At 39.1% G+C, this 72089-nt stretch overlaps 1 protein-coding gene and 1 pseudogene across 4 annotated transcripts; both read right to left on the bottom strand.

Annotated features, from left to right (window-relative positions):
- Positions 1–25488: 25488 nt before the first annotated feature.
- On the bottom strand, positions 25489–40280 carry LOC145120785 (myosin-6-like). 4 transcript variants are annotated; one of them, XR_013714360.1, is made up of 12 exons: positions 39096–40280; positions 38844–39014; positions 37710–37865; positions 37334–37588; positions 37106–37231; positions 36685–36755; positions 36496–36595; positions 26345–26401; positions 26134–26187; positions 25935–26015; positions 25755–25844; positions 25489–25633 (listed from the first exon to the last, which is right to left on the bottom strand). XR_013714360.1 is itself a non-coding variant. In XM_079056579.1 (10 exons), exons 1-10 carry the CDS (start codon positions 39348–39350, stop codon positions 26001–26003), a joined length of 1260 nt encoding a protein of 419 aa, XP_078912705.1. In that variant the 5' UTR covers positions 39351–40280; the 3' UTR covers positions 25876–26000. The 4 variants fall into 4 exon arrangements, 2 of the variants coding, with proteins under 2 accessions (XP_078912705.1, XP_078912704.1); XR_013714359.1 differs by having other exon boundaries at positions 25935–26187; XM_079056579.1 differs by lacking the exons at positions 25489–25633; positions 25755–25844 and having other exon boundaries at positions 25876–26015.
- Positions 40281–40876: 596 nt separating this feature from the next.
- LOC145120355 (pentatricopeptide repeat-containing protein At3g26782, mitochondrial pseudogene) lies at positions 40877–43014 on the bottom strand (annotated as a pseudogene).
- Between the last annotated feature and the right edge of the window lie 29075 nt (positions 43015–72089).

Here is a 72089-nt window from a genome sequence, read left to right as displayed (position 1 = left end):
TCTTAAATGGCATATCATCATCTTCTCAGTTCCGAGAGACCTTGAAAGAGCTACGATTGCCGATCGGTTCCTGAAGTATTGCAGTTATAGTTATTAGACTTATCCAAGTGGGAGACTGTTGGATAAGGTGTCTAAGTCCATAACTATTTCTGGTATGTACTTGACCCGACCCGGCATGGTCCATTTGGGTTGCATGGCACCATGCAATTGGATAAATTAAAATGAGAGAAATAACACTTATGGTTTATTAATATATTATAAGTTCTAATATATTAATAATATTATTTAATTAGTTTGATCAAGAATTAATTTAGAATTAATTAAGTGATCAAAAGATAACTAATTAAATATATGGGTAGATTATGTAAATCTTCCATATCTTATATAGTGGGCTAAGAGGCTCCATGGATTATCAAGTTGGGTTCCACCCATAGGATGCTCCATGGATGCTCCATGGGAGTTACAAACCCATGGGTCATGGAAATGAAGAGTCATGACACATTAGGGTTTACATGGTGTAACCCTAGATGTGTCAACACTATATAAGAAACCCATTCTCCACCAAAATCGGCTACACATAAGAAACAAGAGGGCTAGGCCGATTTTAGAAGTGTGTATTCTCTCTAAAGTCATTCCAAAAGCATTTGGTGTTGTGTGAAGCATTTGAGGCATCACACTTGGGGTGCTAGGCTCACAAGGTTTCAAGGATCATAAGCAACAACAAGGTAAGTTATTCTATCTTTCATGCAAGTTAAAATTTGTTCCCCATGTATGCTAGATAGGAATATAACCTTGGAATTCAACTTTGCATGATAATTAGACAAACATAGATCCAAGGTTATTAGGGTTGCATGTACACTTGGGAAGTGTTAGAATGCTCAAAACCCATCATAACTCCCATCACTCCGAGTCCTACAAAGCACGAAGAAAGCAGCATTCGGACACATGAAACTACTCAAGCAAATCCATCCTCATAACGAGAAACTGTACTAGCATACAATGCTAAGCTCATACTATCAGGCATAATCTAAACATGCTATCCTACTGCTGTCTACTCAATGCTAGCATGCAATTCTCAATAAGCTGAAACACATACAACAGGCACATAAGGCATCCTCCTAGATCCTTAGTCCTATTCTAGCACGCTGTTCTACTGAAACTGGAAATGATAATTATAATATAAACTTGTATGGGTAATTTGGGAGTACTTACTTGAGCTCGACTGATCGCATGCACCACACCCTTTTCCTTTTCTCAAAACTCTTTTCTTTTAAGTTTCTTTTTCAAAAAAAAATTTCGAAAACATTTTTCTTTTGAAAATCTTTTACCATTTCCTTAGTTTGAGTTCAGACACACTCGAAAGTGTATCCGAATCCCTCAAACCAAGCATCTGATACCAACTTGAAACATCCCAAAATATGACCCAAATTTTTTGTTTTAATATTACTAAAATCACATCATCGAATGACATACGTACTAAGAACCATAGAATGAGTAACTCAAAAGTCAAGTAACTGTGTCAAAAAAAATACTGTATCGATCACATCAAAATATCTGAACAAAACTCCCAGGATAAAACTGAAGCTGTGGTGTGTGCGATGCCATCAACCCGAGCTCTTCCCCTTACTAGCGGAAGTACCTGAAACCAAAAACTGAAACTGTAAGCACAAAGCTTAGTGAGCTCGCTCAAACTACACATACCATACAATAACATATAAAGCAACTACTGGGCCTTGCCCACTGCATCAGACCGAAGTCCGGAAACTACATCGGACCGAAGTCCGGGACTAACCAGGGCCTTGCCCTCTGCATCAGACCGAAGTCCGGAAACTGCATCGGACCGAAGTCCGGAACTAACCAGGGCCTTGCCCTCTGCAGCGGACCGAAGTCCGGAAACTGCATCGGACCGGAGTCCGGAACTGACCAGGGCCTTGCCCTCTGCATCGGACCGAAGTCCGGAACTGACTGAACATAGCATAGCATAATCATAACTACTAGCATAAACACAGATACTGCATACTGCATCGGACCGAAGTCCGGAACACATAACACAAAGACATGCTTGAATCACAAAGACATCAAGCACACTGAACTACTGCATCAGACCGAAGTCCGAAACTACTGCTAATTAAATGGGCTGGCATTGTGGCCGTAGACCCGTTCCTACTGGAAGGAAACTCACCTCGTAACGCTGACTGCAGAGGTGCTAAATCTGGAACTGTCTGACTGCTGCTCCGGAACTCCCCGGCTACAAATCCCATTAACACTAAATCAGATACTGATAACTAATCTCAGGGTAAAATGACTATTTTACCCCTGGTCAAAGTCACCCTTCTGGCCAAAGTCAACTCTCAGTTGACCTGACTCGCCGAGTTGGGCCGCCAACTCGTCGAGTCCCTGTTCTCATATCTAATTCTCTGCCGGCTACTACTCGTCGAGTTTAGCATAGGCTCGACGAGTTTCACTTCGATACTAATAACCAGTCCATCTTCAACTGACTCGCCGAGTTGTATGAACAACTCGTCGAGTCTGTTCTTAAGGCAAGAAGATTGCCTTGGACTCGCCGACTCAGGGCGCAGACTCGCCGAGTCCCTCCATTACTAGATCTACGTCTCAACTCACTAAGTCCAATTCCCACTCACTGATTCCACTTGCAAACTCTCAAAGGGGAAATATCGGGGACTCGCGACTCGACTCGCCGAGTCAGAAGAGCGACTCGCCGAGTCCTTAGCATGCCATTACTATTCAATCGATTCTGCTCGAATCCAGAGCATTCCATTCATAGATCTGGACTCCTAGGGTTGGTTTTTCACGTAATGTTTCTAACTTTACGTGCATGCATGCTAAAATGAAGCTAAAAATCCCAAAACAAGCTAAAGGAAGGGATCTAAGCTTAGAATGGAAACTTGGCTCAATAAAGGTGGCAACCTTGAGCTTAATAGGCTCTGGAAAGCTTAGATCTGAAGTTCATTCATCATATTAACACTTAGTTCGACCTTAAAGTCTAGAAAGGGCTCAAAATCCACAAAAGTAAACTTCTCAAGAGATCTAATTGATAATAAGTAAAGATTCGAGCTTGATACCTCAAAGAGGACTGAAATGCAACCAGAAATCCGGATCTACTTGCTTCCCTTGAATACTTCTTTTCTCTCTTCTTCCCCTAAATCTCCAAATGCACCAAAAACCTTCACAGGAGAGAAAATGCTCCAAAAATGCTTAAGGACGGCTAGGGTTTCGTATGGGACTCTTTGTGGGTGAGGGAGGCTGGTCTTGGGGCGCATAAAGTGTTTAAATAGGGTGCAAACCCTTGAAATTAGGGTTTCATCCAGACTGGCAGACTCGCCGAGTCCGGAGTATAGACTCGTCGAGTTGCCAACTTAAATCGCGTGCAACCCCCGACTCTACTCGACGAGTCGGGCTACTGACTCGTCGAGTACCTCTTAAGGAAATCAAAACTACTTGATTAAATCACATACCATAAAATGGGGCGTTACAATTCCCCCCCACTTATCTTAGACTTCGTCCTCGAAGTCTGCTGCTACTGAATTTGAGAATAACTCTGGATAATGCTCCCTCATCTCCTCCTCGGCCTCCCACGTTCACTCTGAACCCTTTCGGTGCTGCCACTGCACCTTCACTAACTGAACCACCTTGTTCCTCAAGGTCTTCGTCTTCCGATCCAAGATCGCAACTGGTCTCTCAATATAATTCAGGCTGCTATCAACCTGAATATCCTCCAAGGGTACAACTGCTGACTCGTCCACCAAACACTTCCTCAACTGAGAAACATGGAAAGTGTTGTGGATCTGGCTAAGCTCTGCTGGAAGATCCAACCGATAAGCAACCCGACCCACCCGGGCCAAAACCCTAAAAGGACCAATGAACCTGGGGCCCAGCTTGCCCCTCTTCCGGAATCTGATAACACCCTTCCAGGGTGATACCTTCAGGAGGACCATATCGCCCACCTGAAACTCCAAATCCGAATGCCTCCTTTCGGCGTAACTCTTCTGCCGACTCTGCGCAGTCTTCAGTCTGCTACGGACCTGCTGGATCAACTCTGTGGTCTTAAGTACCACTTCGGTACTCCCCATGACTCGCTGACCGACCTCGCCCCAACAAATCGGGGTCCTACACTTCCTTCCGTAGAGCATCTCGAAAGGAGGGCGGTCAATACTAGCGTGGTAACTATTGTTATACGAAAATTCCGCTAATGGAAGATACGTATCCCAACTGCCACCAAAATCTAGGACACATGCCCATAGCATGTCCTCGAGAGTCTGAATCGTCCTCTCGCTCTGCCCGTCCGTCTGGGGGTGGAAAGCGGTGCTAAAATGAAGACGAGTCCCCATCTCGTCATGAAACCTCTTCCAAAACCTGGAAGTAAAACGGACGTCTCGGTATGATACTACTGATACAGGCACCCCATGCCGTGCCACTACCTTGCGCACATAGATATCGGCTAGCTTCTCGGCCGATATGCTCTCCTGAATCGGTTTGAAATGCGCGCTCTTGGTTAGCCGATCCACTATGACCCAAATCGAGTCAACTCCACGTGCGGTCCTGGGTAGCTTAGTGATGAAATCCATAGTGATATCCTCCCATTTCCACACAGGAATGTCTAACGGCTGTATCTTGCCGTGGGGTCTCTGGTGTTCTGCCTTGACCTTCCTGCAGGTCAGGCATCTCTCTACGTACCAGGCTATGTCCCGCTTCATGCAGGGCCACCAATAATCGGGTCGAAGATCTCTATACATCTTCGTCGCCCCTGGATGGATGGAGAACCGGGACTTGTGGGCCTCATCCATCAGTACCTGTCGTACTCCTCCCCAGTATGGTACCCATACTCTCCCATGAAGGGTCAACAATCCTCGACTGTCATAGTCAAAGGAAGCTACTCGTCCCACAATCCTCTCACACTTCTGCCTTTCCTCCTTCAGGCCCTCAACCTGTGCTTCTCTGATCTGTTCCAACAATGGAGTAATCACTGTCATCCTCAGAGATAAATCCCTGATCGGGGCTGCTACCGCCTTGCGGCTCAAGGCGTCGGCCACTACGTTGGCCTTACCTGGATGATAAAGGATCTCACAATCATAGTCCTTTACCACATCTAACCATCGACGCTGCCTCATGTTTAGATTCGGCTGGTCCATGAGGTACCTCGGACTCTTGTGATCCGTGTAAATGGTACAACGGACCCCATAGAGGTAGTGTCTCCAAATCTTGAGGGCGAACACCACCGCCCCCAGCTCTAAATCGTGCGTCGGATAGTTAGCCTCGTGAGGCTTCAACTGTCTAGAGGCATAAGCTATTACATGCCCTCGCTGCATCAACACTGCTCCCATCCCTGTGATCGAAGAATCACAATAGAATACAAAGTCATCCACTCCCTCTGGCAGGGTAAGAATCGGCGCCTCACACAAACGCTGTCTGAGGGTCTCAAATGCTGCCTGCTGCTCAGGCCCCCAACGAAACACCACCGACTTCCTAGTCAGTCGGGTGAGTGGAACTGCTATCTTGGAGAAGTCCTGGATGAATCTCCTGTAGTACCCTGCCAAACCTAGGAAGCTCCGAATCTCAGATGGAGACCTCGGGACCTCCCATTTCATCACAACCTCTATCTTGGCCGGATCTACTAGTATACCCTTCTGGTTGACGAGGTGACCAAGGAACTGCACCTTGCGCAACCAGAACTCGCACTTGGAGAACTCCGCGTGAAGTCTCTCCCTTCTCAGCGTCTCCAGCACCTCTCTCAGGTGCTCCTCATGCTGCTCCTGAGTCTTGGAATAAACCAAGATGTCATCAATGAACACTATCACAGACCGATCCAGCATCGGTCTGCATACGTGGTTCATGAGATCCATGAACGCGGCTGGAGCATTGGTGAGCCCAAACGGCATCACCACAAACTCATAATGACCATAGCGGGTCCTAAAAGCGGTCTTCTGCACATCCTCATCCCTGACCCGCATCTGGTGATATCCTGACCGTAGATCAATCTTGGAGAACGAAGATGCTCCCTGAAGCTGGTCAAACAAATCATCTATCCTCAGAAGTGGGTAACGGTTCTTCACCGTTACCTTGTTCAGCTCCCGGTAATCTATGCACATACGGTGCGACCCATCCTTCTTCCTTACGAACAGGATCGGGGCTCCCCATGGTGAACTACTCGGCCTAATGAAACCCTTGTCTAGCAGCTCCTGCAGCTGCGTAGACAACTCCTGCATCTCTGGAGGAGCCAACCAATACGGTGCTTTGGCTATCGGAGCCGCACCCGGGACCAGATCAATCCGAAACTCAACCTGTCTCTCCAGAGGTATTCCAGGCAAATCCTCTGGGAATACGTCTGGGTACTCTCGTACTACTGGCACATCGTCAACTGTCGCTTTACCCTTCTCCCGGGCATCTATGACATAGGCGATGTACCCTGCGCAACCCTGCTGAACGTAGCGCCTCGCTCTCGCTGCTGAACACAGAATCGGTCCGCGCTGCGGCCTCTCGCCCTGAATCACTAACTCTCCCCCACTGGGAGTGCGAACCCTCACTAACTGCAGCTCACAACCAATCACCGCCCCATTGGGGCTCAGCCAATCCATACCCAATATAACCTTGTTCCCTCGCAGAAGAATAGGAACCAAGTCTACTAAAAACTGCTCATCGAATAACTGAAGCGAACACCCCTTATGCACTCTCGCGACCCTGACGGTCCTGTCGTCCGCTATTTCCACCTCGAGTGGACAATCCAGCTTCCCCGGAGCTCTACTAAACCTCTTGCTAAGCACAAGCAAAACAAATGATCGGGTAGCCCCTGAATAAAACAATACTGTAGCTGAAATGCCGTTCACTAGGAACGACCCTATATATACAAACATACAATCATAAGAAACAATCAATATCAATAAAGAGATGAAAGGAAGATACATACCCGTCACCACATCAGGAGTCGCTCGCGCCTCCTCTGCTGTCATCTAAAAGGCTCTACTCTTCGCCACTGGCGCCTCACTCCGGTTCTGACGGCCGTCTGTAATCCTCAATGTTGCAGGGGCAGGTGCTGACACCTTCCCTGCTGCTGCCAAACTCGGACACTGGGACTTTTTATGTCCCTTCTGATTGCAATGGAAGCAAATCAGATCAGATGCTGTGGTGGTGGTGGTAGCTGTACAATCCTTGCTCATATGCCCAGTCCGACCTCACTTGTAGCAACTGGCACTCCCTGCCTTGCACACCCCATCGTGCAATCTCCCACACTTGCAACACCGACTGTGGCTCTGCTGTCCTCTAGATCTGTGATCTGATACCTGGGGCTTCTTGCCCGAACTCCCTATGCCAGATGCCGCCTCTGGCTTCCTCTTCTTCTCCATCTCTAGATCAATCTCTCTCTCTCTCGAGCCCTCGCAATCATATCATCCAACGTTTTACAGCTGGACCGGCTCACAAACTGGCAGATATCACTCCGCAACATCTCATGATAACGTGCCTTTTTCATTTCCTCATCAGCTGCATACTGAGGAACGAGATGAGCCCTCTCCCTGAACTTGGCGGTAATCTCCGCCACTGTCTCAGTAGTCTGGGTGAGATCCTGAAACTCCCTGGCTAACTGCTGCACCTCAATAACCGGTGCAAAATCGGCTCTGAACCTGGTAGTAAAATCAACCCAAGTCATCGCATCAAGCGCTGCGTCATCCCCGATGACATGCCCGATCTCCTCCCACCAATCTCGTGCCCTGTCCTTGAGAAGACAGGATGCTAGTCTGACCTTGTCCCCTTCGGGACATCTGCTGGTGCGGAACGTATTGGCGACGTCCGCCAACCACCTGGTACTCGCAATGGGATCCCGTGCCCCATGGTAGTCTGGAGCTCCACAAGCCTGGAACTCCCTGAAGGTGAGTGTACGCGACCCCATCATGGTCGCCACCTCAGCACGGAACGTGCTCAACCTCTCGTCCATCAGCTCCAAAATACCCTCCTTGATCGAACCAAAGATCACAGGATTCTGCTCGAGTATGATGCGAGTAATCTCTGAAGAGAGAAACTCCATAGTCTGCTCATCTAGATGCTCGACCCCCGAGCCTGATCCTGATCCTGATCCCTCGCCGGCTCCTGAACTGCCGACTGCTGGCCTAGGGCGTAAAACCACCATTCTGAAAACACATCATGACAAACGTCAGAAACACTGATATATCTCGAGGGATCGCTACTACTACAAGTTTCCTGGTCTCATCTCAGCCTTCCTCGATTCAAGTACGGATCCTCTGCTTTCAGTAGTACGGGCCCATACTACCTTCCACATCTATCCGTACTTTCCTCAAGCACTGCCTCGACTCCACCAAGTCACTTCTACTGCTACTGATCTTTGCTACTCTCATCCTAGGCTTGCCCTAGGGAAATCTCTGACTCCACCCAATCCAATCCTCAGCTGTTGAAGGCCTCCTTGTAATGCCAGTTAGCCATCACCTGAATACCATCACATGTGACGAGGCTCAGATAATCCTTCGAGTATAAGACTCGTCCCTACAATGGTTAGACTCAAACAAGAGCTGCGCAATAGGGCCACATCCAACACTCTGAGATTATTCAACCCTTATTACATGTGACGTGACGTATTCACCTAATGGCTAACTTGTTGGATAAGGTGTCTAAGTCCATAACTATTTCTGGTATGTACTTGACCCGACCCGGCATGGTCCATTTGGGTTGCATGGCACCATGCAATTGGATAAACTAAAATGAGAGAAATAACACTTATGGTTTATTAATATATTATAAGTTCTAATATATTAATAATATTATTTAATTAGTTTGATCAATAATTAATTTAGAATTAATTAAGTGATCAAAAGATAACTAATTAAATATATGGGTAGATTATGTAAATCTTCCATATCTTATATAGTGGGCTAAGAGGCTCTATGGATTATCAAGTTGGGTTCCACCCATAGGATGCTCCATGGATGCTCCATGGGAGTTACAAACCCATGGGTCATGGAAATGAAGAGTCATGACACATTAGGGTTTACATGGTGTAACCCTAGATGTGTCAACACTATATAAGAAACCCATTCTCCACCAAAATCGGCTACACATAAGAAACAAGAGGGCTAGGCCGATTTTAGAAGTGTGTATTCTCTCTAAAGTCATTCCAAAAGCATTTGGTGTTGTGTGAAGCATTTGAGGCATCACACTTGGGGTGCTAGGCTCACAAGGTTTCAAGGATCATAAGCAACAACAAGGTAAGTTATTCTATCTTTCATGCAAGTTAAAATTTGTTCCCCATGTATGCTAGATAGGAATATAACCTTGGAATTCAACTTTGCATGATAATTAGACGAACATAGATCCAAGGTTATTAGGGTTGCATGTACACTTAGGAAGTGTTAGAATGCTCAAAACCCATCAGAGGTATCAGAGCCTAGGTTTGTTTGTTGTTTTTTTTTTTGTGTGCAAATAGCTTGAAAAAAAATTGTTTTTCTGTTTTCTGCTCGTATGAAAGTTTGCACATTTGTTGCTGGAAATGGAGTAGAAACATTACCCTAAACTGTTTTGATGTTTTAAAGCTTGTTTTAGATGGTGTAATGTTTATGCTAATCCATTTACAATGACAATTATTAAAATTACAAGTTTGTTTAAGTGTAATTTTTGATTCTTGAAAGTGTTCATATTCATGTTCTTGAACTTATGAAGATTAGATGATCATAGGAATTGTTTGTAACCTTCATGGTAGTTTAATTCATGATCATAATGTGTTTTAATGGAGTCCATAACTTGTCCTCAAGTTATGGAAAACCAAAAGTCTCACTTTTATTAAAGCCATTAAAAGAACACAAGAGTTATAAAAATGAAGAGTCTTCATTTTTATTACTCAATTAATTCATAAGTTATAAGAAATGAAAAGTTTTGGAAGTTTACAAAACTTGCCCTCAAGTTTTGGAACATGTAAAGTCTTGATTAAAACTTTAGTTCCAACCCTTAGAATTTTAAAAAGTTAAAATTCAACCCTTATACTTTATAATATTATAAGTTACTAATATATATATATATATATATATATATATATATATATATATATATATATATGTATAACGTCAAGTCGTCTTACCGCTAGTACGCCTCATTCACGAAGCCGGTCTATAAGGGGGGTATAAGGTTGTTGCCTATAAAATGGCAACTTAATGGGTGTCCACTCTCACCCACCGCTTCCTTGATCGGTGGAGGGTCGTTAGCCGAACGGGTAGGACAAGGACTTATAAATTCTAATTAAAAGTATGATGAATATTATAAAGTAACTAAATGCTTTTATTAAATTCCCAATCTTAGTTACTTTAGGAAAATGTGAATAAGGTGCTAATCCATGAAATTACACTTTACACTTTGTTTAAGTCGTTAGTGGAGCTCGTGTGGTTAACCTACACACTAACTTGGACTTAAAAAGGTAGGTAAAGGGTGACTTAAAGTTTATTATAGGTCGGTGGAGCTCGTGTGGTTAACCGACACATCGATTGAGTAATAAACATTGAGTGTACCAAGTGATTTGCATGGTTACTTCACACCTCGTTTTGTGATCCTCAGTATCCCAGTCACAAAACTTGGAGGGCACACTCGAGATTGAAACATGCCTTTGAAAAGTTCATTGAATCTCAAAAGAATCTAGGAATTTCTAAGAACCAATTAAAAACCTAATATCTATATTTCATTTTTCATGGTGGAAATTGGTGAATCGTCATTCACCTACCTTTCAAATATGTTATAGCTTGGATTACGGCATACCTCTTCTAAGTTATAATATATTGTGATTGGATTCTAGCCTTAATATTACATTTGGGTGTTTTATTAAGGACTCTCTTAATATCTAAACTAATCTTGTTCTCTTCTTTCAGATGTCTTCAAACAATGCTGCTTCTGGCTCTAATCCTAATGGCTCCTTTACCCTTATGAACTTGTGTGGGAAAGTCACTTTTGATGGATCCAACTTCAATGAATGGATCAGAAACATCAGGATGATTACCCGCTACGGGGACAAAGAATATGTCCTTGACAAGGAGCTTAAGGAGATTGATGAGACCACTGCAACTCCCCAGGAGATTGCTGACTTCCGGGCACATGAAAGGGATGCTACAAAAGTGGCATGCATCATGTTGGCCACCATGACAGCGGAACTCCAAAAGTCCTATGAGGACTTCTACCCTTTTGAAATACACCAAGATCTGATGGAAAGATACCATCAAAGTGCACGACAAGAGAGGTATGAAATCATATGCTCTATCATAACAACCATGATGAAGGACGGGGAATCCGTCACGAGCCACATGCAGAAAATGCAAAGATATGTGGATCGGTTGCTGAAGCTTAATGTGAACTTCCCTGAGGAGCTTGCAATAGATATCATTTTGCACTCCTTACCATCGTGCTATGATCAATTTCGCATGACATATCACATGAATAAGGAAGAGGTCACACTCAGCAAACTTTAGGGACTCCTCAAGACCGCAGAAACAGGTCTTAAGGGTAAGTCGGTTGTTAACACTCCTACTCCAAACTCCGCCCCAGTTTTGGCAATCGGGAAAGGTAGAGGGAAGAAGAGGAAGAGCTCTTCGAAGGGTACCAAGGCTAGGACCCTTGATGGCTCTTCTTCAAGTGGAACCAAGAAAGGTTTTGTCACTCCTTCTTCTGACCCTAAAGAGGCTGAATGCTTCTATTGCCATGAAAAGTCACATTGGAAGCGGAACTGCCCAAAGTACCAGCAAGATGTGAAGGATGGGAAAGTTAAACCCAACCATGCAGGTATTTACACTATCTTATCTAATAACTCACCCCATTCTAACTCTTGGGTCCTTGATACCGGTTGTGGTATTCATATCTGTTCTGATTTGCAGGGAATAAGAAGAAGTGAGAATGTGGAGCATGGAAGAATAAACTTAATCATGGGGAATAGGAAAGCTTTACCTGTCACCAAGATTGGAGTTTATACTTTATCGCTAAGTAGTGGGTTTAGTTTAGATTTGAATGAATGTTGTTATTCACCAGAAATGGCAAGAAATATTATTTCCTTTCATGCATTGTATAAACAAGGTTTCACCTTTTCATTTGATAATGAAGTTGGTTCGATTAATGCTTTCTTTAATAATGTTCTTTATTTTAAAGCATTACCTTGTGATGGTGTGTATGAAACTGTATCTGTGGTTGATAACTTAGGAAATAATGTATTGTGTATTGATTCTGTTAATGATAATAACTTGGATAAAGCATCATTATGGCATTGTCGTCTTGGACATATAAGCAAGAAACGCATAGGCCAACTCCAAAAGGATGGAGTATTGGAGTCATTTGACCTAAAGTCCGATGATAGTTGCGAATCATGCTTACTTGGAAAAATGACAAAGTCACCCTTCACAGGTTCTTGTGAGAGGGGTGAAGGTTTGTTGGATCTTATACACACGGATGTGTGTGGGCCCTTCAAACATGCCATAAGGGATGCTAATCGTTATTATTTGACTTTTACTGATGATTACAGTAGATATGGATATGTCTACTTAATCAAGCATAAGTCAGAGACTTTTGAGAGGTTTAAAGAGTTTAAACAGGAAGTCGAGAATCAATTGGGCAGGAACATTAAGATGCTTCGATCCGATCGAGGTGGTGAGTATCTTAGTTCAGAGTTCCTCGACTATCTTAGGGAATGTGGGATTGTCTCACAATTGACACCTCCCAGGACACCGCAGTTGAATGGTGTAGCTGAGAGGCGTAATCGAACCTTGTTGGATATGGTTCGTTCCATGATGAGTCGAGCTTCGCTACCAATCTCATTTTGGGGGTATACCTTAGAGACTGCCGCCCATATCCTTAATCTAGTTCCCACAAAGAAAGTTGCCAAAACTCCTCATGAGATGTGGACTGGCAAAGTACCCAAACTAGACCACATTAAGATTTGGGGTTGCGAGGCTTTCGTGAGACGCGAGACTCATGATAAGCTCGAACCTCGAAGTGATAGGTGTATTTTCATCGGCTACCCACAGAAATCCTTTGGTTACCTCTTCTACAGACCTAGTGAGAATGTGGTCTTTGTAGCTAGGAGGGCTTTCTTTCGAGAGAGAGAGAGTTCATAAGCCAAGGAGACAGTGGGAGACAAGTTGACCTTGAAGAAATTCAAGAGTCAAGTGGTGAAGGAACTTCAAACCCTAGCACTCAACTTGAGGAGGAAACTCCTGTTGAGCCAATTGACAAGTCTGTACCTCTGAGGCATTCCACAAGGGTTAGGAATGCACCTGAGCATTACTATGGATTCCATATTACTGCGGAAGGTGATACACTTATCAGTGATGAGACACTGATAGGTCTGGATGAACCTAACAGTTACGCAGAAGCCATGGCAGGCCCTGAGTCAGCCAAGTGGAAAGAGGCAATGGACAGCGAGATACAGTCCATGTATGACAATCAAGTTTGGAACTTGGTTGAGAATGTACCAGGTCGTAAGACTATAGGGTGCAAATGGATCTTCAAGAAGAAGACCGACATGGATGGTAATGTACACACTTATAAGGCACGACTGGTTGCAAAGGGTTTCTCACAAACTCCGGGAGTTGATTATGATGAGACCTTTTCTCTAGTGGCCAAGATTAAGTCTATTAGGGTTCTGTTAGCCATAGCTGCATTTCATGACTATGAAATATGGCAAATGGATGTCAAAACCGCTTTCCTTAATGGAAAGTTGGCTGAGGATGTTTACATGAGTCAGCCAGAGGGTTTTGTCAATACAGAGTACCCTATAAAAATGTGTGTAAGCTTGAGAAATCCATTTATGGGTTAAAGCAAGCACCTCGCAGATGGAATCTTTGCTTTGATGAGAAAGTCAAAGAATTTGGCTTTTCTAGGAGTGAAGATGAATCTTGTGTATATGTCAAGGCTAGTGGGAGTATAGTTAGCTTTTTGGTATTGTATGTGGATGACATACTACTCATAGGAAATGACATCCCAACTCTGCAGGAAGTTAAGTCCTGGCTTGGGAAGTGTTTCTCTATGAAGGACCTAGGAGAAGCTGCCTATATTCTAGGGATAAGGATCTTGAGAGACGGAGTAAAAGACTAATTGGACTTAGTCAGAGTACCTACTTGGATAAGGTACTGAAGAGATTCGGCATACAGGACTCCAAGAAAGGAGAGTTACCCATCCAGAGTAACGCCAGATTGAGTAAGACACAAAGCCCTAGTACTGAGGCTGAGATAGCAGAAATGAGTCGAATACCTTATGCTTCGGCTGTAGGATCGATCATGTATGCTATGACGTGTACTCGACCTGATGTAGCCTTTTCTTTGAGCATGGTTAGCAGGTATCAGGGGAACCCTGGCAAGGCACACTGGACTACGGTAAAGAATATCCTCAAGTACCTACAGAGGACTAAGGACTGGGTCCTTACCCTCGGTGGGAGTGAAGACTTGAGAGTTGTAGGGTATAGTGATGCTAGCTTTCAGACTGATAGGGATAATTTCCGCTCTCAGTCAGGCTGGGTCTTTACGTTAAACGGAGGAGCAATTTCTTGGAAGAGTTCCAAGCAAGAGACAGTGGCTGATTCAACTTGCGAATCAGAGTATATAGTAGCTAGCGAGGCAGCAAAGGAGGCGATATGGCTGAAGAACTTCATTGGAGACCTTGGAGTTGTACCAGCTATTAAAGAGCCAATGGAAATTTTCTGTGATAGTGAAAGTGCAGTTGCCTTAGCCAAGGAACCAAGGGATCACGGGAGATCCAGACACATCGACAGAAAATACCATTTCATCAGACATCGAATAGAAGAAGGACTCCTCGTGACAAAGAGGGTATCATCGGATGAGAATCCAGCAGATCCTCTCACGAAGGGACTGACTCGGGTTAAGCATCTCCAGCATGCTCGGAGCATAGGGCTGAAGGATGATATTAGATTTAGTAGTTAGATAACCTTGAAATTTGTAAAGTGTAATTGACATTAGATGATGAATAAAAGGTGTTTTATTTATGAGTAAAGTGTTGCTATCTCTTGTCGATCGTTTACTATATTTCTTTTGCATGTTTTGACTTCCAGAATAATTATGTTTGGTATATCATATTATTCGAACCTCCACAGTCGGTCATATGTCGGAAGTAGGTATGAATCAAGACTGTCATGATTGGTTGCAGAGGTCTAAGTTGTTGGACATGGCTACAACACTCATGAGTGCTCATAAGTTCTGAGCATTGGACTAAACCCACGCTCACTGGAATCACTTAATGGAATTTATTTCGAGTGATCGTGAGACGGTAATATCATATAAGTCTTCAAACCTAGATATATGATTTGTTACTTATGAGTTGGTTATGCATTGATTGTACGAAAACGCATTGGTAACTCGATGTTATAAAACGTGCTCTTGTGTATAATTCAATGAGTAGTAGAACAAACATATGAGTCGAAGTTTATCTGTTCCTTCTTGGATTAGAAGCTGATATCTGGGCCCCTCGATGATTTTGTTTTGACCTATGTACCGGGCCCGGTCAGAACTAAGTTGATGTGTTCAATTAAGTTCTTTGTCAAACAAATCGGAAATCGGGAAACAAACTGCTGGACAATAAGTAAGACATTGTTCCATGTATTTGTCCGGCTGATATCTAGAACAGAGGATTATATGATCACTTATCTTAAATGACATATCATCATCTTCTCAGTTCCGAGAGACCTTGAAAGAGCTACGATTGCCGATCGGTTCCTGAAGTATTGCAGTTATAGTTATTAGACTTATCCAAGTGGGAGACTGTTGGATAAGGTGTCTAAGTCCATAACTATTTCTGGTATGTACTTGACCCGACCCGGCATGGTCCATTTGGGTTGCATGGCACCATGCAATTGGATAAACTAAAATGAGAGAAATAACACTTATGGTTTATTAATATATTATAAGTTCTAATATATTAATAATATTATTTAATTAGTTTGATCAAGAATTAATTTAGAATTAATTAAGTGATCAAAAGATAACTAATTAAATATATGGGTAGATTATGTAAATCTTCCATATCTTATATAGTGGGCTAAGAGGCTCCATGGATTATCAAGTTGGGTTCCACCCATAGGATGCTCCATGGGAGTTACAAACCCATGGGTCATGGAAATGAAGAGTCATGACACATTAGGGTTTATATGGTGTAACCCTAGATGTGTCAACACTATATAAGAAACCCATTCTCCACCAAAATCGGCTACACATAAGAAATAAGAGGGCTAGGCCGATTTTAGAAGTGTGTATTCTCTCTAAAGTCATTCCAAAAGCATTTGGTGTTGTGTGAAGCATTTGAGGCATCCCACTTGGGGTGCTAGGCTCACAAGGTTTCAAGGATCATAAGCAACAACAAGGTAAGTTATTCTATCTTTCATGCAAGTTAAAATTTGTTCCCCATGTATGCTAGATAGGAATATAACCTTGGAATTCAACTTTGCATGATAATTAGACAAACATAGATCCAAGGTTATTAGGGTTGCATGTACACTTAGGAAGTGTTAGAATGCTCAAAACCCATCATAACTCCCATCACTTCGAGTCCTACAAAGCACGAAGCAAGCAGCATTCTGACACATGAAACTACTCAAGCAAATCCATCCTCATAACGAGAAACTGTACTAGCATACAATGCTAAGCTCATACTATCAGGCATAACCTAAACAGGCTATCCTACTGCTGTCTACTCAATGCTAGCATGCAATTCTCAATAAGCTGAAACACATACAACAGGCACATAAGGCATCCTCCTAGATCCTTAGTCCTATTCTAGCACGCTGTTCTACTGAAACTGGAAATGATAATTATAATATAAACTTGTATGGGTAATTTGGGAGTACTTACTTGAGCTCGGCTGATCGCATGCACCACACCCTTTTCCTTTTCTCAAAACTCTTTTCTTTTAAGTTTCTTTTTCAAAAAAAATTTTCGAAAACATTTTTCTTTTGAAAATCTTTTACCATTTCCTTAGTTTGAGTTCAGACACACTCGAAAGTGTATCCGAATCCCTCAAACCAAGCATCTGATACCAACTTGAAACATCCCAAAATATGACCCAAATTTTTTGTTTTAATATTACTAAAATCACATCATCGAATGACATACGTACTAAGAACCATAGAATGAGTAACTCAAAAGTCAAGTAACTGTGTCAAAACAAATACTGTATCGATCACATCAAAATATCTGAATAAAACTCCCAGGATAAAACTGAAGCTGTGGTGTGTGCGATGCCATCAACACGAGCTCTTCCCCTTACTAGCGGAAGTACCTGAAACCAAAAACTGAAACTGTAAGCACAAAGCTTAGTGAGCTCGCTCAAACTACACATACCATACAATAACATATAAAGCAACTACTGGGCCTTGCCCACTGCATCAGACCGAAGTCCGGAAACTGCATCGGACCGAAGTCCGGGACTAACCAGGGCCTTGCCCTCTGCATCAGACCGAAGTCCGGAACTAACCAGGGCCTTGCCCTCTGCATCAGACCGAAGTCCGGAAACTGCATCGGACCGGAGTCCGGAACTGACCAGGGCCTTGCCCTCTGCATCGGACCGAAGTCCGGAACTGACTGAACATAGCATAGCATAATCATAACTACTAGCATAAACACAGATACTGCATACTGCATCGGACCGAAGTCCGGAACACATAACACAAAGACATGCTTGAATCACAAAGACATCAAGCACACTGAACTACTGCATCAGACCGAAGTCCGAAACTACTGCTAATTAAATGGGCTGGCATTGTGGCCGTAGACCCGTTCCTACTGGAAGGAAACTCACCTCGTAACGCTGACTGCAGAGGTGCTAAATCTGGAACTGTCTGACTGCTGCTCCGGAACTCCCCGGCTACAAATCCCATTAACACTAAATCAGATACTGATAACTAATCTCAGGGTAAAATGACTATTTTACCCCTGGTCAAAGTCACCCTTCTGGCCAAAGTCAACTCTCAGTTGACCTGACTCGCCGAGTTGGGCCGCCAACTCGTCGAGTCCCTGTTCTCATATCTAATTCTCTGCCGGCTACTACTCGTCGAGTTTAGCATAGGCTCGACGAGTTTCACTTCGATACTAATAACCAGTCCATCTTCAACTGACTCGCCGAGTTGTATGAACAACTCGTCGAGTCTGTTCTTAAGGCAAGAAGATTGCCTTGGACTCGCCGACTCAGGGCGCAGACTCGCCGAGTCCCTCCATTACTAGATCTACGTCTCAACTCACTAAGTCCAATTCCCACTCACTGATTCCACTTGCAAACTCTCAAAGGGGAAATATCGGGGACTCGCGACTCGACTCGCCGAGTCAGAAGAGCGACTCGCCGAGTCCTTAGCATGCCATTACTATTCAATCGATTCTGCTCGAATCCAGAGCATTCCATTCATAGATCTGGACTCCTAGGGTTGGTTTTTCACGTAAAGTTTCTAACTTTACGTGCATGCATGCTAAAATGAAGCTAAAAATCCCAAAACAAGCTAAAGGAAGGGATCTAAGCTTAGAATGGAAACTTGGCTCAATAAAGGTGGCAACCTTGAGCTTAATAGGCTCTGGAAAGCTTAGATCTGAAGTCCATTCATCATATTAACACTTAATTCGACCTTAAAGTCTAGAAAGGGCTCAAAATCCACAAAAGTAAACTTCTCAAGAGATCTAATTGATAATAAGTAAAGATTCGAGCTTGATACCCCAAAGAGGACTGAAATGCAACCAGAAATCCGGATCTACTTGCTTCCCTTGAATACTTCTCTTCTTTCTTCTTCCCCTAAATCTCCAAATGCACCAAAAACCTTCACAAGAGAGAAAATGCTCCAAAAATGCTTAAGGACGGCTAGGGTTTCGTATGGGACTCTTTGTGGGTGAGGGAGGCTGGTCTTGGGGCGCATAAAGTGTTTAAATAGGGTGCAAACCCTTGAAATTAGAGTTTCATCCAGACTGGCAGACTCGCCGAGTCCGGAGTATGGACTCGTCGAGTTGCCAACTTAAATCGCGTGCAACCCCCGACTCTACTCGACGAGTCGGGCTACTGACTCGTCGAGTACCTCTTAAGGAAATCAAAACTACTTGATTAAATCACATACCATAAAATGGGGCGTTACACTTATAGGACCAAGAATCATTCGCCAAACGACAGAGAAGATAATCCAAATTAGAAACCGACTTCAAGCATCACGACAGACATAAGAGTTATGCTGACAAATGACAAAAACTACTAAAATTCCAAGTCGGTGATCGGGTGCTACTAAAAGTCTCCCCCTGGAAAGGGACGATCCGTTTTGGGAAAAAGGGAAAAACTAAACCCGCGATACATCAGACCGTTTAAGATTCTTGCCCGAATTGGTCCAGTAGCTTATAAGCTGCAGCTACCTTCGGAGCTCAGCAACGTACACCCCGTGTTCCATGTCTAAAATTTGGAAAAGTGCCTACCAGGCAAAACTCTTATCATTCCTTTAAGAAGAGATCGAAATAAATAAGAATCTCTTGTTCGTCGAAGAACCAGTCAAGGTAGTGGATATGGAAGTGAAGCGTACGAAGTAGAGCCGCATTCTGATTATGAAGGCTCGATGGAACGCTAAGCACGGACCAGAATTCACATGGGAATGCGAAAACCAAATGAAGCAGAAATACCCTCACCTATTCTCTCATTCATGATCCTATCTTTCGAAAGAATTTCGGGACGAAATTCCCTCTAACGGGGGGATGATGTCACAACTAGCAATTTTAGCTAGGAAATTCTATTCTCATGAAAACATCATCTATTGTAAGGCTTGTACTCTAAGTGAATATCATACCCTATGTTCAATCAACGTCATCCATTTGAATCCAAACTCTTGAATGAAGGTCAAAACCTAATACAATACATCTCATATGTTCATCTATGAGTTGAAAACCCTAGACATCACGGTTCAAGTTCACTATGGACTAGGATTCTCTTATTGGGCCTAATGGACCAATAAACCTTCAACTTGAACTATTTTGGGCCTAAAAACACTAATTAGGTTCTAAATGGACCCACATTCATAAAACTTAACATATTGGGCTTTGTGGACCTAAAAATAATTTATGTTATCCCTATTGGGCCAAGTTGGGCCATAAACTCCATTTCCTTGACTCTAATGGGCCGTGAACCATCTTAACGGCCCAATGGGCCAAAAAATATTTATTGTGGGCCTCATAAACTCGAACTAAGACAAGAAAGGGGCCCAAACCCTCTCATTTCCTTTCTTCTTACCCATTCTTGGTCCAAACAATAACAATAAAAAAAAGAGAGAGATAATAAGGGGATGGAAGCCTTGACACCTCAATGTTGCATTGTGGTAATCCATGCACAAAACACCACCATACAACAATGTAAATCACATACTTCTAGGCAAGACTCTCTCACTTCCTCCTATCCTTCTTAAATTCGGCCATATAGCCAAAAATCACCACCACACACTCATTTTACTTACAATTCTCTTAAGGAAAGCTCACAAGAACACTCCTACACTCTCCTCTAAATTTTCGAGAATTAGAGTATACTTCAAGAAATTCTTCTTCAAGATCATCAACTTTGAACCATCTAAGTTCAAGATCTACTCAAGAAAGCTTGCTAGGATCAAAAATCTTCTTCCACTTCTTCACCAAAACCGATCCATCACCCCAAGGTGAGTTCATACCCCCTATTTTCGATTTTTACTTTGTTTTGGGGGAGAATACAAGTTGTGTTGTGTAGATCTATATGTGTGTTTTTCATGATTTATTTGGTGGTTATGTGTTATTTACTTCATAAATCTAAAAATATGTTAAGAATATTAAGTTTATCACTTGGATCTACATGAAAACCTTGAGAAAAATATGTGTTATCACATATAATACATGTAAACTAGTAGATCTGGGATTTATACACTCAAAATACTAAAAATGAGTGTTGTGTTCCAAGATCTATAAACTTAACTCAAAAATCAGCCTTTCACAGGAAAGTTTTGGCCCAATCTCGAACTGTTTTGACCACCTAAATGATAATATTTTTCAAAACTGTTTTACGTGCAAAAATTTCAGGTTTCTACCTTTAAAATGACTACTCTCACGTTTTCATACAATTTTTCTATAATTTTTGGCGAATTTTACAAAACTGCCTATCAGATTTGAAATAATTTCGGACCAGCCTGTGAAGGTGAGCAATTTCACACTTGTTAGAAGCCATTAAAAATTATGAGAAAAATCTTGAACAAAGTAGACAAAATTTACAAACTTCCAGAATTTACGGATCAAAATTTCGACTTACGATGATTTTTCTACAAATTTTCCAACAACTAGGTCAGAAAAGCCCAAAACCAGAAAAATGTGTATTTTCACAAAAATCAAGCCAAAAATGATATTTTTGACAAAAATGGGTTTAAAATGTTATTTTTACCACAAACTAGTCATCAACACAAGTTTTGAACAAAATGGAGACTAAAATGTTATTCTTACAAAAATTGGGCCTTAATTGTAAATTTTTGGCTTATTGGGCCAAGAATGTCATTTTTACAAAAAGTGGGCTTTTATGCTATCTTAGTGAATACTTGAACCAAAACCAACGATAAACTAACAAACGAATTAATTTGATCATTTTCTAGGTTATTGGGCCTTAGTGGCCCATTTATATGTTTGATAGGTCATGTATACTATTTATATGTTTATTGGGCCTCATTGACCCATTAACATGTGCGACGGACCTTGGATACTATTTGCGTGCTATTTGGGCCTGTAAATGCCTTACATGTGAAACGGGCCTTAGTTGTCCTTTTACATATATTTCGGGCCCATGTTATATAATCTCATTCCAATTAGGCCTTGAAATGATTTACATGTTTAGCGATGCCTTAGTGGTTCACTTACATGGTTCATTGGGTCTGGAATGAGTTTATACTTTTCTTCGCGTAAATTCGATTAAGGATCTAGTGAGTTTTGTCGGTTGACACCTATTAAGTGTACGATCGTAGCCTGTAGTTATAACCAGAGTCTCTTGGAGGGAGAGCGGGGATTTGTGTATAGATCTATATGGTGATGACACCCCACACCTGAGCTGTTCGCTACAGTTAGACTAACTCAGTCTAGGGTGACGAAAACCTTATAATCAAAACTGGCGTCCAACAACGCCAAGACAGGCGAAATTGTCATTATTTAGTATGGTTATGACGGCTCACTTAGAGGAATTAACGTTATGAAGTTTACGGAAGACCATTCTCTTTTCTCTTGGATTACTCGGAAACATACTCGTACTGGTACTCAACCTCAAGGGTTGGTATGACAACTTTCTCTTTTACAGACAACATCGGGTTGTCTGGGAACATTCTCTTTACATGCCCTTTACATTCTCTCTACATTCTCTTTACCCTTTTAGTCAAATAAACAATAACATACATGCATTAATACAAGATCTGACACAAACATACTAAACAGTTTGCATAAAATATAGGATTTCTGGTGGTTTCAAAGTTATACAAATCATTTTCACAAACATGCTTATGAACTCACCAACATTTTTATGTTGACCTTTTTAAATTAACTTGTATTCTCAGGAAACCGTTGAAGCAGGATGAACGAAACAAACTAATGGATATTGTGTTATATTTTGTTTCATCATACTCTGACTATTTTGGCATGTAATATTCAAATACAATACCCGATGTATACAATGAATGTTGTTATATTACATGTGTGATGATGATGATGTTATGTTTCAATTATATACTCTGTAATGATACTACAATGTTGAAAGTGACACCAATCCCCCGGACGTTTCCGCCGTCTGGTTCGGGGGTGTGACACTTCTACCCTCACAAACACTCTACAAAATGATTGAAAGATGAATTTTTCCTGATCTTAATCTTAATCGGTCGATGATATGTTTCTCACCATGTTCATGCAAGTGGTAGGAACCATTTTCTCGATCAAGAAGCAGAAAGTTTAGATGTCAGAAGGACTAGAGCTATAATAAACAAATATCATGCAGCTGCACACAAACTTCTGGTACATGATTACTTTGTCGATGATTGTGTGTACGACACTATCTAGTTTAAACGGCGTGTTAGGGAAAACAGGCGATACTTGTCAAGACTCGGAACAAATCTGATGCCACTTTCCAAGTTCTGATGACCCTTGTTAGGAAGTAATGCGGATAACAACAAAACTATAAGCACACAAAGACACAATATTTACGTGGTTCGGTCAAGGTGACCTACGTCCACGGGCAGAAGGGGGGTATTCTTTATTTCAGAGTTCTCAAACAGAGGTTACAAGTACAATTCACCAGAGATCCGTCCTACTCACTAAGGATACAAGATACAAGACTCAAGACACTTCAAATGACTCAGTATGCATCCCTATTTATACTTGAGGGATCAGACCTAAAATCCTAATGGGCCAAGCCCATTGGCCCATAGGCCTATGAAAGGTGACAACCAATCATATTCCGCCATGCAGCATCTTCTAGAACATTCTTCCATGCCATACAACCCATGAGCATCAACAACACACATGATGGAGCACCATGTGCCATAGTGGAGCATCACGATGTACAAGTGGCGCATCATGAACACTAATGGCCCAACATCCATCATGGTGGCACAACATGGTGTAATCCTTGAGCAATTCCAACTTATGAGCATCCTTGAACGATCTTGAGCATCATAGAGGACTTCATAGCATACTTGGCTCATCAAGGAACCAAAATGGCCCATCTTGCACCATGATGGCGCAACATGTGCGAGGATGGCGCAACAGGCATCAAGAGTGGTGCAAGAACTTCTAGCTTGGAGCAACATCATCACCTTGGCACAACAAGTACCATCTTGGCGCTACAAGGACATGCTTGGCGCAACAAGGCTTCTTCATGGCACAACAAGGCTTCTTCGTGGCGCAACAACATCCTTCTTGTCCCAACCCTTTAACAGATGGCGCAACAAGGTTCCCTTGTTGCTCCATATCACTCCCAAGTGCTCCAAACCTCTTCCAGGTACTCCAAACCCCCTTCAATATAATTTGTTCCTTTGGCACTTGATCCGTTTCTTTGTCAGATGATCCGTTCCTTTCTCAGATGACTCGTTCCTTTGTCACATGCTCCATGAACCCCAAGTGCTCAATTGAGTTTCAAGTGCTCCAAATGCTCCATGAACATGATCCAAATGCTCCATGAACATGATCCAAATGCTCAAGTCACATTTAGCACGACGGTTCCTTTTGAGTACATAACTATTCTACGTATAGCTAACGATTTGGACCAAAAGGGGCTTATAGCCTAGCGGTATTAGAAGCTAACGGAAATGCGCTCCTCAACCAAAGGTTAAAAGTTCAAGTCTCGCTGGAGACAAAAGGTGTAAATATAAGAGTAGGATAATGAGTGCGGGTGTTAGCCGTTCTAAAAAAAATTAATGATTTGAAAGAGAATTACAAATTCTTTAAATTGAAATGTGATGCTAGAGGTACACAGAATTTTACTATGATACAAAAGTGTTTAATACCAATTCGGTTTTTGGCATACAAAATCACCGCCGACGGAATAGATGAATATTTGAAGATGTTTGAGAGAACAACACTGAAGTATATGTATTTGTTTTGTGAATATGTTATCGAGCTTTACGGGAAAATATATATGTGGAAACTTATAGGAAGTGATATTGAATATTAATTGTTTGTGGCATATAAAGCAACACACAGTTTTCCAGAATGATTGAAAGCATTGGTTGTATGTATTGAGGGTGGGAAAATTGTCCAAATTCATGGCAATGTCAATTTACACGAGGTGATCATGGAATCCCGACAATAATACTAGAACCAGTGACATCACAAGACCTATGGTTTGGCATGCATACTTTGGTGTTGACGGGTCAAACAATGATTTAAATGTTCTTAATCAATCACATAAATTCCATGATATTCTAACAGGAAAAACACATGACTTTGCGTGTGTAGTGAATGGAAATCAATACAAGCATCGATATTATCTTGCTAATAGGATATATCTTGATTACACTACATTTTTCAAATTGTATGCAAATTCACAAGATGAAAAACAAAAATTGTTCAAGGAAATGCAAGAATCGGCAATGAAGGATATGGCGGAGTCCTAAAAAATGACACATAGTGAAACGCTGATCCGGACAAAATAAGCAAGATAACATATGCTTGTATCATATTATATAATATGATAAATATGAGAGAAGGGTCGGACTATTTTTCTATTTGTATTTATAATCCGTACAATGCACTTGATCCGCATGAACAATTTGTACCAGATAGATAGCCCCCAATACTTTTCAAGAGTTATAGAAATAATATATAGCAAAGAAAGAAACGTACAACAATCTTGGCCAAAATTTAACAAACCATATATACCAAATGCAACATCTTAACGACGATGATGACAATGAAGACATGAATAATGAAGAGTAGCTTTTTTTTTCAATTTTTATTATGTAATTTTCAAAATTTCTAAATTAATAAAACTTTTTTATATAAGGACCCATATGTGTAATTTATTAATGTGGTTGGGTCAGTAGTTGTACAAAAAATGAAAGGATCGATACTTGGCAAGTTTTACAGCAGGTCTAACATTCAAGAAATCTTTTACTTGGAAGGAAACAGAGATGTCCTCAACAGAAAAAGGTATGCTGCATTTTGAAAACACATATTGTAAATCTGTAATGAATAAGAAGTTGTTGTATAATTTTTAAAGTTTGTATATATATATGACATGATAGCATTCATTAAAGAGAACACCATGAAATATACCTGGAACTGTGTTCGATGTTCCAGTACAAAGGAATTACTGCTAGCATCATTAGAATCTTTTTCCATCCGACTCCTTATGCTTGAAATAACCTGGTTAAAAATAAGTAATTTATATCCCATATTATATGGAAACAGTTATAGTTCCCTAAAGATGAAATTCCATATCTAGCTAGTACTTACATTTGGGGATATATTATGAGTGTTGTATTTGGCATTTAAATAATTAATGCAGATTGTGTACAATTGCTACATGCTTAGAATCTGGAAAAAGTTGAAGTGTTAAGTGAGAGAATCAGCAAGAATTACATATGCATCCAATCATGTTTTATTTTAGTAAAATTCCGTAAAGCATGTATGAGAGAGAGAGAGGGAGAGTTACAGGGCATAGCTCATGGGTGATTTCATAAGATATCTTGTGCTTTTGGTGTTTAACCTGAGGGTTATCAAAATATGGGTTAACAAATAGAACAATGAAACATTAAAATAAATAAGTTGGTATGAAATTAGACAAAAGAAAAAACAATCTTTATCAAGGAGAGAATTAACCATACTAGAACATGTAAGGTACAACTTAGATTGAAGAAACATACCAAGAACCGAATAGCTTGTCTGATATGGACAAGTTCATTCCAAGCTGAGCTAGCATACTGTAATATAAAAAATAATTTTTTAGATCATAGAATAGTCGAATAAGAGTTAGTTGATCTCCTTACAAAAACGTTATTTGAACATTTAGAACTTAACCCAATTTTAAATGTTGTCATTTTGTAGCAATGCATACATTTCTACATAAATTGCTAAACTACAAACTCAAATTCTTTAACTTACAAAATAACTCGTAATCAACGCGATATCAGTTTCTCAAAAACAGAGTTAACAGGGATAAGTGTGTTTTAGAAGTAGAATTTGAACTTGATCATTTGAGGAATGAAAAAGAGTTATGGAATAGTATGGCATGTACCATTAGAGAGGTTTGTCACGGGATGCTTCAATCACCGTGTGCCACTTAGTGTTTTCTCCGACTAACTCAGGCTAACTTCGATGGCTTCGATGTATTAACGATTAAAGGAAGCAAGAGAAACGACAATAAACACTTCTAAGAAAAGAGCTTCTTTATACAACTTAACTTCTTACAAGAGAACTTCTTCGATGGTTTGGACAAATGAGTCCTCCCCCTATTTATAGGCATCCTACACCTCCTCAAAAGGAAGTTTCTAGATTTCGTATATTCCTGAGTATTCTAGATCGTTCTTACAAGATCCTTATCTATATACAAAGTTCTACACAATTCTATTCTATACTTTTGCATCCTAGAGAATTCTAGGTTGTTCTAGGGACTTATGGTAGATTATTACTTGTTCTACCATCTTCTTGATCAGTCTGGAAGATTCTAGAACACCGACTCGTGACACCCTCCCCCACTGAAATCCTTGACGTCCTCGTCAAGCCTTGGACTTGTATGCTTCGATCTTGTCTCTGAACTGCCATAAGTCTTGTTCTCGTTCCCAACTGGATTCCGTATCAGGTTGTCCCTTCCATCGAACATAGTACTCGGTCCAGTTTGGTGATCCTCTTTTGCGAATTATTCTGTCGGCTAGAATTTCGTCTACTTCCTTATCAAAGGAGATCACATTCGCAACTGGAGCTCGTTGTGATTCACTCCTAGACGGGTCTTCTTCATCTCGATTATAAGGTTTAAGGAGACTTACATGGAATACGGGGTGGACCTTTAAGTGGGTTGGTAAGTCGAGCTTATATGATCTAGTCCCGACCTTTTGGATCACCTGATACGGCCCTTCATATCTTCTTGTTAAGCCCTTGTGCACTTGTCGAGTGGACTTGAACATTCTCTGGGAAAATTTCACCATCACTTCGTCACCAACCATAAATTCACGCGGTTGTCTATTTCTGTCCGCCCACTTCTTCATGCGTTTGGCTCCTTTGGTCAAGTAAGACCTTGCTATGTCAAGTTCCTCGTTCCACCCTTTAGCGAACTTGTATGCGGGTGGACTAGTGCCTTTATACCCCCTAGTTAGTTCTTGTGGTGTCAAAGGTTGTTGACCCATGATGATTTCAAAAGGGCTTCTTCCAGTAGCCTCGCTCCGTTGTAGATTATAAGAAAATTGGGCTACATCAATTAAGTTAGCCCAATCCTGTTGATTAGCACTAACAAAGTGCCTTAGATAAATCTCCAGCAAATGATTCACCCTCTCGGTTTGTCCATCAGTTTGCGGATGAAAACTGGTCGAAAAGTGGAGCTCGGAACCCATGAGCTTAAATAATTCCCTCCAAAATTTTCCAGTAAACCGAGGGTCTCTATCACTTATGATGCTCCGAGGGAGTCCCCAATACTTTGCCACATGTTTGAAGAATAACCGACCAGCTTCCTCAGCTGTGCAATCTCTGGGAGCGGGAATGAACGTCCCGTATTTGGAGAAACGTTCTACGACCACCATGATGGAACCACAACCTTCAGATGTAGGTAAGGCCGAGATGAAATCAAAAGTTATACTTTCCCAAGGGTGCTCCGCGATCAGCAATGGTTCTAACAACCCTGCTGTCTTGGACTGTTCCACCTTGTCTTGTTGGCATACGAGACATGTCCGAACATAGGCGTCTACATCATCCCTCATCCTTGGCCAGTAGTAAGTCTTTTCTACAATTGCCATGGTTCGGTGTGTTCCAGGATGCCCTGCCCATTTTGAATCATGACATTCTTTTAGGACTTCTCTCCTTAAGTCGTCCCATTTCGGAACATACATTCGATTACCGACAGTGAGTAATAGTCCATCTTCGACCCAAATTTTCCGGTCTTCCTTTCATTAGCCATCTCCATTAAGCTTTTTGTTAACGGGTCATGGCTTATTCCTTCTTTGATGCGATCAGTAAAGGAGCAGGTTACCCGAGAGATGGTTGCCAATTCCGCTTTCCGACTTAGAGCATCGGCGATGACATTTGCCTTCCCTGGCTTATACTCCATGACATAATCAAACTCAGCCAAGAAATCTTGCCAACGGGCTTGCTTGGGACTTAGCTTTTTCTGATTTTGAAAGTAGCTTGTAGCGACATTGTCAGTTTGAATTACAAACCGATTCCCGAGTAAATAATGTCTCCACACTCGAAGGCAATGTATAATCGCTGTCATCTCCTTATCATGTATCAGATACCTTCGCTCGGTCTCATTAAGTTTCCGACTTTCGTATGCCACCGGATGATCTTCTTGTAACAAAACACTGCCTATAGCAAAGTCTGAGGCATCAGTTTGTACCTGGAACGGCTTCGAGTAATTGGGTAATGCTAGAATTGGTTCTTTCGTGACGGCCTTCTTCAACTCCTCAAACGTTTCTTGACACTTGTCCGTCCACTCCCATGCGACCTTCTTTTTAAGTAGATCAGTTAGTGGAGCTGACCTTGCCGAGTATTCTAATATGAATCTTCGATAATAATTAACCAGACCTAGGAACGATCGTAGTTCAGACACGTTCTTAGGTGGTTCCCACTCTGAAATTGCTTTTATTTTGCTTTCATCCATGTAGATCTTCCCGTCCTTAATCTTGTGCCCAAGGAATGTTACGTCGGGTTGGGCAAAAGTGCATTTCTCCATCTTCACATACAATTGGTTTTCCTTTAATGACTGAAAAACCAATCTTAGATGTTCCACGTGTTCCTCCAACGTTTCTGAGTAGACTACGATGTCGTCTAGATACACTACTACGAACTTATCCAAGAACGGGTGGAAGATTTTGTTCATGAGGGTGCAAAATGTGGCTGGTGCGTTTGTGAGTCCAAAGGGCATGACCAAGAACTCAAATGATCCATACCTGGTCACACATGTTGTCTTTGACTCGTCTCCTGCTGCTATGCGAACTTGCCAATACCCCGATCGCAGATCTAACTTTGTGAACCATCGAGCATTTGTGAGTCGATCGAAGAGATCGGCTACTAAGGGGATGGGGTACTTGTTCTTCACGGTTACCTTATTCAAGGATCGATAGTCAATATACATTCTTAGACTACTGTCATGTTTCCTTTGGAACAATACTGGGGTGCCAAACTGAGCTTTGGAAGGTCTGATGAAGCCAACGTCTAGTAACTCCTTCAACTGTTTTCTTAGCTCTTCTAATTCCGGTGGTGCCATTCGGTAAGGCCCCAACGCTGGTGGTCTTGCTCCTGGTTCTAATTCTATCTCATGATCTACCTCTCTTTGTGGTGGTAGTTTCTTGGGTAGTTCTGGTGGCATTACCTCTTTAAATTCCTAAAAAACGCTTCCTGTGGCCAGTAACACCACATGCAAAGCATGTAACACCTTTCATTAGACACACGAGCCTCTTGTGTCCTACTTCTCCACATCCAAAACAGACCACGGTTCTTTCCTCTAGTCTGCATTCGCCCGGATGATTCTTTCCACAATTTCGACAAGCTGGCGACTGAAGAGAAAAAGATTGTGACCTGCCGCGGCCACGAAAAGCACTCTGAGATTGTACTTGCTTGCTAGGTTCAGATCGAACGGATTGAGTTGGTGGAATAGGGGAAGCAGGAGCAGTCCTTTCAGTACGTGGATGTTTCGAAACAGTAAGAGTGGCACCACGTATTTCTAAGTCATGCTCATGCTTTCGAGCATACTCAACAGCTTTATCAAATGATAGTACTTCCCGATTGGCAACGAAATCGTGAATTTCGTGCCGTAGTCCTTCTAAGAATAACTGAATTTTCTCATCTTCAGTTGGAATATACTTTACGGCAAACCGTGCTTTTTGATTGAACTGAGTTTCATACTCATTGACAGTCATTCCTCCCTGTTTAAGCTCGAGGAATTCTTTCTCCAACCTCCTCCTCATGTCTAGAGGACAATACTTCTCTAGCACACGAGTTTTGAACATTTCCCAGGATAAATTCTCCTGGTCAAACTTGCTGAGAGCTTCATAGGTTGCTTCCCACCAGACCAAGGCTTCTCCGATGAGCATTGCAGAAGTATAGTTAGCCTTGTCTTCAGCATCTACATGAGAAATACGAAACACTTTTTCTGTGTTCTGGATCCAAGTAAGAACAACAATTGGATTAAGAACACCAGAAAACTCTGTAGCACCGCTACTCTTGAAATCTTTAAACGAGGGACGCTTCACCTCTCCTCTCGAAGATTCTCCAGTGGCTTTCTCTTTTCCTTTATCACCACTCTTTTTGTGTTCTTCGAGAGTCTGTCGAATAACACCGGTAAGTTTACCCAAGAGTCGCTCCTCACGAGGAGATACTGGAGTATTCACTTCCTCAGGTTGAGGACCTACACCAACCTCGGGGGTATGACTACTAACCTGTTCAGCCATTGCTCTGCAATAGGGAGTAATATTGTATTTTAGAATATTAGGGTTTACTATTACCTAATACTTTTTTATATATATTTCCTATGGTTTGTATCCCTATACTTATAATGATTAAGTTCATATATTGAACTTTCAATAGTTTAAGTCTAAATACCAATCCGTGGAATTTAGTTCACTTAAACCACTGCTCTGATACCATGATTGAAAGAACCCCTTTCTATACTTTCATATTTCTGAAAGACCCAAACTTTCATATTTGACAGTTGTTATTCCGAAACATGCTACATGCATATTCATAAAACAATATTTTATATTGATAAAACGGTTACAAACTACTAGATACAAACCCACTATCTCATAGTGTTATATATTACATAACTTCCCAGGATTCTATAGATTTATACATATGGGAGTGCAAAATACAATAGTTTCAAACTATTCGAAAATCTTCTATCAATACAGTAGTTTCAAACTATTCAAAAATCTGCTAGCAGTATATAACTATACTGGATGCTTATCTCCTGTAAATTAGTTAAACATTGAGAGGGGTAAGCGGTGGCGCTTAGTGAGTTCAATAATAGATACAATATAACGTTATGCCATATATATACTGTAATATGCCAGAAGCAAAGAGGAACAAGGAACAACAAAGGCATAATGCGAAAAGCTTTCCATATTAATCAATGAGACATTACAAATTCCATACTTGATATAAAATCAATAAAGTTTCAGCACAAATGGCACAGTAAATACTCAAGAATATCATTTTGCTAGAATATTTAGGCTTTCAGCCTTATCTTAGCATACTACCGAAGCCAAAGTGATGCCTATGTCATACACTTCATGGTCAACGGTTCATACCAATACCCAAGTGATGCTTATGTCATACACTTCAAGTCAGAGGTATAGCCTTGCTATAAAATAGCAGATACAACAACTCAAGATGATAACATGGAAAAGCACATAGCACATATAACACATAACATACAATTGTTCCTATATATTAAACTCACAAAGAAATAACCGAGGGTCAAAATAGTAATTTGGGCATCACTTCGGCTTTAAATATGACTTTCTTCGTTGAAAACCGGAAGTTTTCTTGAAAACCAGGCTCTGCGAAGGTAGAGCTTCGAAACCGAAAAGATAAAATTTTCGGGCTTCTCGGAAATCTCGGGGCGCGTTTTGGGCTTTGGAATAAGTACCGGGGCTTCGGGGGAAGTCGGAATGCAAGAAAATGTTGAAAAGGGGTGAAAAAGGCCAAGTTTTAAACTTCTAACCGGGAGGTCTCGCACCCCTTATATAGGTGCGAGCCTCGGATCCGAAGCGAGGAGAGGAGGGCACGCGGCTGCGAGGTTCGGACAAGGTGGCAGCAGGGTGAGGCTCGGACGGACAGGTGCTCGCTTCGCATTGGTCGGATGACGCGGCTTCTGGCTTCGGATCGGGTCGGCTGCTTCGGTCCAATGGGAGGAGGACACGAGGGTCGGATCACGTGTGGCATGCGAGGATCACGTGGCCCTTCGGACATCTGTGCGACACGCGTCGCTTCTCGGGCATGCCACGCAGCAGCTTCGGACACGTGGCCAACTCCGAGCGAGGGTGACGTGGCAATCACTATTCATGCGAAATTTCTCGAAAAATGTGCCCAATCTTGTAAAATCCATAACTTTCTCATACGGACTCCGTTTTTGACGTTCTTTATATGCACGCGTAGAGAAAATTATGCTCTACAACTTTCGTTTAGACTTCGTCGGAAAATTTTGACTTTATTTTTATATTATTATTTTTAACAGACCGGGACTGGTAAATCCGTTAAAAATTCATAACTTCTTCATCCGACGTCCGTTTTTGTCAGACTTTTTACCGTTGTACTACTAATGACGAGACCTTCGATTCTCGTTTAGGTTGTGTCGGCTAAAAATCACTCGATCTAAAATTCGAGTTTTTAGCTGTCTACTGCTAAGCTGAAACTTGTAAAAATCATAACTTCCTCATACGAAGTCAGATTTTGGCGTTCTTTTTATCGAACTTCTCGGTTTAACGAATACTACGACTTTCATTTAGATCACTAAGGCTAAAAAGTAGTTTATCAAAAACTCACTTTTTACGTCATTCGGCACCGTGCCGGTTTTATCGCGGATCTTCGATTGGTCATAACTTCTTCGTTATAACTCCGATTTCGATGCGGTTTTCACCTATATGTTTCTAACGAGATTATCTACAATTTTCAACAATAAAATTTTACTTATTTCAAGTTTTATATTTTCACTAAATTTCACTATTTAGCTTTTAATTGGAATCTCATAAGACTTCCAAAAATTTATGAGTGATTCTAAACATAGTTTTACCTTATTTCTAGTAAAAACTATCTGTTAGAACTCAATACTCAATATCACATAGTATTTCATAATATTATTTATATAAAACACGATCTCAAAACGTGTATGTTACACGTTCTCACATAGGTATAGGACGGTCGTGTCTATTTTAGGCTTATCGTCCTTTACCCCGATTGCATTGAAATAACATTCTACGGACCAGAAAAATTCTTCAAGAAGTTTAGGGTCACGCTTACCTCCGTACTTCAGGGGTTTAGGTGCATCGGCATGTGGCGTCATCTTTGTACTTGCTCCTCCAGCAATTGCGGCTTTGCACAAATTTACTTCGGCTTCTAGAGTAGCTACCTTCTCACGGAACTCATTCCGCAGGGTGTTAATAAGTCCAAGGACTTCTCCCTTGATGAGACCGATGGTATCCTTCAATCCATCGCTCGTGTCACTTATCTCGGCAATAAACTGATCGATGGTATCCTTCTATTCAAGGATCTCACCGACGTTAATCTCTGTCCTTGTAAGCTTGTTCTCTAAGCTTGCCAAGGCATCTATCGATTGGTCCCTCTTCCTGGACTTTCTTCCTTTCTCCTCGACGACAGGAGGCACGTTTACGACTTCACTACTTCCTCCTTCCGTAGCCATGATCTCTTGCTTATACGAACTCTGGCTCTGATACCACGTGTCACGGGATGCTTCAATCACCGTGTGCCACTTAGTGTTTTCTCCGACTAACTCAGGCTAACTTCGATGGCTTCGATGTATTAACGATTAAAGGAAGCAAGAGAAACGACAATAAACACTTCTAAGAAAAGAGCTTCTTTATACAACTTAACTTCTTACAAGAGAACTTCTTCGATGGTTTGGACAAATGAGTCCTCCCCCTATTTATATGCATCCTACACCTCCTCAAAGGGAAGTTTCTAGATTTCGTATATTCCTGAGTATTCTAGATCATTCTTACAAGATCCTTATCTATATACAAAGTTCTACACAATTCTATTCTATACTTTTGCATCCTAGAGAATTCTAGGTTGTTCTAGGGACTTATGGTAGATTATTACTTGTTCTACCATCTTCTTGATCGGTCTGGAAGATTCTAGAACACCGACTCGTGACAGGTTGCCAAAGATACACTTGGGATGTCAACAATGAAGATAATGTTGAGATAAATTGTGATAAACACACAATAAAGATGTGAAGAAAAAAAAATTAAGAACACAAGGAAATACATGGTTCACACAATCAGAGTAATCATGCTAATCCACATGCGAATTTAGAAAGATTTTTATTAGATTTGTAGCCATCACATGTGCTTTTTGCTTAGGGTTACAAACATCACCATTCGGTTTGGCCCTTTGGTTTGAGCATCGTAACTTTGCAGCTCGCTACAACAGTTTTGTTGTGCCTTACACCTTGTTCCCGAGTTCAATTTAATAATGGAAAGAAATTGGTGGAAGTGAGAAGAAATTAAAAGAAATTAGTGTTCCCGAGTTTCACTAAAGGAATGAAGTGGAAGGAATGGAAGGATCATTTTCCCTCCTAATTTTCCTTTCGATTTGGAAGGATTTGGAGAGAAAGAACAAAATGTTTAATTTTCCTTCCACTTCTCTCCAACCTGGGAACACAAAATACAAACTTATTTTCCTTTCATGTCTCTTCTTTTCTCTCCTAATTTTCTTTTCTTTTCTTTTCTTTGCTACAACTCGGAAACTAGGCGTTAGAGTCGAGCACAACAACATAGTTACGACTTCACCACAAACCACACCACATCTTCACTAATTGGAGGGTGATCAACAAAATTTTCCTCAAGAGGAATATTAGCCTCCACAACTCAACAATTTCCGACTAACTAGAGGGTGATCAACCAATCTGCAGGTTGCAACCATCCAAACTTGAACTCTGTAAATCCCATATCTTCCTCTCTAGCCCTCACCGCCGGTTCAGGCCATACACAACTTCAAGTATTCTATTGTAATAGCAATGGTAAACATGTTTGGTGGATTCTTAGTACCAAGGATCTTCCTTAAGAACATAAAACCATCAGTTATTTATCTCTTATAAAATGACACCTCATTTGGATGTGTTTCGTTCTACTATGAAACACTGGATTCTTCGCGAGATGAACTGCACATTGGTTATCAAAATACATGACACAAGCTTCTTGTTTCATGCCCAACTCTGATAGAGGTTATTCAACCAAAGGACATATCAAACTCCACAACTCAACATGAAAATGGGCATAAAGAATCGTGGTAGTGGAACAAGAAGGTCCAATCTAAGGTTAAGTTAAAACAAACTTCCTTACGTAGCTTTCCTCAATGTAACTATGGTTTCCAACTAGGTTCTTCATATATAGTGCCAAATCATATTAGTCGTTCCAAAAAATATAAAATTAAGTCACTTTTATGAGTTTTGATTAAGTAGTAAGGGTGTATGGTATCGTCACTCGTGGGTTATATGTGAAAAGAAAGCCACGTAGACTTTTTACCATTTCACAACCAACCACCAGGTTGTGGAAATGGTGTTCACCGGTGGGTTGGTGGTGATGAGGCAAAAAGAAGAGAGAGATAAAGAGAGATGATGCTGTTGCCATTTTTCTATTGGCTGTCTTCCTCCGTCTCCATGGTCTCCATGGAGACGCCACAACCAAACCACCAGGGCTGGGAGCGGTGTTCACGTGTGGATTGCTATCCACTCCGGATAGGAAAGAGGCACAACTTCTTGTTGAACAAGTGCAAAGTGTGGCTTAACTACCGCTACAACAAACACTTGTTAAAATTAACACATGTGTAATTGTATATTGGGCACCTGCAACGAGTTCCTCAAAAAGATTAATGTTGTTGATTTCATGCATTGTGAGGTGTTTGGTTTCAGAAGAACAGATTCAACTAATTAAAAGAACTTTCGATACATATTTAGGTTTTTTCCTTTTATTCTTTTTCTTTTATTGGTTAAAAATGCAAAAGCTAGTGGCTTTATAATATTGACTCCTTGTAATGTTCTAAGTTATTGGGAACCACAAGCAACTACATTCGTTTTTAAGAAAAATCTGGCATAGATACACAACTTAAAAAAAGTCAAATAAAGTATTACCTCTTTTTTTGCTTCGAAACACCATTGCTCCAACTTTCTTAAACCGACTCTAAGATATTTCCCATTGCTGGAGGTACAACACTCTTGACGTAGAAGAAGACTGCAGAGTAAAGATAATTGCAAAAGAATAATTATAATAGGAAACTAAGAAACTGGCATAACAAAAAAAAGTGGAAGTTCAGTAACCACCTATTAAAGAGTTCTACATTGATATATGAGAAAATTTGAGCAAATATCTTCCGCACAATTATAGGAAGCACCTGAAATGCAACTACATGAGAAAATCTTGCAAAAGTTACCTTCTAAACAATTGCAATCCACTCTCATGGAATGCAGAAAGTTTAGGTGATGTTTTAATAAGGGTTGTGAAATGAACTTTTTTTACTTTATAATGCGACAATGTTTTGACTTGTTACTAGTTTATGCAATAAAATTCATCTCTTTTTCTATCAACAATAAAAATTATCTCTAACCAATATCGTTTAGTCACAAATTAAAATGTAGTTGTGAAATTTAATTGCATTAATTGGTAAAAAGTGAAACGCGGTTGCATTTCATAAGTATGTTAATATTTATATAATAAAGATGAGGCTATGGATAATGCACATACAAAATTTTCTTTCAATGTGTTGAGAAGAGTGTTGAGACGATCAATGATATGTTGCCAGTGACTGAATTGAGATTCATTGCCAATCGATTCTCCATATGTTGGCACTTCCTTGGACGTAAGTTGAGCCTGTATTTTCACAATTATAATATGGATACATTTATCATATGCAATATTGGAAATCAGTTGAATATATGATTATGAATGTATGGTTATGAACCAAAGTTTAACCTGAATGCACAAGGCAAGTAATGATCCCAACTCCTCCTTGAAGTTGTCACCCATAATTCCATACATTTTTTCTACATATACTGTTAGTTGCTTCTTAAAAACTAAAGTTGGGGATTTGGCTTCAACTTGTTGTAGTACCTTAAGTGCAGCCCTAGCCTCAGTCTCGACTCGGGACCCAACCTCATCCTCATCCTCATCCACAAACACAAATTCTTCATCAGTAAAGTTGATAGAAGACAAGGATGATAGAAATGCCTAGACATATAAATAGGAAACCATATCATGCATTGTTAGTTATGTATGTATGAAATAAAGTTCACAACAATAGCTATATAAGTTGAAAAGATATAACTAATGTTAGGATTTAAATCAATACCCTTGCTATTCTTCCAAACAATGAAGTAGATGCATTTGGAGATGGTGGTTTCCAAACTGAACTTGCACCATCAAGTTTTAGACTTTTATGGATTAAGAATAATAGAGTAGATGCATTGGATAACCAATATGCGATCTGATCATTATCATCTTGATCCTGCAATAGATGAATTGTGATTACAATTGAAATAATCTAAAAGATAATGTAATCATTTAGTTGTAAGCTGAAAAACAAGGGAATGAATACTGAGAGTACATAAAATAAGGATGACTCAGTTAAAGAAATCTCAATGTAGTTGTAATTCTACTCATTATTTAACCCCAAGGAAAAAAATCCACCCACAAACACAAAGACAACAAGAGGGCTAACTGAAAACAGTTTGCAGATATGCTCTCACATGAAAAAATAAGAATTTTCTCATGTGTTTTGTTCCTAATTAAAGAAATTTAGTATGTACTAAATTCCTAGCTAAGTTGCAACGGGAAACGGATACGGAACGGAAACGGGAAACGGCAAAACTCAAAAATTCAAGATACGGATCCGGCAAAGATACGACAATATAAAAATATGAAAAAACATATATATATATATATATATATATATATATATATATATATATATATTAAAGAAATTCCAAAATATGATAATAATCAATCAATTTCTGAATTGGTGAGTGCCTGAGTGGTGAATTTTTTCTTCTTCTGTTCTTGATCGTCGACAGGTATAATGTATTGATGCAAAACAATAAACGAGTAAACCACTAAACCTGGCTGGACGTGGATTATAATAAAACAGGAGGCAGCGGTCGGTGATAGTTGTAGGGTAATGTCGAATTGTTGATTACAATAGCCCATTATTACTCTATTAAAAAGCCCATGCAAAAAAAAAAAAAAAAAAAAAAGGAAACTTTGTGGAAACTTGAAGGAAACGTTTCTGGATAATCTGATACGTCCAGGAAACGTTTCTTAGCCGTTTCCCCCAAGTATCTGATACGGGTACGCCACCCTAAATGCCGTCTCCATGCATCATAGATTCCTAGTATCTTGCTTAGAGTAAACATGACTAGATTAATGTAAGTTGACGCCCTTAATCAAATTGATTTCTAATAGTACTTTGTTTATTGTTAGTGAATACCTCAATTGCTGAAATAATCATCTGCATAATTCGATCAAACACGGTGGTACTTTCAGCTTCACGACATTTCCAATGGAGGAGGCATTTGTATATGGTAAATGCTGCAACAGGTTTCCCATGACTGAATCCAATGTTTTGCATAACGAACTCAATAAGGGTAGCAACAACGTCCTGCAATATCCAAACTCATATTAGCAATATAAACCAATTCCAGTATTAAAAAAAGAAGGAAAATGAAATGAAAAGACTTACTTGAATATTTAATGCTTCCTCAATCTCCTCAATGACTGTGTCCATTGTAGGGCGTTCCCTTAAATTAAAACTAATGCACTTATATGCAATATCTTTGAACACATCAAAAGAACCACTATCAATTTGATCTCTTATATATGGATCAATTAACTTGTGTGGTTGTTTGAGATAATATCGTCTGACAAACTTTATCAGAGACTGAGGCCTATCACTTCCAATTCTCTTTGTATCATAGACCAACATCCCACTTAACATTTCAAAAAGTACTACACCGAATGAGTAAACATCGGATTCTTTATAGAGGATGCCACTTTCATTGTAAGTGGGATCCAAGTAAAATTGGGTACCCGCAACTTTTGTATAAAGTTGTGTATTTTGATGATCTTTGTGATCCAACTTTGACAACCCAAAATCACAAACTTTTGCAACGAAATTTTCATCTAACAAAATGTTAGCACCCTTGATGTCTCTGTGTATTACTCCATTTTGCCTCCCAAGACCCCTGTGAAGGTAATCGAGTCCTCTTGCTGCCCCTATGCAAATCTTCAGGCGTTGTGTCCATCATTGACGGAGCTTGAACATTTGAGTCGGGGGGCCGAAAGTAAAATATATATAAAAATTGAAGAACAGGGGGGTAGCAGTCAAATTTTTTAGTTTTGGGTGTAATATGTAAAATCTTTAATAGTAATGGACTAGTTCAAAAAAAAAAAAAAAAAAATCAGGGGGGGCTTAAGAAGATCCGTCCATGGTGTCCATGTTATGCAACGAATTTTATCTGGATCTTGGAGATGATGATCGAGACTTCCATTGATAGCATACTCGTAAACTATAATCATCTCATTGTCTTCATCACAGTAACCAATGAAAGAGATGATGTTTTTATGGTGGAATCTGGAAATCATCTCAAGCTCGTTGTGGAACTCGTGCTCTCCTTGATAGCTATCTTGATCCAGGCGTTTTATAGCAACTATGTGGTTTTTCCAGTGTTCAGAGAGTTCTCCTTTGTAAACTTTACCGAATCCACCGCTTCCAATGCATCTTTTAGGACTGAATTTTTCGGTGGCACGGTTGATTTCCTTTAGTGGAATTAGATTTACAAATTTAGTGGAATTAGATACTTTGTAAGGTTTACCTTTGAAGAAGACATTGTCTTTTTGATATTGATGATACACCCCAATGAATGAATAAATACAATGATGGAGTTTGCTTGCATGATTGAATCCCACTACTTCACATGTATTTATGCAAGACATAAAAAAGTTATTAATGAGATCCACATTAAATTAGATACAAGTAGTTGGCTTAATGTATTTTATAAATTAATATTTGGAAAAGAAATAACTACCATATTATATATACATATATAATTGTTGGCATAAAAACATGGCCTAGTTACATACATACTAAGGAAGGTAAAGTTCTCAAAATTTTAATGTCCTGTAAACAATGTAATAAAAAAATACAAATGAGTTTTTCAGATAATATAACTGTGATATTGTTGCATACTAGTCTAGTTGTGCGAGAGTTTTCTCTAGCATACTTTCATATTCATAATCTATTTAAAAAATACAAATATGATAATTGAATAACTCAATACAGAAATTAAAACTATTAAGATAACTTAAAATAGAATCTATAAGATATCAAGTTAATGGTTATGAGAATTTTTATGTTCACTTAACTTGTTTTAAAAAATAAATTTGACCTTACACTACTATATGATCAGTTGATCACCCATACCAAAAGTTATACCAAACAAGAAGCAACAAAGAGTGCCCATATGAACAGCTTAGGAACCACATATTTGAACTTACCAGTAATCATTGCATGAACAAAAACCATCTTCAAAATGATGGAAACGATTCACATCTCTCACAATAATTTTCCTTCCATATACACGAGACACCAATTTAAAAGCCAAATGACAATCACTACAAACTCTAAGATTCTTAGTTATGCGAATAGCCAATTTTGTATCAATAACATTCATAAGCCCAAAAGCCAAAGCTAACTTCTCACCATGATAACTTAACATACCATGCTTGTCTTCCTCTTCTACATCATGAAATACACATGACAAATCAGGAACATAACCTACCATCTTTATCTCAACCACCATTCTTTCCACCTTCTCATAAATCTCTCTTGTAAAAGAATTAAACTCCTCCCCAGTGTGAAAACCATGCAACTTGTTATCAAACTCAATCAAACTAACTCCCGCAGGCTTTCTTAATCCTTTATTTTTCATATCTTGTCTCAATCTTCCAACTTCTTGCCAATTTCTTGAAGTTGCATAGATGTTTGACATTAGTACATAATATCCAGTATGTTGTGGTTCAAGGTGGAAAAGATTATCAGCTGCAACTTTCCCTAAAGTGGCATTTCGGTAAATTTTACAAGCCAAAAGCAAAGCTCCCCATACTTCATCATTTGGTTCTGATGACATATTCTTTATCAATTCATAAGCTTCATCTAGAAATCCACCTCTCCCAAGCATATCAACCATACAAGCAAAATGTTTTGGCTCTTTTTTAACACAGAATTTTTCCATTTCTGAGAAACAATTTCTTCCTTCTTCAATAAGACCTGAGTGGCTACAAGCAGAAAGAATGGAGGTGAAGGTGACATGGTTTGGTTGAAAGCCATGGCTGATCATCTTGTTGAAGAGTTTGAGGGCTTCTTTTCCATACCCATGCATGCCATACCCTGAGATTAAAGTGTTCCAAGATGTAACATCTAAGTGGCTCAAGGGTAACTCTTGGAACATTCTTAAAGCAGTGTCCAAATCTGCACATTTTGCATACATGTCCATTATCGCGTTCCATAAAGTTAGGTTTGTTTCTATTTTGTTTTGTATGATGAAATCATGGATTTTGGTTGCAAGTTGTTGTGAACCTAGATAAGAACATGATGAAACAACTATTAATGCTGTCACCTGATTAGGATTGATATCAGATATCTTCATTTGTTCAAAAAGAGCCAAAGCTTCACTAGCTTGTCCATTTTGGGAATAACAAGTAAGCATAGAGTTCCAAGTTATGGTGTTTCTTTGTTTTGTTTGGTGAAAGATCATTTCTGCTTTTTCAACTTCCCCACATTTGGCATACATTGATAGAATTGAGTTAACAACAGGTAAATCTTGGAAAAATGCATGACGAATGGCATACCCATGAACAGATTGAGCTCTCTTGGCATCTCCTAATTGGCCAATAGCAGAGGCAACTGTCACAGCTGTAACCCAATCTAAACAAAAACCTTCTTGTTGCATTTGATGAAGGAGATGCAACGCAGTGTCAGCTTGCTCGGATTGTTCATAAGCTGTGATCATTGAGGTCCAGCACACAAGGTCTCTCTTTGACATTTTGTCGAACACCTTGCGACCATCTTGGATTAAGTCACATCCAGCGTACATGTCAATTAGAGCGGCCTCTACATAGATATCTGAACCGAATCCGGTTCTAATTATTTCAGAATGAAGTAATTTTCCATAGGTAGGAAGCAAATTAGCAGCGCATGATTTGAGAGCAAATGGGAATGTGTAATTATTGGATCGAATGCCAGTTTTGCGCATAAGGGAATAGAACTCCAATGCCTCTGAGCAGAAACCACTGTTTGCATAGGCACGGAGCATCGTGTTCCATAAGAACGAACTGGATTCATGATCGGTGGCGTCAAACACAAACCTAGCACTTTGAAGATGCAAGAAGTCGGAGTATTTGTTGATGACCCGAGCATTCAAGTGAACACTATGCTTGATAATGCCGGTGGTTGTAAGAATGGAGTGGATCTGTGACAGGAAAGCTAAACTGGTACAGGACTGAAGAATTCTATCGTAATGGCTTTCAATTTCAAATCCATTGTTGTTCTTACAAATGTTTAACCCCCGACGAAACATTCTTCATGGAGCCAACTTCCAGTCATCCAGTGTGCAAAACTGGTAACGTGAACGGTTTATATGTGGTTATTTATTTATTTATTTATTTTTAATACATTTCACCACTAATTTATCTAAACCGTTCAAAAAATTATCATTAAGACCGGTAATTAGGTGATTAAAGGTTTCCTCACAATTTCTATGTAACCAATAAAAGTAATGAATATTAAATCATTTTTTTATATATTAATATCAAATTTAGCTAATAAATAAATAAACTATTTTTTGTACACATTTTTTATGTTTTTCTTTTCAAAAATTTGTTTTTATAAAATCCGTTTTCTAATATTTTTTACTTATTCATTGCCATGCATGTAAGGTTGTAAAAACTCATTTTTTACATATTCGTTTTCAAAAAAATTATAAAAACTAAGTTGTAAAAATATTGTCAGAAACGTAACTTTATTGAAAAAGATATTAGAAGTTATAGAAAACGTAATTTTATAAAAAAAAAATCAACGTATTAAGAAAAAACATTGTGGATCTTAGATCGCTTTCCTCATGAATCATAGATAGAGCGTCGACGGTTTGGTTACATGTTTCAATTTCTAAAGAATAGAGAAAATTGTAGCTCAAAGAGTTATTATTATTATTATTATTATTATTATTATTATTATTATTATTATTATTATTATTACTACTACTACAAGATTAGTACTTTATTACAATTTTGTAAAAAAGAATATGTAATAAATGAGTTTTTACAACCTTAAATTCATGAAAACGGATTTGTGAAAACGAGATTTTTTTTGTACAAAATAAACATAAAATATTATGTAGGAGGATATTGGAAAAAATACCTAGGAGGACTTAGAAGAAATTGGTGTTTTAGAAACAATATAGTTCGTTGGCTAAATTTAATATTAATATATAAGTTTATTGGTGAAATGTGTACAACAAGTGAGTAAATATGGAAAATTGTAAAAATTCATTACAAGTCACATATTAAAAAGTGTAGATACATATAACATCAGGGAAAACTAAAGTTCAAATATTTTAGTAAAGTTTATTAAAAAGGTCACAAACTAAATTCATTTAAAAAAACACAAAATACCGACTAAAACTTCGGAAAAAAACCCTTTTTGACCATTTTCGCAGATTTAGTGGGCAACCTGATTTTTTTCGTTAATTTTGTCAAAATATTGAAACTTTTCTAAAAATTACCCTATTTTTAACTAATAGCCGAAATATTAGGACTCTTGTATAGATTGTCCTTGAATTAATGTATATTATTATTAACAAATCATATATAAACATAGCATATCTTCTTCAATCTTCATTATAAACAAAGAAAAAGATGGACTAAGTACTCCCCTGTTATTGACCACGTCAAACACTCTACCTTCCTCTTATACATCTTTGTGAGTGTCATAGGGAGATGCACTATGTGAGTGTTCCTATTATGTTCTTTAACTTACCTGCCGCATAATCTTCATACCTTACTTGGTAACAACCATCTACTAACACACATCCATACAGAGTGAAAAGTGAACTTTGAATGAAAGTTTTAATAGATAATCACTTGACTCGTTTCCATTTAAACTATCATTCAAAGTTTAATTTTCACTCTCGATATATATATATATATATATATATATATATATATATATATATATATATATATATATATATATATATATATATATATATATGTGTGTGTGTGTGTGTGTGTGTGTGTGTGTGTGTAGATGGTTTTTTCTAGGTAAAGTATATAGGTTGGGAGGTAGTTAGTTTAAAGAAAACAAGAGGAACATCAATATCTGATGAACACATATAAAGTGCATCTCATCATGACACCCACTACGATATGTTAGAGAAACGTATAAAGTTTAACGTGATTGGTTAGAAATATGGGAGTACTTAGTCCACATTTCCATTCGTAGAAACTAGCAACACCTTTATTTCATTTGTTTATAATGAAAAAGATATGTTATTTTACAAAAGATTTTTAATAATAATATACATTAATTCAAACGTGATTTTTAGAAAAGTTCAAATATTTTGACCAAATTAACAAAAAGACGGGATACCGGCTAAATTTGCGAAACGACCCAAAAATGGTTTTCCGAAGTTTTAATCAATAATCTGTGCTTTTCTGTAAAAAAAATTTAGTTTGATACTTTTTCATAAATTAAGCTAAAATATTGAGACTATATTGGAGATTTCCGTATATCATTATGTATAAATAATATATGTTTTTTTTGCATCTAAATACATATTTTCTATATTATAAATATATTATTATGTATGAATATGTATTTTTTTTTACATTCAAGTTGTATTTGTATAAATGAATATGTATATATTGTTTAATATTTAAACCATATTCTTACATATAAATATGTATTTTTATATTTAAAAATACGTCATATTTATACATAAATTATAGTTTTAAATGTAAAATTATGGGTTTAAATATAATAATACGTGTTTATATGCAAAATAATAGACAAAATTGCAAAAATGGTCCCTGTGGTATGTATTTTTTTGGGGTTTTAGTTCAAACCCTGACTTTTTTGGGTTGGTGGTCCTTTTGAGCTACTTTGCTTGCAGTTTTGGTCCCTGTCCAAACTAAAAAGACTATTATACCCTTAATAAATTTATTTTTCATTTTTCTTTCACTTTTTAATATTATTATTATTATTAAATATAAAAGTGGGCCCACTTATCCTCTCTCTCTTTATCCCTCCCTCTCTCTCTCTCTCTCTCTCTCTCTCCAAACCATTTTCCCCAACTCTCACCCAGTTCTTGAATTCTTGTTCATGCTATTTCCCATCCCTTACCCGATGAACCTCGATAATCATTCCATTGTCGTGAAATTGACCATCTCCTCCATTGAAACCCTTAGACCAAACTACCGCAATGAAACCCACCTAAAATATCAAGATTTAGGGTTTGGTTATCGACAGGGAGGAAGAAAAAAGGGACGACAACGATGTTATTAGGTTTACTGGCAGGTGATGGTGATGTTCGTCGTTGACGGATGTCAGCGGTGATCTATTTTTCGTTTTTGGAAATCAATTCACAGGTTTGCACTTTAACACACACCGACACACACACGAACATTCAATGTTCTGGGTTTGCTCTTCAAGAACAACAGATGAAATTGATTGAGAAGTTGAAGACATATCAGGGGAAAAAAACGATTTCGAATCTGTCAAGATTTAACCACGTCAATCTCTCAAGATCCAATCTCAGTAAGCCCTAATGCAATCTGAAATCAATTTCGAATCTGAAATTGATTTTACGTGTGAAATCGAACCATGGATATCCTTTCTTTATCTTAGCTGGATCGATTAATAGGTGTGTGTGTATGTGTTTTCGATCGCAACTCTCAATGATCCTCTATTTCTTATTTGATTTTGAACGAGAAGATGGGACAGAGATGGATATTCGATGTCTCTTTCGTCTTTCTTTGTGAAATTGATAAGCAGGTCTCAAGTTGTGGATATGAGATGATGATAGGGGCTGATTTCCTTAGGATTTGAGATGATGAGGAACATACCTGTTTTTTTTCAATCTGTGTACATTTTGACGGAAAAAAGAAGAAGAAAAAATGGTGTTAATTGATTGAGAGCTACACCCGGTTCTTGATTTTTTAGGTTTAGAAGCATAGAAGATTTGTTGCTTGGATTTCTACAAAAGTTGTACTCTGTGTATTAAAGATGTAGAGGTGAAGAAGACAAGCATGAATATGGGGGGGGGGAGAGAGAGAGAGAGAGAGAGAGAGAGAGAGAGAGAGAGAGAGAGAGAGAGAGAGAGAGAGAGAGAGACCCAAATTAATTAATTATTTGTTTTTCATTTAAATTAAATAGAAAAAAAATAAAAAAATATATCAGAAGAGTATTATAGTCATTTCATTTTTACGAGGGACCAAATCTACATACAAACATGACCCAAATGACCACCAATCAAAAAAAGTTGTAGTTTGGACTAAAACCCAAAAAACTGCATATCACAGGGACCATTTTTGCAGTTTTGTCAAAAATATATTCTAATAAAAATATTTCACTTATACATATATCAATATGTTTTATATTTATTTATACATATCAATACGTAAATAAATATCTATTGAAGTTAGAATATTTTTTGATAAATATTTTGTTTGATTGGAATAGAGAAATTATTAAAAAGTACGCGCCTTAAAAACATGTCCAGCCCACTGGCCCACTCATAGCCGACCCCTACGTGCCTTGGATGAGATTTGAAATTGGGTTATTCAGGGGAGTGCTTCCACAAGGCTATTTATAAATAGCTACTTGATTAGAGTAAAGAAATTGTTAAATAAATATTTTTGGTGATATTTATTTATTTATTTATTTTTTTCTGTTTAAGAGGCTCGACCCACATGGACCCATTATGCATAGACCGATTAAGGTCTAGTGCACCTTTTGTTTGATATCGATGTGAGGCCCAGTTTTGAGCATTTATAAACAAAAACTTAGTTCAAAGGGCCCAACTCATGAGTAGTTATTCAGAGACACGTTAAGGTCTAGCCCGAGAGTCGAGAAAATTAACTAATTAAGGCATCCCGATCGAAGACTCGATTCATATAAGATTTAAGACTTAGTTTTATGTACCTAGAATAATATGATGATTGATTACAGTTATTAGCTTATTATTATTTATATATTATCTAATATCATTATTACAAATATATTTATGTTTTGAAACATTATGAGCGAATACATTTCATTTAGATCATTACAAGAGGGACATGCATCCAAGAGCTAGTCGCTCCCATGGGCGGATCCACAATAGATCCCGGGATACCCCTCAAAAAAATTTCGGTACTATATTTTTTTTAGAAAAATTTCGTTTTATGTAATGTATATATACATAATATTAATATGTTTAATAAGATAATAACACAAGATGTAGTTGGTTTAGATGGTTAAGATGTTAGGTGATGTTTCTAGAGGTTGCAAGTTCAAATCTTCTTGCAACCATTTTTTTCGCAGCTCCTTTTATATAACTTTATACAGATTATACCTATTATATTATAATGTTGTGAAAATTAAACATAAGTATTTAGTTGTATAAATCCTCTTATAATGACTATTCTTGCCACACTGGAAGCAACCAACATCCTATAAAGGGTGTTCCTTCTTGCCATGGTGAGAGGAAGTCTATTGGAAATTGCCTTGTTTTTTCCTCTTCGCATGCCATGTGGTTTCTTTCTAATGTACTACTCTTTTATTTTGATGAGTTAATAGTCTTTCATATGTGTCCAATAATTCTTTCCATCCATCTATGTGAGGCTTCTAAACATCAATGTCAAAAATCATTTCAAATTCAAGTATATCTGTCAACTCAAGGACAGTTAGAGATCCTACATGATTCTCACTCGATCAACTAGTTTCTTCACTTGAAAATGAAAGGTATCAATTAGTTGTTGCTCCTCCGATATGTATACCACGACTTGTTTGTGACTTACAAACGACCATTATTAACTTATTGAAACATGATCTTTAAGTTTTTAATCATATCACATGTCCCTTGATTCTCATGAACCTTCTGGAGGTCATAGGTCTTACATGAGAGCATAAAGGATGTTATCTCAATACGTCCAATGAATCTTATGAATCCTTCATTATGATATGAAGTAGACGAGTCATAAGAAGGTGCATCTAGGAGAGGGCTTCCAATGACGTGCAACCTCTTTCGTATTTGAGGACTATCCTCAAGTTAGCATACTAGAAGGCGAAGTTTGCACCATCGATCTTGTCCTTCTCAAGGGGATATAGAAGGGACAAGTTTACGGAAGTAGTAGCCATCTACAAAAGAAGTTAAAAAAAAGTTAAATTTTAGTATTTTTCAATATTAAAAACCTTAATAAATTGATTATTCTTGTGTTTGTTATAAAACTCAATTTAATAAAGGCTATGATCCACACTTAATGAGTACAGTTAAGTTATGTTGGTCATATGTACGATGATAGATTCAACAAGTAGTAAACGATTACTAATTGTGTCATTATACAACTCTTACACCCTGCTCCCGAGTTCAACTTAAAGAGAGAAAAGAAAGGAAATGGGCGGAAATGAGAGGAAGGTAAGAGAGATTGGTGCTCCCGAGTTTCATTAAAGGAAGGAAGTGGAAGGAAATGGAAGGAAAACTTTCTCTCCTAACTTTCCTTCCGATTTAGGAGGATTTGAAAAGAAAGAACAAAATGTTTAACTTTCCTCCCATTTCTTTCCAACTCGGGAGCACAAATGAAAATTTTGTTTTCCTTTCTTTTCTCTTCTTTTCTCTCATTACTTTCTTTTCTTTTCTCTTCATTTCTTTATGGTACTCTAGTCAGACAACTATTTGTCTGTCCAACATGTTTACTCCATTCCTAGCCCCATGCTTAGAGGTGCACACAAAAAACGGATCATCGAAATGAAACTGATCCAATCCAAAAACCGGTTTTGACCAAACCGGATCGGATTAAACCGGTGACTGGATTCAAACCGGTTTGACTTTTCGGACTCAAAATCGGATTTACCCCCGGATCACAAGCTGGATTCTACAAAAACCGGTTCTTAAATCGTCGAAAAATCTGGTAAAAGCTAACAAAATCCGGATCAAACTGGTTTCAAATCAGATTCGGATTGTTGACCAGATTCGGATCGGATTTTGACTGGATCCGGATCGGATTGTTGACCGGATCAGATTGTTCACCGGACCGAATCCTGGGTTTGTGCATCTCTACCCATGCTTGGTCTGACTAGGGCCCAACTAAATTGTTCAAACCGGAACATATGAATCTCTCGCATAGATCGTGCCTAGAGATTTCCCCTGGGATGGCATATGGCTAGGTCGGTAATGGAATTCAATGACATATACATTAATCGTTGATATATGAATTTCTATTTTTAGTAGTGTCGTAACATCTAGCTATTCTACACTAACAAAGATGTTGGCTTTTAAGAAATTATAAAAGAAAAGGGAATCTTAAAGCAATAAGCTATTATTATTTACAAAATAAACCCCAACATAAATATCCCCTTTAATGCTTTTTAGGGTAGCCACTTGAAGGGTTAATCTAATTTAACTACCATATATTTGATGCCTTCTTATCTTCTTATTTAGTATAGAATCCTTTGAAGACGTATCTTTAACAACCAAATATGTTGGGTGCCTTCTTATCTTTGTAACTATCATATGTTGGATGCCTCCTTATCTTCTTATTCAATGCAGCATCTTTGAAAACAATATATATGCTTCAAAAAGCTTCTCACTGTGACATAAATTTGAAAAAAAGATTCACTATAAGATTATTGGAAGGTCTGATAACGAGTCATTGAATTCTTGTATCATTTATAGTTTTGTTTCAAATTAATTAACCACATAATTGTTAAATTTCAAAACGAGCAACAAAACGCTAAAATAAGATATTAAGTTGGGCAATTTGCAATGGTTAATTATCTTGTAACAAAAATACAAACATGATGGATAGAATTGATTGCTCTATCGTATTTCAAAGTTGCTTTAGCATTTGAACAAGTATAATGGTTAGCTTGCAACAAAACAACGTACATAAGTCATTGATAATGCCATACACGATAACACAAATACCGAATTCCTGAAGAGTATTAATTATAAGTTATAACCACATAGAACCTATCATTTTCTTCCAAGAGGCTGGGTATTAGATACCCTCTTGAAAAGTTAGGTTAGAATAATGCATAATAGACACTTGTATACTGGAGAAGTACTATAAAATTATTGCACATATACCTACGTTCATCATTCATCATATACATTAAACAACTAGAAACGTTCAATACAAGGAAACTAAGTATGCGAAGGCCATTTCTGTACATATGTCAAAGAACAGAGATGCGTTTTCAGAAATTACCCATGAAACTCAACGAACAAGAATTGCTAGCTTTCTTCAAACGACATGATGTCAACAAAGACAACCGGCTTTCATGGGATGAGCTGAAACAAGCTTTTATTGATCTTGGTGTGAGTTGGGTATCCTGGACTACAGATCGTGCAATGCTGCAAGCTGATGATAATGAAGATGGGTATATTAGTGAGGGGGAGATGGAGAAGCTTATTCAATTTGCTCTCAAATGTAAACTTACTATCAAGTAACTTTAGTTTGAACATGATGCAGCTAGTTTGAATAGGCTGCAGCTTCCTTCATGCGAAGTGTAGGATCTCACTGGTCCATTTAACCTTTTGCCTATTAAAACTTAAAAGCATTTAGTTTATAGAGTTCAAACTCTTTTTCAATTTCTCTATACATTAACAGAGTTTTTTATTTTTATTATTACTATTATTATTATAATTTTTGCAAAAATTGGGTTATTCCCATTTTGCTTTGTAAAAAGAGAAAACGACATAATACCCAACTTTCAAAAGATAAAACAGCCAAAAAATTCATAAATGCAAAAAATAGTCATGATTTCAGGGGTGCATGAGATTTTTTTTTCTAACTTCGAACCTCCATAACTTTTTTCATACAAACTGTGTTTGAGCTGAATTTTTTTTAATTGTGTTCTTTGTAATAAGGTCTTTCATTGACGTGTTACACTCCAAATTTAGATGTTGGAAAGTCATACTTCTGTTAACTCCAAAGTAGGTTATTCGATGAAAAATATAAGAAAAAAAAAAGAAACTTTGATCCATCATAAATTATGCATACAAACTTTGTTTGAGTTGATTTTTTTTTCATTGTGTTCTTTGTAACAAGAGTTATCATAGTCATATTACACTCCTAACTTGGATGCCAGAAAGTTATACTTTTTAGCTCATAGTAAGCTATTTGGTGAAAATTATGTATAAAACTTAATAATTTTCGAATACGAACTTTATAACAATCATCACACCACTTAAGTTATATCAATCACAACGATGAACTGCAAAAATCTCAAAAATAATTAAATAAATCACAGGCCACCTACATTTTCATAAGTGTTGACTGTAATTTCTAAAAAAATAAATTCCACATGCCATCTAGATTTTCTCATGTGTAATCTACGATCTAGATTTTGGTAGGTGTAACCTATGAAAATCTCAAAATAAATAAATAATCACAGGCCATCAAGATTATAACAGATAATGTCTACGAAAATTGTTGTTCTTATGATCATTTTTTAAATTTTGCTTATTTTGTGGAACATCCTTGACAAATCTATCCTAATAAATGAAAATTATTTTTGCAAATATCATATTCTCATTGCGTTTGACACATGTCATTTTCTAAGATTTTTGATTTATTGTTTTTTCCACTTGTCATTTTATGGTTTTTTCCATTTTATTAAATTTCACATAATATTTAAATATAAATTGGAATAAATTTAATAATAAATACATATCAATTTAATTAATGCAAGTTTCCTTTTAATTTCTAAGTTTCTAAATTTAATCCAAGTATTTCATTTGTTTATTTATTTATAAGATTTGTTTAAATTTAAAAGAGAAACAAAAATTAATATTAACAATTGAACATTACATTTTAATAAGTCTTGATACGAACTGAACACTAGGAAACATGTTAGTTTAATTAATTGATCACTGTTTGAATTGACTTGTTTGCTAAATGATTAGTAATAGTGAACATGAACATAATCATTTTAGAAATCGGTGAACATGAATAAACAAATCTATGTGTGCAATTATCTATGATTTTAGGATGTAATCTGTCTAAACCAAAGTACCTAAAGAAATTTGTTTTCTGTTAGTTTATCGAGATTTACTATTTAACTGTTTGGTCGAGATTTAATTACTTTTGAGCGTTTTTATATAACCTATAATCAAACATTTTAAATTAATTCACTACCGTTCCCATTGAGTTCGACACCATTGCTTATCAAAACTATACTATACTCGATCAGGTTCACTGCCTGAAAGGTGTGGTTTAGATGCGATAAATTAGGAATTATAAATAAAAAACCTAGTGCATTTAATATTCACATCAAGTTTTTGGCGCCGTTGCCGGGGAACGGTTTTCAATTAATTTATTTTGTTTGATTATTCGTTATTTGTTTGATTTTATTTTTATTTTTATTTTCGTTGATATCATGTTACTTGCCGGGAAAGTTTTTGTTGTTATGTGCAGGAATTCGTGATCATACGCATTTATTGGTTTTACTTTTTGCATGGGTTTCGAGATTGCAAGCGATTAGGGAATTCTTGACTTGTTTAGTCTACTACTTTGGTGATTTGTCCAACTCAATCCACAAGACGTATTATAGCAAGGCGTATCGTGGTGGTTAAGTGGAAGACCGAACTCTTGCTACTCCCTACTAGTTAGGTCAACTATTATTCTACTTATTAATTAATGGTTCAAAGAAAACAAAGGAAATAGTCTGACAGGTCCTGAAAGTTTTTGTTTTCACAAACCACCTCTTGCATGCAAGGGATTTAATCAACAATTGTAGTTTGATTTCTAAGAAGACGAGTGATCGTGATATTCTTTTTAGTTTTTTTGAATTTTTGCCCTTCGGATGCTTTCAGAAATTTCAACAAATGGGGTCAAATGCTGATTTGTCACGAGAGAGAAAGCCGTGTGAGGATTTGAAGTTTATAATCAAGACCCACGATTTTTAATAAGTGCGGGGTGCGCGTCGATTTCGTGAGAGTTTATTATTTAGAAGAGTGGCGTTTCTAACTATACATTGATTCCTATTGTAACGCCCCGATTCTCAGGTATGGATTTAAATAAAAGGTTATTTGGTTTTAAGTCCTACTCAACGAGTTGGTTGCCCCACTCGTCGAGTATCAGCGGGTGGGATCGCGTGTTTAGTGACCTACTCGCTGAGTCCAAGAAGGGACTCGACGAGTAGGAGCTGGCAGATGAAACCCTAAATCCCGGGGTTTTGCACCCTATTTAAAGAAGCCTCAGCCTCCTTTGGCCTCTTTACAGTCTTTGAGAGCTCAGTGAAACCCTAATTCGTGTGGTACTCTTCTTGGTGTGATTTAAGCCTTGGAAAGAAGGTTGACTAGGAGGGAAAAGCTTGAAGAGCAAAGGAGTTGAAGCAAGGAAGGTGTGGGAAGCAGAACTTACCTCAGCTAGCATCTTCTGGAGGTATCAAGTTGCAATCTTTACTTCCCTTTCCTTCTAGATCTCTTTTCTTTTGGTTGAGTTTTAGGGTTTTATGGATTTTGAGTTGATATGGTGAGCTATGGGCTAGATCTGAAGTTGTAACTTCAGATCTGGACCCTTCCTAAGTCCTAGAGTCATAAAGTTGCGGGTTTGGGGGTGATTGAGGCCCTCCTTGTGCATGAAACCCCATTAAGAGCTTAGAATTTGCCACTAAGAGCCTTTTTAGTCATGCATGCACGTAAAGTTTGCAACTTTACGTGAAAAGCATGCTCTAGAAGCTTGGATCTGTAATTTGGAGCCATTGCATGGCTTAAATGAGTCTGTATGGCTTAAAGACTGAAGGAACTCGGTGAGACGCAAGGTCGACTCGGCGAGTCGTATGAAGATGGCCTTGAACTCGACGAGTTGGATGAGCAACTCGGCGAGTCGGAGGAAGATCGCCATAGACTCGGTGAGTTGTATGAACAACTCGGCGAGTCGGATGAGTTTTCTCCAGGATATTGTATGCGTGTGTATCCGTCGAGTTGCAAGAAGGAAACTCGACGGGTGGCCTAAAGGTTTGATCAAGAATCGGAGGAACTCGACGAGTCACCTCGATGACTCGGCGAGTTGGAAAGTGCTTCAAGGAACTCGGCGAGTAGCCGAGGGTACTCGGCGAGTTAAGGTCAACATGGACTGTTGACCTTGACTGAGGACTTTGACTTTGACCAGGGGTTGACTAGTGGGTTATGGAGTACCTTATAATGTTAAGGACTTATGAGTATATTGTACTATGGAAATAGGTGGTGGAGACTGTGTCAAGTGATCCGAGAGTTGGAGTTTACTTTCCGAGTCGACATCTGCAAGGTGAGTTATCCTCACTATATCGATAGGGTCTAAGGCACCAAGGCCGACCCTTTAGTTGTTATCGTTATGGTAGGCTACATGTGGATATGATCTGTTAGATCAGAATCAGGATAGACTGTATGTTATGCTCTTATGATCCGTAGGGATTGATATGTTAGTGACCTGCTAGGTCAGTGCTTTAGTTGGGAGAGATTGCTATGTTTGGTAATCAGTGAGATAGATATGTTCGATGTTTGTATATGCCAGTAAATGTTAGTTATGCGCACATGGTTATTTGCTTGTTGCTTGGGTTGAGGCGGTCCTGCTTTGTGCTGAAGGCCAACACACCCTTTGAGCGGTCCGGGAAGACTGTAGGCCCACGCGACGGTCCAGTCATGCCGAAGGCTCGGTATAGATTCAGTTGGACTGTAGGCCCTGTAGGGCGGTCCAGTCAGGCCGATGGCTCAGTATGCATGTTGATTGATTGATTATTACGGATATGGCATTATCAGTGTGGTATTGGTATTTTGGGGGTAGCTCACTAAGCCCTCGGGCTTACAGTTTTCAATTTGTTGTTTCGGGTACTTCAGGAGATCATGGCAAGGCGAAGGCGTGACCGTACCGCTCCTCATCCTTATGATCTGGCTTTTGGGACACTCTGATTGAATAATGAATTGAAAACACTTTTGTAAACAATTACTATTTGGTTTTATTTATGCTTGAAAAGTTTAAATTGGGAGTAAAATTTATGGATGTTACAAGTTGGTATCAGAGCCTTGGTTTGAGTGAATTGAGGGAAACACCCGTGTGAACCCAGTCTCAAATCAAGGAAATTTCAAAATAAATTCTAAAATGGTTTTCAAAATAAGGATGGAGGATGCAGAGGGTACGATCAGCCGGAGCCTGTAAGTAAACCCCAAAATACCATACAGTTATTTGATATTGTGATATGTTAGAACAGCATGCTAGTGCTAGGCTAGGGATCTTCAGGAATCGCATGATAGACTTGCCTGATTATATGATGCCCATTAGCCTAGGGTTTCTTGTATATGGAATTGACATCATAACTGTAGATGTTTAGTGTATGCATCACGGCTGTGCATAATAAAGACCTCATAGCCTGAGAATGTTGATTCGGCCTTCGGGTAGGATTGGACATTCGAAAGTCTATTGGGTCCAGTGTTATGTGTAGTTAGCATACACTAGCGCTGCAGGGGATGATGAAAGTTCATGGATGTGTGAGTTGTGAGAAGCGGTAAGACCCGTTGCGAGATAGTTGATATTCCTCTAGGGGTGAGGGTTGAGCGCATTTTATGTTGATGCTAGTGTTAGGGTGTTGTGGTGATACTTGAGACAAATATGGGTAGGTGTGGAAGGTAGTATGGGCCCGTACTACTGAAAGCACAGGACCCATACGCGTAGCAAGGAAGTTACAACCCCTAGGGTTTGTGGGTTTGGTCTCCCAATATTATGTTATTTATCTGATGAATTGAGTATATCTTTCAGTATGGTGGTGACGAGACGTTTTGCTACTGGATCCGGATCAGGATCAGGGTCCGGATCGGGGTCAGGGTCGGGAGACGGAGGGTCGGAGGTGCCGGTAGCACCTGAGCCCGTAGTACAGATAGGGACATAGGAGTTGGATGCCAGGATCCGGGAGATTATGCACGACGAGATTGCTGCGGCATTCCGAGCGCAGCTGCCAGAGATGTTCGGGTTGATTAAGACCGTGATGGTTGAGTACTTTGATGAGCGATATGCAGCTCTAGCAGAGACAGCTGCCGTTGCAGCCACTTCGGCTGTAACTGCGACAGGGGTTGGAGGAGGAGCCAGCAGGGCTTTATAGTACCGGGACTTCGATAATATGAAGCCCCCGACGTTTGATGGTACACAGGATGCGATCAGGGCTATGAGGTGGTTATCTGACGTGGAGGGATGTTTCTTCACGTGTTCATGTCCTGCTGACCAGAAGGTCAGGTGTGCCCTGAACCTGCTGAGGCTTGGGGCAAAGGACTGGTGGAGATTGACGACAGGGTCGTACACGGATGATCAACGAGCTGCTGTTACTTGGGAGCAGTTCCGGGATATGTTCCGCACCCGCTACGTTCCACGTGTTGAGCAGGAGCGGCTTGCTCAGGAGTTTTTGACTTTAAGACAGGATGGGGAGTCTGTGATGGAGATTACCCGTATATTCACGGAGAGGGCTATGTTTTGCCCGGAGTTTACTTCAGAGCAGTCTCAGATGACTTGTTATCTGAGTATGCTCAAGACTGATATTCGACAGTTTGTGTCTACACAGCGATGCGATACCCTCCTGGATCTTCAGGAAGCCGCGAGGCGGCGTGAGTTGGAGATAGAGCTGCAGTTGAAGGAGCAGCGTCAGGCATCGGTACAGTCTCAGCCGACGCCTAAACGGTCTAAGACCGCTGATACTCGGACTGGGAATCAGCAGAGCCGCACTTGTGGAAAGTGTGGCAGGGGTCATTCAGGGGTTTGTCGAGCAGGAGGTGGGTGCCACAAATGTGGCAAGGAGGGGCACTATGACAGGGACTGCCGTCAGTCCGCCCCTCCAGCAGATGTGAGGATTTGTTACCATTGTCATCAGGTTGGTCATGTGAAGACCAACTGTCCGCAGCTCGCCGCCAAGCCGGCGCAGGGTCCCGCGCCAGCTATTGTGAGGATTGGAGATGGGAGGCCAGTCAAGGTGGAGCCTCCGAAGGCTCAGGGTCGCGCCTTCCAGCTCACGACCGAGGAGGCCAAGGCAGCACCGGATGTGGTTGCTGGTACGTTTCTATTCTTTGTCTCAGTTATTGTATTTGTGTTATGCTTATTGGTTGTACCTGTGATTAGGTACGTTTTTAGTGAATTCTTTGCCTTCTTTGGTTTTATTTGACTCGGGGGCGAGTCGGTCGTTCGTATCTCAGGCTTTCAGTAGAGGGTTTAGTGTGCCGGTAGATGAGCTTGAGTGTCCGTTGCGAGTTTCGATCGCCAACGAGCACGAGGTTTCTGCTTCTTCGGTCTACCGGGGATGCGAGTTGGAGATTTTTGGGGTGCCCTTCCCGATAGATTTGATTCCTATTCCCATGGGGGAAGTGTGTGTGATCGTAGGGATGGATTGGCTTAGTCGATTTGGCGCCATGATCGATTGTGAGGGACAGCGAGTGGTAGTTCGAACCCCAAGTGGGGGAGAACTGGTGGTATATGGTGAGGGCACTAGAGTAGGATCAGGGTTTTGTTCGGCCGCCAGGGCTCGACAGTATATTCAGCACGGATGTTCAGGGTATTTAGCGTGTGTGGTGGACACGCGGGTCAGGGATCAGACTTCAGTTTCAGAGGTTCCGGTGGTTAGAGAGTTTGCTGACGTGTTTCCGGAGGAGTTACCTGGAGTGCCTCCGGAGAGGCAGGTGGAGTTCAGGATTGATTTGGTGCCGGGGGCGGCCCCTATCGCTAAGGCGCCGTACCGACTGGCACCGCCAGGATGCAGGAGTTGTCATCTCAGTTGCAGGAACTGCTGGGTAAGCAGTTTATTCGTCTGAGTAGTTCACCTTGGGGAGCACCGATCCTTTTCGTCAGGAAGAAGGACGGTTCGCACAGGATGTGCATTGACTATAGGGAGTTGAATAAGTTAACGGTGAAGAACCGTTATCCACTCCCGAGGATAGATGATCTTTTCGATCAACTGCAGGGTGCATCTTGGTTTTCCAAGATCGATTTGAGGTCCGGATATCACCAGGTCAGGGTGAGGGAGGAAGACGTGGAGAAGACCGCGTTTCGGACTCGTTATGGTCATTACAAGTTCGTGGTGATGCCGTTTGGGCTCACCAACGCGCCGGTAGTGTTCATGGATTTGATGAACCGAGTCTGCAGACCGATGCTCGATCGCTCGGTCATTGTGTTCATAGACGATATATTGGTGTATTCCAAGACCCGAGAGCAGCATGAGGAGCATCTCAAGGAGCTGCTGGAGGTTCTGCGGCGAGAACGGCTGTATGCCAAGTTCTCGAAGTGTGAGTTTTGGTTACAAGAGGTCCAGTTCCTCGGACATCTTGTTAACAAGGAGGGGATTTTGGTCGATCCGGCCAAGGTGGAGGCGGTTATGCAGTGGGAGACTCCGAAATCTCCCTCAGACATCAGGAGTTTCTTGGGTTTAGCAGGGTACTACCGGAGATTTATACGAGATTTCTCCAAGATCGCAGTACCGCTCACTCGTCTTACGAGGAAGGGGGTGGATTTCCGGTGGGGCCCTGAGCAGCAGAGGGCGTTTGAGACCCTCCAGCGATGTTTGTGTGAGGCGCCAGTGTTGACGCTCCCCGAGGGAGTCGATGATTTTGTGGTATTTTGTGATGCATCCATCACAGGTCTGGGGGCGGTCCTCATGCAGAGGGGACGGGTGATAGCCTATGCATCGCGACAGCTGAAGCCGCATGAGACGAGATACCCTACGCACGATCTTGAGTTGGGAGCGGTGGTTTTCGCTCTCAAGATTTGGAGGCATTATCTGTACGGGGTCCGATGTACTATATACACGGATCACAAGAGTTTGAGGCACATCATGGATCAGCCGAACCTGAACATGAGGCAGCGCAGGTGGCTGGATGTAGTCAAGGACTATGATTGTGAGATCCTTTACCATCCTGGTAAAGCGAATGTGGCTGCGGACGCTTTGAGCCGCAAGTCAGCTTGGTCTTCAACCCCGGCAAGGTGTATGAGGATAGCGGTGGATTCCCCGCTTGTGAGCTTGATTAGGGATGCTCAGGTCGAGGGCATGAGACCAGAGAACTAGAAGATGGAGCGGATTAAAGGCGAGAACGCCCGGTTTGTTCAGGATAGCCGCGAATTATTGACTCGGCACGGTCGGGTTTGGGTTCCGATGACCGGAGGGATCCGGCAGACAGTGATGGAGGAGGCTCATAAGTCTCACTTTTCTATACACCCGGGGGCCACCAAGATGTATCGGGATTTGAGTTTAAGCTACTGGTGGCCGTGCATGAAGCGAGAAATCGCTTGGTACGTCGAGAGGTGCTTGACTTGTAGGATGGTCAAGACCGAGCATCAGAGGCCGCATGGTAAACTGCAGCCCCTGGAGATTCCCATGTGGAAATGGTAACATATCATGATGGATTTCATTACAAAGTTGCCGAGAACGGCGAAGGGGCTTGATGCTATATGGGTCATCGTGGATCGATTGACCAAGAGTGCCCATTTCTTGGCCATACGGGAGAGTTCGTAAGCCGAGAAATTGGCCGATATGTACGTCAGCGAGATTGTCTCTCGCCATGGGGTTCCAGTCTCCATTGTCTCCGATCGGGATGTCAGGTTTACTTCCCGTTTTTGGCAGAAGTTCCACGAGGAACTGGGTACGCGGCTGCACTTTAGTACGGCTTTCCATCCGCAGACCGACGGTCAGAGCGAGCGGACCATTCAGACCCTCGAGGATATGTTGAGGGCGTGTGTTATTGATTTCGGTGGGAGCTGGGATTCTCACCTACCACTGGCAGAGTTCGCCTACAACAACAGCTATCATTCCAGTATTGGCGCCGCGCCTTTCGAGCTGTTGTATGGTCGGAAGTGTAGAACCCCAGTCTGCTAGGGTGAGATTGGGCATAGGGTGATGGGACGGACAGAGGTAGTTCTGCAAACTACCAAAAAGATACAGCAGATTAGACAGCGTTTGCAGACCGCTCAGAGTCGGCAAAAGAGTTATGCCGACAGACGCCGATCTGAGTTGGAATTTCAGGTGGGTGACATGGTACTCCTGAAGGTCTCACCCTGGAAGGGTGTGATCCGTTTCAGGAAAAGGGGAAAACTGGGTCCCCGCTTTATTGGGCCGTTCAGGATCATTGCCAGGGTTGGCAAGGTGGCTTATAGGCTGGAGCTTCCGGAAGAGCTTAGCCGGATTCATAGCACGTTCCATGTTTCGCAATTGCGGAAGTGTATCATGGACCAGGAGGCAGTGGTATCACTGGATGAAATTCAGGTCGATGAGCGCCTGAATTATGTGGAGAGGCCGGTGGCCATTTTGGAAAGGAAGAAGAAGATCCTTCGGAACAAGGAAATACCTTTGGTGAAGGTGCAGTGGGAACATCGGAGGGGATCCGAGTGGACATGGGAGTCGGAGGCGGAGATGCGTGAGCATTACCCGACATTGTTTATCCCAAAGGACTTTGAGGGCGAAGTCTAGTTCAAGTGGGGGAGAATTGTAACGCCCCGATTCTCAGGTATGGATTTAAATAAAAGGTTATTTGGTTTTAAGTCCTACTCGACGAGTTGGTTGCCCCACTCGTCGAGTAGCAGCGGGTGGGATCGCGTGTTTAGTGACCTACTCGCCGAGTCCAAGAAGGGACTCGACGAGTAGGAGCTGGCAGATGAAACCCTAAATCCCGGGGTTTTGCACCCTATTTAAAGGAGCCTCAGCCTCCTTTGGCCTCTTTACAGTCTTTGAGAGCTCAGTGAAACCCTAATTCGTGTGGTACTCTTCTTGGTGTGATTTAAGCCTTGGAAAGAAGGTTGACTAGGAGGGAAAAGCTTGAAGAGCAAAGGAGTTGAAGCAAGGAAGGTGTGGGAAGCAGAACTTACCTCAGCTAGCATCTTCTGGAGGTATCAAGTTGCAATCTTTACTTCCCTTTCCTTCTAGATCTCTTTTCTTTTGGTTGAGTTTTAGGGTTTTATGGATTTTGAGTTGATATGGTGAGCTATGGGCTAGATCTGAAGTTGTAACTTCAGATCTGGACCCTTCCTAAGTCCTAGAGTCATAAAGTTGCGGGTTTGGGGGTGATTGAGGCCCTCCTTGTGCATGAAACCCCATTAAGAGCTTAGAATTTGCCATTAAGAGCCTTTTTAGTCATGCATGCACGTAAAGTTTGCAACTTTACATGAAAAGCATGCTCTAGAAGCTTGGATATGTAATTTGGAGCCATTGCATGGCTTAAATGAGTCTGTATGGCTTAAGGACTGAAGGAACTCGGCGAGTCGCAAGGTCGACTCGGCGAGTCGTATGAAGATGGCCTTGAACTCGACAAGTTGGATGAGCAACTCGGCGAGTCGGAGGAAGATCGCCATAGACTCGGCGAGTTGTATGAACAACTCGGCGAGTCGGATGAGTTTTCTCCAGGATATTGTATGTGTGTGTATCCGTCGAGTTGCAAGAAGGAAACTCGACGGGTGGCCTTAAGGTTTGATCAAGAATCGGAGGAACTTGACGAGTCACCTCGATGACTCAGCGAGTTGGAAAGTGATTCAAGGAACTCGGCGAGTAGCCGAGGGTACTCGGCGAGTTAAGGTCAACATGGACTGTTGACCTTGACTGAGGACTTTGACTTTGACCAGGGGTTGACTAGTGGGTTATGGAGTACCTAATAAGGTTAAGGACTTATGAGTATATTGTACTATGGAAATAGGTGGTGGAGACTGTGTCAAGTGATCCGAGAGTTGGAGTTTACTTTCCGAGTCGACATCTGCAAGGTGAGTTATCCTCACTATATCGATAGGGTCTAAGGCACCAAGGCCGGCCCTTTAGTTGTTATCGTTATGGTAGGCTACATATGGATATGATCTGTTAGATCAGAATCAGGATAGACTGTATGTTATGCTCTTATGATCCATAGGGATTGATATGTTAGTGACCTGCTAGGTCAGTGCTTTAGTTGGGAGAGATTGCTATGTTTGGTAATCAGTGAGATAGATATGTTCGATGTTTGTATATGCCAGTAAATGTTAGTTATGCGCACATGGTTATTTGCTTGTTGCTTGGGTTGAGGCGGTCCTACTTTGTGCTGAAGGCCAACACACCCTATGAGCAGTCCGGGGAGACTGTAGGCCCACGCGACGGTCCAGTCATGCCGAAGGCTCGGTATAGATTCAGTTGGACTGTAGGCCCTGTAGGGCGGTCCAGTCAGGCCGATGGCTCAGTATGCATGTTGATTGATTGATTATTACGGATATGGCATTATAAGTGTGGTATTGGTATTTTGGGGGTAGCTCACTAAGCCCTCGGGCTTACAGTTTTCAGTGTGTTGTTTAAGGTACTTCAGGAGATCATGGCAAGGCGAAGACGTGACCGTACCGCTCCTCATCCTTATGATCTGGCTTTTGGGACACTCTGATTGAATAATGAATTGAAAACACTTTTGTAAACAATTACTATTTGGTTTTATTTATGCTTGAAAAGTTTAAATTGGGCGTAAAATTTATGGATGTTACACCTATGACATGGATAAGCTGTTCCCATGCCATGGTGTTTTATTTTGACGCAAAGTAGAAGAATCATCCTGACTGCCACGACATGGTTGACACTTTTCTATGTCGTGGGGGAGTTTTTCATCGTGAGAGGAGGCTGCCATTCTAGATACCACGACGTGGCCAACACTTACCACGACGTGGCCATGCTATTATTCGCGATATGAATTTTTCCTCACTCGACGACACGACGTGGTCGACACTTTCCCACGTCATGATTACTATACATTGCATAAGTTTACAGTCTTTTGCAGCACATTTTAGAAGTCGGTGTTCTTGATTTTATTTTCCGACACATTCAGAAGCAGCAGTTCTAGTTTCCGGTCTTCCAGCAAATTTAATGAGCAACTTTTAGCAGCCTCATTCGATCTTGCAACTCCTACCCCATGGGAGTCTGTTCCTTTTTCTCATTTTTACTGTTTTTATGTTCTTAATTAGTTTTATGCATACAATGAGGGCATTGTATGAAATAAGTGTGGGGTAGGGGTCGAAAAAGGAATTTTAATTGGAAAATTAAAAATTGCTAGATTAGGAAAATTTGAAAATTTATAAACTTGAAATAATGGTTTAATTTAGGAATATCTAGTGATAATTTAAAATTTTGCTAATATTGTATGGGATGATTTGATGAGAACCTAAATGTTTACTTGAGCCAACACATGTTATAGTGTATTTGTGGCTTCCCATTTCCTAGTGAAAAGTCATGAGATATGAAAGGTAATCTGATGTAGTTTATATGACATAATATGTTTTGCAGCGTAAACCTGAAATCTATCTAGGAAAGCTTATGTAGTCATTGTACTTAGACTAATACCTTGACCAATAATGGTTGAAATTAAACTCCTTGCTTAAGCATGTAGGATTTGAGTGGAAAAAAGTGAGATATACATGTTAAAAAAAAGAAAGAGAGAAATTACCAAAAAGTGAAAGAATTTTGGAGCGATCAAAGTATGAAATTCAAAGATCAAAATTCTGAAGAAATCCAAAAAGTTGAAGATACCAAAAATCAAACAAAAAGGTGGTGAATTCAAAGAAAGCAAATATCAAATATTTAAAGAAGTGAAGAATTCAAAGAGCTCCATTATGGTATCAAAGTTGTAATTTCTAGAATTTATGTATTCTTGGTTGTTTAGCCAAAAATACCTTGAGGTTAAGAAAGATTTCTGAGGATTGATTAGGAGGGTTGCAGAAATGAGTGTCGTATAAGCTAAGGGGTGAATGTTCATAAGAATTGTGAGTATTTAGGAATGAGAAGTTCTTAGGAATTATAGACACAAATACATGCATTGAGGTCTTGGGATAATGGCTGGGTTTAAAATGAATTGTTTATGCGATATTGGTAAATTAAAAATAAGTTTGCTTGGGAGCAAGCAAAGGCTAAGTGTGGGGTATTTTGATATGTGTATTTTTATACATATTTTTATATATCATATCTTAATATTTTAGCCTTATTCTTATTTAGAACTAAAATGTACTTATAATGCTTTGAATTATAATTTACAACTATTAGTTGTCGATAGAGCGGAAAAGAAAGGATTGGAACGGAAATCGGGCTTAGAAGCAAAAAAGAAAGAAAATTGCTGAAGGCAGCCAGTACGCCCAGCGTAGAGGGAAGTATGCCAAGCGTACTGCTGAGATGACGACTACGTCCAGCGTAGAGACAAGTATGCCCATCGTACTGGGCTTGCGTCCGAAGAATGGATTGCGGTGATTTTCTTTGTACGCCCCGCGTATACCGACTTACGCCCAACGTACGTAAGTCGGTTCCAAAGAATATAAATAGCGAACTTCGGCCTACCAGAAGGGAGATTTCGACTACCATTGATCCTTAGTCGACAAGTAACTTATATTTGGCCGTTTTGAGGGTCTAGAAGGCGGCCGGAAGGCCGTTAAGCTGACAGGAGCAAAAATCTGAAGGATTAGAGAGCGGATTCGTGTCGGTAATCGTGTGGTTTGTTATCGTGACCATGTTTAGCATTCCACTGTGATACTACTATGTTTTTACTTTCTGATTTTGGTGTTAAAACCATTTGCTTTGTGTTTATGATTAGATGAAACCTTGATTTGTCGATTAATTGTTATATTTGATTGTTTTATTCGTGTTTAATTTATCTTGTTAAGATTGTTAAAAGATCCTTATGTGTTAATGACAATTATTTTCTGTTAATTAAGTATATCGAGTTGTATGAACATCTGTTTGATTGCTTGCCTCTTATGATTTTGATGACCATCAAGATTATATACCTAGGAATAGTGAACATGAAACTAGGGTTAATTAGGAAATAAGTAAATTAATGTGTGGGCATATTTGATGACCAACCACATATAAGTTGATTGAATTGACAAATTTAATTAACTATTATTACAAGTCTTGCTTGATACGAACTGAACACTAGGAAACATGTTAGTTTAATCAATTGATCACTGCTTGAATTGACTTGTTTGCTAAAGGATTAGTAATAGTGAATATGAACCTAATCATTTTAGAAATCGGTGAACATGAATAAACAAATCTGTGAGCAATTATTTATGATTTTAGGATGTAATCTGTCTAAACCAAAGTACCTAAAGAAATTTGTTTTTTGTCAGTTTATCGAGATTTACTATTTAATTGTTTGGTTGAGATTTAATTACTTTTGCGTTTTTATATAACCTATAATCAAACATTTTAAATTAATTCACTACCGTTCCTTTTGAGTTCGACACCCTTGCTTATCAAAGCTATACTATACTCGATCGGGTTCACTGCCTGAAAGATGTGGTTTAAATACGATAAATTAGAAATTATAAAAAAAAAACCCTAGTGAATTAAATATTCACATGAGCTATCATATCAAAAAAAAGAATATATCTCCCAAGTCCTAAGTGAATGGTGTAAACGCAATGATTTTTTTTTGTACGCGTCGTAATCTGAGTGGTTTAAGATGAAGTATCATCCTTAGTCATACTGTACATTTTAAAAAAGAATAAAGTAATATGTTTTAAAACTACCATAAGTAATCATAACACACTCACCCTTGATTGGATATTTTAGCAAAAAAACATTTTAATTAGACGCAACTTTGGATTCCATGATGACGTGATATGCATGATGTATGCAATAATTTTCGTGTTTAGCTTCATCTTCAAGACATACTGATACACGTGTTACAAGCTTCTCATGCACATTTCTTAGTTTGGTAGATTCTCTTGCAAACCGCACTTACGTTTTTACTACGTACAACAGATAAAGCATCAAGCTATTCTATATATATACAAACTGCTGAGATCTCATCACATATACTTTACTATCAAGAGAGAAAGAAAGAGTATCCTTGAGATGGTTCATCGTCCACTTCGACATAATAATTTGCATTATAAGCCCGGTCCTGAAGATGGAAAGACGGAGATGACAATGGAAGAGTTCACAAAATTTTTGTTTACCTTCGACGCCAATAACGATGGAGTTATTAGCCGAGAGGAGCTTCGTGAAGCTCTCAAGAATAGTGGAAACTGGTTTGCAAAATGGAAGGCAAACCGTCGCGTGAAGTATGCAGATACCAACGGCGATGGTGTAATTGATAAGGACGAGATCCCAAAGCTTGCAGAGTTTGCTGAGAGAGAGCTTAATATCAGGATTGTATCCTACTAGTCAGTGGTAGTGATCATATATATATATATATATATATATATATATATATATATATATATATATATATATATATATATATATATATATATAGTATCATGGTATGTGTAATGCTTGTCCAAATAACAAAGGTAAGGGAAAGAAGGAAAAGCACTTGTACCTTAAAGATCAGTGCTTTTGTTTGATATTTCTCGGCCTTCTCCTAAATTTCTGTCATTTTTATTTTTCGTGAACAGCAAAAAATATTAGAACTGTTCCTGCAGCCATCAACTAGAAATGTTTAGTACGTGTTATATTTAGTTTGTGTCAACACATATGTTTGCAATGGGATTTTCGTTTATGACTTCCAATACAAATTATTGGAATAATTAATAAATTGGATTTTGATCGTGTCTAAGGGACTTGAGAAGTGATATTGCACCCCTAAAAAAGTTGGTGAATACTAACCAAAATTACCGATGGAAATCACCAACGGACCACCAACAAAAATTGTAGACCTAATTTAGTGACGTGTGTCACGGAATACAGACCGGAAATTAGGCCGTCAGAAATCTATTGATGATTACAGACGGATTACCAATAAAAACATATCTTAATATTATCTATGTCCGAGACGAGACTTGAACCCTCAACTTCAAAGAGGGAAGACAACACCTAGTACCGCTGGACTAGAAAACCCGTTTGATCGTTGTGGGGCTTTAGATCAACCATTTTAGCTATTAAGCCTCTTCCGAAATACACAAACTTAAATAAGCATTTAAGATATACTTTGTTTCCAATTTCTATTATTATTATTATTATTATTATTATTATTATTATTATTATTATATTAACGTTTGGAAAATAAAAAAATAAAGATATATACTGTAGGTAAACACTTGACACTATTTAATTAAATTGGGACAATTATATGTATTTGACATTTTTATTTTAATGTTTAGTAGCGACTTTTTTTCGTATATTGACGAAAAAACACTTGAATCTTCAAATAAATTAAAAGTTCTTTTTAAATAAATTCAAATTCCGACGGATTAGTGACAACATTTACATCGGGAAATGTCTCCATCGTATTTTGTCAGTAATATGGACAAACAAAGTCAAACGAGTCCCCTCTGTATGGAAGTTTGTTGGTGGACATTGCAATTTCACAATGCGACTTTAGGGTAGTCACAGCATGAATGGTTATATAAAAGTCACAACGTAACATCTAATGTCCACGATGCGACTTAACTGATGAGTGAAACCCTAATTCTTGGCTTTTGGGCCCAATTTAAAGGATTTAACCCTAAGGTTTGCCTTATTCATCAGCCTCCACTCCCTGAAAAAGTCCCTTTCCATAACCCTAATCCTTTCGTGATTTAAGAGCTTATTTGGTTTTTTTGGTGTGATCTTGAAGAAGGTGGTGATCTTTGCTGCAAGAAGAGGAGGTTTCCCAACCAAGCTACTCCATCCATTTCATCTTCTGGACCCTAGAGAGGTATAAGGTCTCCACCTTTATGCTTATTCTCTTTGGATCTAAGATATAGTGACTTTATGATCATTTTGGTCCCAAAACCTTTATGTGTTTGGAGTTTGGTGAACTCCAGAACCTCTTGGTGCATTAGTTAGCTTCCGTACCCTTGTTGTTGAAGAAAAAGAGTTTACAGTGGTATGCCTTGAGTCCATGCACTTGGAATGACCTTTTTGAGTGGATTTTTGACTTAGGGTTGTAGATCTGGGTTTATTGAGTTGTCTAAATGGATAAAATCGGAAACTTTATCCATTAAGTCACCTAACAAATTAAGATATGAGGTTTATGACTCTTGACCTGAAGGATTAAGGACTGAATGAGTTAGCATGTTGTGACATCCTCAATTTTTCGATCACAAAAGACCTTTTTATTTAGGGAAATCTTTAGAAAAGTGCTAAAATTTTACCCTAATTTACGAAAAAGTCTCAAACTAAAATTTATTTACGAAAAAACATGAATTATCGGCAAAATGATGATTTGACCCCTTTTTCCCGATTTACTGGTTTCATTATTTACATGTTTTATTAAAGTCCCATTATTTTACTCTATTTTACGAATAACTCAAAAAATAAAATTTAGTGATGATTTGGTCATTTTCTCCATTTAACATATATTTTACCGGTTTCATTGTTGACCTGGACGCCTAGTCATTAAATCAGCCGATAAGATGAATATGTTGGGTTATATAATGCTACTAGTCGAATCCTCGCGCGATACGCAAGAATATATTTATAAAGTTTTTTTTAACAGCAAACACACACATCCACATAATTATTTAATCATTCTCATAATTCTATAAATTGTGATGTAATATTTATAAATGAAAGAACAATGTTAATAAATGTATATAAAACATATATTGATTTCTATATATATATATATATATATATATATATATATATATATATATATATATATATATATATATATATATATATATATCGAATAATAAATAGTATAAAAAATAAATATTTGATGATTTATCGATCATTTTAAGGTTTGTAAATTGTATATAAATTTTATGTTAATTTATGTATTTAATGAATAACAAATATATGAAAAACATAAATACTACAACTTTTAATAACATAAAAAACACTACAATGTCTACTATAACATTTGTAACAAAATAAACCTTATTAAACACTGATATATCATATAAAAAATATATAGAAGACACATACTATATATACACATAGTAATAACCTTGATGCGAAAAAACATATTTTTTTTCAACTCTTCATATTTTAATCACAAATATGTTAAAACATGTGATTGTTTGTGAGAAAACTTATTTATATATTACTAATACGAATACAATGTATATAAATGAGAAGAAAATAAAAAGTCACTACCAATTACTAACCATAAGTTACAAAAACTTTTGACTTGTAGTGATTAATAACTTTATATTTGAAATCATAAGTATACAAAAATTAAAAAACTCTTTTGTTGTTGTGAGAATTTGAAATAAATTTGATTTAAGTAAATATCCTGCATTGCGTAGAATAGAAATATATATATATATATATATATATATATATATATATATATATATATATATATATATATAAAAGTATGTTCAAATGAGAACATTTACTATTTTGAGAACATTTGCAAACAATTCTTAGCCACAAATTTCAAACCTTGAAATTTAAAGATTTTTTAAAAAAATTATTAAAAATATCCTATCCCACCACCTAACCCTTTCCAACCCACCTAACCCTCAAATATTGGATCTGAGAAGTTTTTCTTCTGTTCACTTTTCTAGACCACCACTAACACCATCAAAGCACCACCAAACACCTGCCAAAACCTCCGAACCACCGTCGAATCCTCCGAACACCAACTCTTCACTCACTCACTCACTCACTCACTCTCTCTCTCTCTCTCTCTCTCTCTCTCTCTCTCTCTCTCTCTCTCTTTCTCTCTCTCCATATCTGCTTGTTCACCATCTCTCTTCACCTCTACTCCCATCGTCGGAATCACCGGAACAGTGCCTCTCCATGTTCTCTAGATCTGGTTTTTCACCACCTCACTCCGGTTCTACTCCTCTGAATATCGAAAAGCATGTACATCCTTCTCTTCTCTCCGGAGAAAAAGGTTTCAATCTAGTTTGTCGGTGGCTAAAGTAAAAGCTGAAGCGAAAGTCTCCTGCCGGTTTCCTGATATGTTTTCTGATCTCATTTCACCGGTGCCATATGCTAACAGATCTCGTTTTACCGATGATACTGCTATCGAATCTGTCATCGTTGCTGAACCGACACAAATACATCTACCTCCTCCACCGGGATACAACATGATCAGAATTATAGGACGAAGGAGGCATGAGGACATGAGAGTATCTCCACGATTGGGAGTTTTAAGCTTTGTTTTCTTGAGGTTTTCATTCATAATCATGGCAGTAACAAGCATGAGTGTGGGAGAGATTTTTCAGAATACGAAGAATATAGGTTTGATTTACAATTTCTTTGCAATTTGGTTTGGTTTTAATTTGAATTGATTTGTTTGTTGGAAATTGTTCCTTTCTTTGAGTCGACATGTTTTTTTCTACCGGTGAATACTTTTGCCCTTTTTTAATATATAAATATGGTTAAATTTTTTTGATATAACGAGTTGACGGTAATATGAGTTTTAACATTTTGGTCAAGTGGACTTGTGAATTTAGCATTTTCTTAAAGTTGATAAATAACAGACAAGCCCTTGAGACACTTCTATTTTATGGATACATAATGGGAATTTAGACAAATAAATATTAAGTTGATATCACTTTTGTTCTAAACAAATGGTTATGGTGGCATTTTAGAAAAAAAGATTAACACTAATTTTATTAAATGTTAATAAATGAAATATGTGATAAATTGTAAATGGCTCATAATATTAGTATCTTTAACGGATAAGATCTGATTAATTATTTATCGGGTCTAAATTGGATAAGGTTAACTGTATATATTGTAAAGAATCTGAAACGTGAAAATTAATCTTGAAAAAAGTAAGTCATATGTGATTAACTATTTACAATCACATATGATTAAATACAACAGACAAACTATGCAATCGAAAACGTACAAACGAATATTGTCCACAAAAATCATATGTGATTAAATAAATAAAATAAGATATGATTAGATAACAGATACACGATAACACTTATTGAATCGAGAATGTAAAAACGAGTATTGTCCACATAAATCATACTTGCTTAAATACATATAATCGCATGTGATTAAATACACCAAAACAACTATTCAATCGAAAACGTAAAAAAAGAATATTGTCCACAAAAATCATATGTGATTAAATAAATAAAAGAAGATGTGATTAGATAATAAATACATGATAAAACTTATTGAATCGAGAACGCGAAAAAGAGTATTGTCCACATAAATCATATGTGCTTAAATACATATAATCACATGTGGTTATATGTATCTAATCATATACGATTTATCTGGACAATATTCATTTTCAGGTTCTTGATGCAATAGTTGTTATTTAGCAACTTTAACCATATGTGAATAAATACATTTAATCACATGTGATTATGTGTGTTTAAACACATATAATTCATCTGGATAATGAAGAATATTGCATATATAAAGCATATGTGATTAGATACATATCATCACATGTGATTATATGTATCCAATCATATATGATTTTTGTGGACAATATTCATTTTCACGTTCTCGATTCAATAATTATTATGTGTCTAATTTAATAATATGTGCTTAAATATTTAATCACATGTGATTATATGTATCTAATCACATATGATTTATATAGACAAAAAATAATGATGTTTATATAAAGCA

This window comes from Lactuca virosa, chromosome 6 (genome assembly GCF_052849685.1).
Source record: "Lactuca virosa cultivar CGN04683 chromosome 6, Lactuca_virosa_CGN04683_v6, whole genome shotgun sequence".
Taxonomy (NCBI): Eukaryota; Viridiplantae; Streptophyta; class Magnoliopsida; order Asterales; family Asteraceae; genus Lactuca; species Lactuca virosa.
The sequence above is the reverse complement of the archived record's forward strand: the minus strand, read 5'-3'. Positions and strand labels throughout refer to the sequence as shown.

Coding starts and splice junctions, on each gene's coding strand:
- LOC145120785 (XM_079056578.1), bottom strand. CDS start 39,350: ATGTTAAGTGGGATGTTGGTCTATGATACAAAGAGAATTGGAAGTGAT. Junction 37,589..37,709: donor TGTTTGGAAGAATAGCAAGG/GTATTGATTTAA, acceptor TTATATGTCTAG/GCATTTCTATCATCCTTGTC. Junction 36,596..36,684: donor AATGTAGAACTCTTTAATAG/GTGGTTACTGAA, acceptor TTTACTCTGCAG/TCTTCTTCTACGTCAAGAGT.